Source organism: Phycodurus eques, chromosome 7 (assembly GCF_024500275.1).
Source record: "Phycodurus eques isolate BA_2022a chromosome 7, UOR_Pequ_1.1, whole genome shotgun sequence".
NCBI classification, from domain to species: Eukaryota; Metazoa; Chordata; class Actinopteri; order Syngnathiformes; family Syngnathidae; genus Phycodurus; species Phycodurus eques.
The window spans coordinates 29,575,115-29,638,707 of NC_084531.1; the positions used below are offsets into that span (position 1 = coordinate 29,575,115).

Here is a 63,593-nt window from a genome sequence, read left to right on the forward strand (position 1 = left end):
GGTGCGCTGGGGCACTGTGCCACTTGCCCCTAATGCAAAAATCAACACAGCTCGGAGCGACACGGCGAGTCTATCGTTTTCCCATGAGGGACGACGTCAGCAAAACATCCCTGGCTCGGGTGTCACACGGCGAGCGCCGGATTTGATGCTGATTGATAGCTGAGTGTAGGAAATCTCAATAAGTCAAACAGACAAGAAAATAAGGCGAGGTACACTGAACGTGAAGAACAGCTTGCTTGGGAGATTCGGGTTGGTGCCAGGATGTGCCAACAACGTGTTTGCTTTCACCCGCTGCTTTAACTCGTAATCGCACGCAGATAAAGCGAGCGGGGGCGGGGAGGGAGCCCAATTAGTGCAGGTAAAGTGGAGGGGGCGGTCCTAAACAGATGTGTATCGTCCCCGCTGAATATTTCATCAACATTTGGCAGAAAGTAGCGGGATTCAAATTGGATCCCCGCCCCAGAGCCTCCGCGATTGAACGAGGCCGCTCGCTTGAACTCTTTCCGCTAAGCGGTCGCAAGCGTCGTGTTAACATCCAGACTGGAGTCATGCAACAACAACAAAAAAACATTTGGTTTGTTTGCCATCGCCATCTGTCTAGAGCACGCGGTTCAAATTTAGTAGCAATCAGACAAAGTTGCTCGGACACATTTTCCAAAAATCACCATAAAATGGCAGCTTCAAAGCAAAATGGCTGACTTCCTGTGACTTTTCAGGCACGGCTTCTTGAGACTTTTTGGCGGCTCTACTCATGATCGACACGTCTACCAAATTTCATGGTGCCAAGTGAAACTGGCACAGGGGCCTGACTTTGTCAAGAATTCCCGCGCTGCTTTATGAGCAATTGTTGCGTTGTTTGACACGTGCGTTCGGGTTAACCTTTCACACGCCACAAGAGGCTGCCGAGGCATTTTTGTACAACGCTGCGGAAAAGGTCACGTGCATTGACGCGAGCAGTAAAAGTGGATTAATAAATATCACATCCCTTTAGGAGTGGTTGTTAACTCCAGCCAAGAACAAACACGGCTATTTGGAAATGTGATCGTCAACTTAAAGGACTTAACACAACACAATTTCGGGGCTTGGTGGATTTTGCTACGGTTTTAGCTTGTTTGGGGCATGTTTGGTCACGTATTATCAAATTTGTCAATTGAATCATTTAATGTACGTTTGTTTTGCTCGTTTCACTGCATTTTTTTTTTTTAAACTAACATCAGTTCTTGGCAGCATAAAATATCCCATTTCTTTTTATTTTCTAACTATTCAAATTCCAGAAGTAATATTGAAGTGATTGTTTCCCGTACCACTAGAGGGAGCCCGCATACTACACTTTTTCGAAACAGCGCTTTAGTGGTCGTCGACGTATGAAGCTACATCTGAAAGCAACAGTGTCTTCCGAAGCATCCAGGCTGCACTTCAGCGAACATTATCTTTGTTATTGACACAAATGTTGCTAATGTCCACCTTGCCGATTAGCGCCGGAAAAGAAGCACACTCACTAGTGACCTTACATGGCGGCTTTAAGAGCCTCGTCGTTTTCTGACATGCAGGCAACATCCTTGACGCAACGATGCCGCATTTTTAATCGAAGGTCAGCGGCATTCAATGTTGGTTTTCGGCCTTGCCGCTTACGTGCAAAGATTTCTCCAGAGTCTCTGAAACTGTCATGATCCGTGTGTTTGTTAACTTGGCTCGTATTAGATTTCATTTTTGTGTCATGTGACGGCCCTTTGTCAATGTTACTGTCTTGTCTTGCTCGTTCGGTTTTCTTTTCCACGCGTCCTCGTCAGCCCTGCCCCTCGTGTCTACCAATCAGCTTCCTCCAGCCCCTCGCGTCTTGTCCAGCAGCTCCTCGTTGTCTCGTCAGTTTGCTTGCGTTTAGTTCACTGCTTTCTTTCAATCTGGGTTGGTGCGTTGTCATCTGTCGTCATGTTTTGTACTAGTGAGTTTATCCTCGTGTTTGGATTTTTGGACTTTGTTAATTTAACATTTGCCTCCGTGATGCTTGTTTGCTTTTTTTTTTTTTTTTTTTTTTGCTAGTAGTGCTATTTATCAAAAAAAAACAAAAAACACACATTTCAAAAATGTGTACGTGTATTTTTGGCTGAAACGGATTAATGGCATTTCTGTTCAGTTTAATGGAGAAAGACGATTTGGAAACACACTTTTGGCGGCAGATGTTCAGCATTGTAATTAATGATATATTGAAATGTGTCGCTTAAATTACATTTAATTGCTTTGTGGGTGAATGAATTTAAAGTGATTTTCAGATGCACGTATGCTAATGTGAGCAGCCAGCAGATAATGAAGGCCCACCTCAACGTTTATCACCTGCAGGTTTGAGTGCATTTTGTTGGCTCGGATCTCATGCATTTACAGTATTTGAGTCTTTTTTTTTTTTCTTTTTTTTTTTCATTGTTCGCTCATGCGTGAGATTTCATTAGCGCTGCAGGAGGCTACTGCACTAAAAGCAGCATTGTAATTCAACTCATACATTTGCCGTGTGTGTGCGTGTCTGTTTTTTAACTAATAACTCTAAATAGTTATTTCATTCAACTCGCATGGCACTTAAACCACAGCACTCAAATAATGACGCCATTTTGTACTTTTTATCGACAGCAGGTAGCTTATTTGCAATATGCTAATTGCGTGTATTCATCGATAGACAAGAAAGCTGGAACACGAGATCCAATGCTTTATAAAAAGCTAGATATAAAAGGCTACTTTAAACACTAGACAAAACAGAAGGCTGAATAAAACACAAGAATGATAAAACACGAGATTTAACATTGACAAAATGCTACAATAGCATTTAGCACACTAGATATCAGGTAAGAATAGGCTGGATAAAATGCTAGTTCAAACAGATAGATAAAGCGCTGGCGAGAATGCTTGCTCTAATTCTATTTCAGAAGCTTGACAACATGCTAGTCCAGACGCTAGAAAGAAGGCTACATAAAACGCTAGTTCAGATGCTAAAAAAAAAGCTGCATAAAAAGGCGAGATATAACATTAGCTAAAAGGTTAGCTAAAACACCAACTCAGATTCTTGATCAAATGCAACTTGAGACAGTAGATAAAACGCGAGCTAGAGGGCTTGATCAAATGCTAGTTCAGATACCAGGAAAAAAATATGCTAGTTTAAATGGTATATAAAATGCTAAATAATATACTAAATGCAGTTATTGACGGATGGACGGACACTATCTAAAACACTATTTGAAGATAGTTCTAGATCAATAAATGCTGCGTGTGTATTCCCTGGAGGAGGTAACGTGGAGAAGAAGAAATGAGGTTATTGTTCCTGTGAGGATGAATGTAATTGGACAAATGACTGGAGCTGATCAATGGCAAATGGCAACCAGTCATAATTGATCTGTGTTTATGGATCACGGCGCTCGATAGCCGCCACTACGCCGCAGATTCATCAATCAATCTGTGTGTAAGAGTGGGGACAAATGAAGCCAGCGTTTGCTTTCACTCGCACAGTAAAAGGAAACGCTAGCGTAAACGCTAGTTGAAATGTTAGATATGAGGCTCGATAACATTAATTCAGACGCTAAATAAAATACTAGCTCAACTACCAGTTTAAATGCTACTTGAAACGGTTGATAATGATATGCTAGTTAAAATGCCAGAGAGAAGACTAGATAAAATGCTAATTCAGATGCTAGACACAAAAAAAAAAAAATAATACAAAATTTAAAAAAACGTATGAACGCTAGATAAGGCAAATGCTAAATAGAAGGCTTGGTAACATGCCAGTTCAGACGCTGGATCAAAAACTACTTCAAATGCTGGTTCACCACCAGATGAAATGCTAATTCAAATGCTATTTCAAACATCAAATGCTGGATGTGAGGCTAGAAAGAGGGCTAGATCATTGAAATGCTAGATACAATGCTACGTCAAACGCTTGATAAAACACTAAATAAAATTCGAGTTGTGAGTTGAGATGGCTAGCTAAAATGCTAGTTCAAAGGCTTGTTCAACCGCTAGATAAAACGCTGGATAGAATGCAAATTCTTACGTTAGATAAAATGAGATAAAAACACTACTTCAAAGGCTAGCTACTGCATGAGGCCAGATAGGAGAATTCAGAGGCTAGCTAAAATGCTATTTGCTAAAACATCCGGTTGAAATGCTAACTAAAACGTACATCGATTAATGGTTTTTTTTTTTTTTTTTTTTTTTTTTTTTTAAGTTTTTAATAGAAAATACGGGGACGTAATTTTGAGAAAACAATTACTACTGTAGGTTTTCTTTCGAGGGTGGTATTTAGTAAAAATTTGAGAAGCGCTGCACTAGGGGAAGCAGAAAGGGCCCTATGTTTCTTTCGGCACCATTTCGCTTGGGTGAATGGCAAGTCATTGGCAGTGACTGCGGAGATTGACACCTTTTGGACAACGACAATAAGAACCAATGAGTTGAAGAGCAGACAATCCATTTGCAGATGAGAAATGTCTGGTCCCTGCACGACTCTGACCTTTTTGTGCTGTCGGCGCAGACCATTTTGTGGACACACTCCATCTCTTGGCAAATGAGGCCAACCAGCGAGCTCCAAGGAAGTCAATGTGTTGCCTGTTTTGTGCGTAGTCATGGGAAACGGATGTCACGGAGCCCGGACTTAACAATCGACCGCGTATTCAAAGCCTCAACGCTGCTGGACTACATTATAAACACGATATGCAGGATATATACACACAGCTCTTATTAAATAAAAGCGATGCATGCAAATATGAGCATCAGATGGAGGCCCAACAGACAGAGCGCTCCGCTCCCTCTGTTGGCCTTCAAATATCCAACAATAGAAGCCAACATGGACTATTTACTGTCTGCGAAGCGTTAAGTGTGCAGAGAACCTAAACTGATCCACTGAAGTGATCAAATATTCACCCAAAAAGTCAAAAGCATTTACTGCACTGGATTACAAGAAAGCTCAAAATCACCTGCACAAGATCATAACTCTGTCGTGAATTAACCCTATGAGAACAACATATTGTCTTTTATACATGTCACATTGTACAAAAAGCTATAATCGAAGATCAACAATAACAAAAAAGTCCAAATTGTGAATAGAAGTGATGACAAGAAAGCTCAAGTTGCCTGTCAAGGTTTTACTCCAGTTTGGTCTTTTTGTAGTGCTTGTGAATCCCTGGGTCCCACTTCGGAAACCAGTTGCTTTTTTGTTATTTTGTGGGTCAACTCCCACTTCTGACACCTATACTTCCTATATTACTTTGATAAACACGCAGGGAAACACCAATAGTTGTCTTTTGTGAACCTAGTCAATCCCCTGCATCCCACTTCTGAAACCAATTTTGGCAATGTTTTCTAGACTAGAAAAACACACCCGTGTCATATTGTACAGTTGAAGCAGATTCTTGAATTGCATCGTATTGCCTCACGTGAGGCGTTTCCGACGTGAAAGTAAATGATGAGAAAAAGTCCCACGGGAAGCTTTGCGCTCGTTCATTTTGCCTCATTTCCTGTTGAAATTATTCATCAGCTCGCTGCTCATTAATATGAAAAACACTGAAGCGACATTGTCTTGCTCGTGTGACCTTTCCTGCCAAGATGATTTTGGGAAACGGAGGGATGTCTTTAATGAGGACTGTTGGGTCTGCGTCTAATCGGACGATGATGGGAATCAAGCTTATCGAAACCCCGTCACGATGCCACTTCATAGCAAGGAAACAATCATGAATGGGCCCAGCTGATACAGTACATACAAAATGAATCATGCGTCTTCGCTCTGCACCTGCTCATCATTTGTTTAGCTTTCTTGTCAGAGTAATTATTTGGACTAGTTTTTGTTGTTAATATTGAGTTGATAAGTGACTAATTATCATTAATAATTAGAGTAAGTGTTAGGGTTTATGAAAAAAAATAATGTATTTTGTGCTGCACTTAATTAATTTCAATGTAATTGCTAACTTTCAATTTTAATCATTAAATAATCAATTATTTGTTATATATTTCAAGCTATTAATTAATTAATGTTCTTTAAATAAACACTGTGATATAACACCAGTTTTACCTGCAGTGCATGTAAGCAAAGGGTATTTTTTTTCTGTTATTTTGAATTATAGCTCATCAATAATGACATGGCCGTTAGGGCCAGGGGATTACGGTTCGAGACAAAATGTAAAAAATACATACATAAAGTGAGTTGTTGTTGTTGTTCCTGACGACTGTCGAGGTATTCTTACATGAATTTGACTGCACGTAATTGCACAAAGTGTCTTGGCTGGTGGTGAGCGTAATGAATTTTGGAGGTGGCAATTTACAAAGGCAGTGTTGCATATTTATGAATAATTAAAGGCTGAATATTCAAATGAAATGAAGGCACGCTTGGATTTGCACCCGTGCTGATGTTTGGCCCGTGAGGTGAGGCGCTCGTTGCCATTTGCGCTCACGGTTCAAGGTGGCGGCTCAGGGAGCGACTGAACGTTGTCGCGCTCGTCCCTCATCCGAGACGCACCGGCGGATGAATGACTTTCACCTTAAAATAATCAACAACCAATTCGGTTAATATCATTTATTTTCATGTATTGGAATATGAGGTTGTCGTTTTTTTGTTTTGTTATTTTTGTACTCTTCTATGATCATGTAATAGAACCAAAACAAAAAAGGAAATCCACTTTTTAGGGGGTGGTGCGCCTCAGGTGTGAAATAAATGTACCCCAAAGCACATCGACGTCATATTAAATCGCTTGAAAAGTGCTTCCCACATCTGTATCTATATTTTCAATATATTCTTAAATGATGATGTCAAAGAACAAAAACATCTTTAGGGGGTGCGCCTCAGGTTAAAAAAAAAAAAGAAAAAGCACATCAACTTATATATCATATTTCCGATTTCTAATGATATGGTCCATATAGCCACGTATGATGACACAATACGAAAAAAGACCACGTTTGTAGTACAATGAAATATGATTGAAAATAGATTTTGCCATCTTCTGCAGTGCGTTGAATATTTGTGTGTATGGTTTCTAGCGAACTAGAAGCACATAAGCGTTCCCCCCAACGAGGCCCCCTTTTCGCTGGGACCGGGCTCCCCTCCAGGTTACCTCTCCCAAGGTTGCTGCCCCAACCCCCCCAAAAAATATTTCTATTGTTCAGTGCTCAGATCTTCACACAGGTGGCGATAACAAAGCGCTCCTAATATTAATATGTATGAGCTCCCTGTGATGGGATAGGATCAGTGGCGGGACGAGAGAGAATAATCATCAAGCAGCCGCGCTCTGCTTCTGCGCCTTCCATCTTTGTCCAGTGGAAGCTGCTTTTCAACTAAAACGGCTCTCCACTAACCTACATTGTTGACTTTGCAGGTTAAATAAGAGAAAGACTTTTGATATAATTAAAAGAATCATGTTTTGGGAATATTATGTCTTCATATGAGGGTATATTGAAATTATCTTGACATATTTGGAAAGCACTGGTCAAGAGCTTTAATATGAGGTCTGAGTTGATGTGCTTCTCTTGCACACTAACTTTTTTTTTTTTTTTTTTTTTTAACCTTCGGCGCGCCCCCATAAAACTTTATTTGAAATTACGTCTTCACATGAGGATATACTTGAAATATGCTTACCGATATGAAAAGCAATCATCAAGGGATTTCATATGAGGTATTACCCGATTTATTTTTTCTTTATTATCTCAGACGCACCCCAGAAAACTGTGGCGCTCTCTTTTTTTATTTTCATTTTTGTTATTTTGCATCATTGTACGAGGATACGCCGAAAATATAGCTAAAGATCCGGAAAGCACTGGCTGACGGCTTTAACACGAGTTGAGTTGATGTGTTGGTGCTAATTATTTTCATCATTTGAATATTGTATCCTCGGCGCACCCCCCGAAAAACAGCCACATTTCACATGCAACCGCATGGTCCTAATGCCCTTCGGGTACGCTAGTTCAATCTTCCTCAGCAAACAGAAGATGCATTATCTGCGGGGATCTACTCTGACTTGAACATATACTATAATTTTAGATAAATATTATCATTTGCTGACATTTTTGTGCTGCATTCGAACATTAAAAAGCAAAAAGACCACACGGGTGTGAAATAAAGCCCGGGTCCCGGTGGGCTTTGAGCGTGTTGCAATAACATGCGTTTGCTTGTCATCTGACCTCCATTTTCTCCTCCTGACCCCGACTCACACGCCAGCACAAAACATCGAACGTGGCCGCAGACGGAGGAGGCGGCGCTCGACTGAGAAAGGGAAAAAAATGAATCAGACGCAGCACTTTTGATTGGTGTTCTGATTGAGAGTCTGCTGCTTTTCCATCAAGCTTATTGCAAAAGGCTTTGGCGCAAACGGATGAGGCTTTGAACAGGACGCTGGGTTACGTATCGTTCTTTCAAAGCCAACGCTTTTCCCGTGCGCCAGAGGGTGATGCAGCAACGCTTCTTTGTTTTTTGTGTGGGTTGTGTGCCTGATTAACCCCAAATAAAGTTCAGCTGTTCAATTCCCCCCCCCCCAATTGAGCTGTACATGTTATAGCTCACATATTTATTCTGACTTTATTTTGTTAATACCACAAAATAATTTGAGCAGGGGTATGCAGACTTTTTAGATCCACTGCAAATGTATATATTATTTTTTGTGGGGAGTGGAACCTATCCTTCCTATTCGTTGTTTTTGTGCTATTCAATAACACGACCACTTTGGCGCCGTCTGGTGGCATTTTCGTTACAAGGAAACAATTTGAAGTGAGTTGAAGAGCTTCATTTAGTTAAGTCTTGTTGCATCAACAGACAAATACAAAACCTTTTATGGCTCGGACATCAATTCCTCGCCGATTTTTTCAATTGACTTTTTGACTTTTGAAGTCACAAATTCCCCCTCACGTAAAATTGTTGCTGCCTTGCAGAGTCCACCATCTTGAAACATCACCAGAAGGTGCGACCAGAGACAAAATGGTAGCATTTTTGGGACAAGTGGCCTCACCTCATCCTTAATGAATGTCCAGCCAGCGTTTTGGATCCGTTTGATGTTTTCATACAAAATCCATCGATTCATGCATTTGTGGGAGTGGACTGCTGCCGTCTAAACAAACGTGTGTCAGGAGAGGACGGAGCCCAGTGGGACGCCCATCGCGTGACGCCGGGTTTAAAATGGAGCCTCTTTTATCTTCTCCGTGATTGGCTGATAAGATGGCAAGAGGAAGCGGGAGCTGGGAGGAAAAGCAATGTTCCACAAGACTACACATTCATTACTGCAAATAAATCTCCATTAACACAAATGCCACACACATAATCAGGCTACGGGAACAATTATACACTTGTGATTAGTTTCTCCGCCACAAAATTGTGAGTGACACCTGCATAAAATCTGGAGCTGAACAAAAAGGAATAAAAAGTACTCAGCTAGCTAATATTTTGGTTTGTTTATTTATCCCTCGGGGATGTTTTTAATTTTTAACAAAATTCTATCAATATATTTAATAAAAAAGGTGACTATTGCTTAATTTAATGGTACCCTGCAACACTACAGTATAGTGCAGGTGAAGGGGCATGAACAAAACAAATCAGTTATTAAATGAATAAAATTAATCAAAAACATAATTCAATTCTGAATAACTTCATTTAAGTGGAATACTGATTAAATCGATGGTACCCTGCAAAACTATAGAGACCGTGAAATCAATAAAAACAAACTTTATTTGATTTTATATAATAACGTAACTGAAACATCATTTTTAAAAATCAAATAAGCAAATACTATTTAATAGTACCCCGCAACACGATAGTGCGAGTTAAAAAGCCATGAACTATGAACTATAGTAATCATAAATGATTAAAAATAAATAGCTTATATATTACGTATTTTTAACAGTCAACAAATGAGTCATGAAATAAATCAATTGGTTCATAAATAAATGCAATCAAATTATTTGTGAACATGTTTCACATTTTAATGAATTACCGGACAATTTAATAAAGTGTCACCCAAGTGTAAAAAGCTCAAACTCACTCGTAGATGACGTAGAGGCCGATGACTGCTTGTGCCCGGGAGGAGAGTCTCTTCACCCCTAACAAAAGCTAACCGTGGTTATCATCACAAAAAGGCAAAACAAAGACAAAGGGCTGATGGAGTTGAACCCTTTGGTGTTCTCGTGAGATGCGCCGATGTCGTGCATCATGACGGGACTTTTCTCGACAACGAGGAGAAATTGCGTGGAGCAGACGCAGAATGCAGGAGACAAGGTCTTCTGACCAACACGGCGCTCTCTCGTGACGGCAAACAAATTGTTTCACGTCATACGGGAAATAACGATGGGTGATGAGGTGCATGCCTCAGGGGGAGAGGCTGCATAGAGCAGACGCCCGTTTGGAATGCTGATCATGGTTATTCCTACGAAAGGTCCCGAGTGGATCCGGACTCTTCAAACGTTGGCTAATTCTGCACGAGAGGCTCCGTTATTAGCATCCTGCCGGCTTTAATCTCCAAAGCCTTTTGACGGGAAACAAAGAGCTGCTCTCCTCCGGGAAGAGGAGAAGAGAAGCTCGTCGTGGGAACAGGTGGGGGAGGACGCAAAGTCGAGGAAAAGAAAAGAAACGGGGTTCGGGTGGTTAGCCATGCGTGTTTATTATATGTAAGGCCTGCTACACGCGCAAAGATAATCGGGCTCTTTTTGTCCCGATTTTGCCCGTTCCCGACCAAAGACAAAATGTGTCTTATAAAATTATCTTATAAGATGACCTTAAGTCAATTTGTCCCAACAACCCGGTCTGAAATGGGTCGGGGCCGTGCCATCAAAATCCTAATTTTTCTTTGACCTTTGCACAAAGCGCCCACAAACCGGGAGGATTTGGAATCGGCGGCGTCGTGACGTAGAAACCGCGCTCATCATTCAAGTACGTGCCCACTTCGTGGTAACTACAGGCCTCTCAGGAAAACTGACTGAGTGACAACGTGCCATGCAAACCTCCAATTTGAGTTGAGGCACAAATGGCATCCATGTATTTTGGGAAGAATCCCTGAGCATTTCGGAAGCAGAATTGTGGCTGTGTTCGGGCCCATTTCGTAAACAGAAGCTGGAAGTGCACTTCCGGGTTTTGAGCGCTAAGCCTCGCAAATACAGTACATAAAAGCATACGAGTCGTGGTTTATGGCAAACCATAACTATATTTATAATTTCATTGTGGACTAAATAGCCAATTAAATATCAGTCATTGTCATCAAAATGCGCGATGAGCGTCTCGCACGGACGGTCTACACGACAGTGAATAAAACTGACCTCAAATTGAAACGCTAACATTGGATTCGAACCCTAATTTAAAGCCCTAACCCCAACTTGAAATTTGAATTTAAAACCATAACCTCACTTTGAAACCCTACCTTTGGATTCAAAAGTGAGCTAAAATCCTAATTATTGTTTGAAACCCTAACCCAGGCTTCAAAACCTAATTTGATACTTACGTGCAACCTTACTTTGCATGCTTGTGTGAAACTTCTTCCAATCCCTAACCTTGGGTTCAACTGAAGTATTAAAAGCCTTTATTATTTATTGGAAGTTTCATCGAAACCCTACTCTTCAAGCCTAAACCAGGCTCGGAACCCAGATTCGAAACTCTTAACCCTTGTTTGAACCCAGACTTGAACCCGAATTTAAAACCATAACGCCGACTGTTTAATTATGCCGTGCTTTTTAATCTCCATTGGCTGTCAGGACTGTCTTTAACACATTCAGTGCCACTGACTGCTTTAGAAGTCAAATATCCATGTTAAGTGGGAGGGCTGGCACTGAATGAGTTAACATAGATGCTACTTAAGTGTAAACGCTTGTCTAATTTGGATTGAGAAAGACAACGGGTACAGCGCCACCTTGTGGCTCAAATTTACACTGCAAATAATAAACCTCCCCAGAAAAACCCAGCTCTTTTTATTTACTCTTCAAATAATGGCCTGGAACACTGTATGGCTATTTTCTCTCTCTTTTTTTTTTTTTTTTTAAATAGAAGTTCCACTTTTGAATCCCCGCTTAGCACTAAAAGACAACAACAACAACAACAATAATACCGAAAGCCAGCAATGATATGTTGACATTTATTGTGCGGTGACTTCTTATATATACACACACATCCAATTTTTTAATTTTCCTTTTTTTTTTTTTTACATCTAAAATGTACATGAGCAGAAACAATAAATTAATCCCGCTAGCTGGCCGTCAACGTGGACACGGTGGGAAAACGTGACGACGAGGGCGGTGGTTACGTGATCAACGTGGGTGGGTTAGTGTTTCTAATAAAGAAATATATACAGTATATATGTTTTTTTTTAAACTGTTAGCCTTGACTATCACTAGTGTGCTACATACACGTCAACAATGAGAGCATTCACTTGTTCCTTATAGAAAAACAAACGGAATTATTTATTTTATTTTTTTTTTAAATCATACAATTTAGTGTGTGGAAGTTAGGGCAATTATCTTATATACAAACAAACCTGCTCTGTATTGGCTTTCTACCGCTAGTCTAGGATTATATACACACACAGTGACGTAAACAAAGAATGCACAGGACATACTGAAGGGTTCCCACACGTAAACATGCATCCTACAGTACTACTGAGCAGGTGTGTGTGTGTGTGTGTGTGTGTGTGTGTGCGCTCACAACATGGCTGTGTTGTTCACTCGCTCTTTCGTCGCCATTTTTAATGAGGTCTTTATTGCACTTGAGCCATCCAACTTGCATGACAATCAATGAATGAATGAGGGCAAACTCTTTGGAAGACTACTGTACATTGTGTGTGTGTTTAGTTACGTAGCGCACTTAGCGGAGCCTAAAGACGGCCGTGCTTGTACGTTGAACCGTGTAGCGTGGACCCCGCATATTCGCTGTAACTGTGTTCAGACCGCAGCAAAAAAAGTTTTGCTTTGGCGCCATCAGGTGGCATGTTGGCATCCAGGAAATATGTTGAAGTGAGTGGAGGAGTTTCATTTAGATCAAAAGGTGTCAAACTCATGGCCCATCACATCATCGTTTTTGTGGCCCGCTAAAGTAAATCAATCACTATGTTTCTTTCTTGCGACATTGGTTTGTTCCTTTTCATTTGGATAGAAAATGTAGACCAAAAATGGCTCATTTTCTTCAGTTGTGATGCAAGATATTACAAGCATTTCAAGTTTACATGTTAAAATTCGATACAATAATCAAATATGGGGGGAAATCGTGTAAACGGTATAACAAAAGGTGATTACATATTTATATGATTTTCACAGTCATATCGACACTCTGAGGGAAAGCATGGCGGCTCGAGATGAAAATTAGTTCAACGCTACTCAATTCTTCTTCGCCATCAGTCCCCATCATCTACAAACGGCGGGGGTTCACGCTAGCTCCACGAGTTCTGGCCCTTGCTCAAGTCCCTGAAGATGGCGCTAATGAACGTTTTCAAGTCGTCTGGTGGACTCACAATGAAAATGCTAACAACGCTAACAAGAGGCAACCAGCTCCCCATGCCGCTTTGCGCCACAAAAAGACAGGAGAGAGATGGCTGCATTTGTTTGTCATTTCGTTTATTCCTATTGTGCAAGGTGGCGTCTTTTAACACGAATAACTGGCGAGAGGCGCCATCGCATCATTCATTTAACACATTCATTGCACGTGCATGACAAGGACTTTTTTTTATTCCTTTGTGGATTATTTGTAACCATTTTGTTTATTTCTATTGTACACGGTGGCGGTTATGATGAAAAACTGCTGAGAGGAGCGACCGCATCAGTCGTACGACACGTATATTGCGCGTGTTCATGTGCCGCTTATGTGACGGAGCAAACCGTGAGCTTTTTGTTTTGCACTTGTTAGACGGACATTGCACTGAGGCGTTATAGGGAACAACTTAGTGTGTGTGACAATCTAAGACGCTCATTCGAGCTTTTAGCATGTGACGTACATTACGTCCCAACATTCCAGGTGTAGTTTCTGTTAAAACACAAAAATTGTTAAGATTCACATAAAATAATCCCAATAATGCTGGAATTTCATCTACTATGTTTTAAAAAAAAAAAAAATGGAGGGGGGTGGGGTTGCGATAAAGTCGTTGCACTTTTTCCCCACGAGCTATTCCACAGCACAACATGACGAGTGTCTAAGTGTGACGGAAAAGAAGGTGACGTGGAGACGACGTGACTGGACCTTCCTGGTGGGGCGGCTCAAGGCGACTGGGAGCCGGACCTGTAGCTCTTCAAGCTGCCCAGCAGACTCTGCACACCCTTCTTGACACGTCGGGCCACAGAGTCGGCGGGCGGGGTGGGCAAGCAGGAGGCCAGGCTGGGCTGGGCGGGCGTCCAGACACTTCTGGTACCGTAGCTTTAAAAAAATAATAATAATAATAATTAATTTTTAAAAATGTTTCAATACATTTCTTGTACTAGCACAGCGATAAACAAATACACTTTTTTTCCTCGGGATAGATGATAATAATTTAAAAAAAAATAATAAAAAAGTGAACTTTTTTTTTAATGTTACCTTTTTGCTTTCTAGGACCTCAAAGGTTTGTTTTACTTTAAGCTGACAATACAAAGTAAATTGTCTTTATAAATAAGATAAAACAATAACACATCATCACCTTTTACATAGTTTTCCATGGGACACTTTCTGCTTGCTAGGATCTCAAGTGCGAGTTTTTGTGATAATGCAAATAAATATTTCATCATAATGTATATGACCTCGTGGGAGTTTTATTTTCATCTGATGAACAAAACTGTAATGATAATAATGATAATATAACTAACAGGTATTTTGTCAAAATAATGAGGGGTTTTTTTTGTGTGTTTTTCCTCTTAACGGCATTTTCATTGGTTTTCTATTTAATTAAGTGAGATTTATTTTAATCTGACAGTATAAATCTAAAATGTATTTCGGAGAAACATTTTTGTGTTTTTTTTTTTCAAGAATGGCAACATCAATGGGACATTTTCTTCTACGACCACAAGAGTGAGTTTTATTTCAATCTGACAGTCCAAGAATTGTAATTTTTTTTTATTAAATTTTGAAAAATTTAATATTTGGTGATAATATAACACTCTGACATGTAGTTATGGAAATATTTTTTTGTCTTTGCCTGAGATATGATCACACTCATAAAAGGTGTTCATATCTCAGGCTGAGAAAGAGTGGCTGAAGAATGTCTCAAAGTGGAGAAAACTGAAATGATCATATTTTCCACACCCACGAAGACACAAGCACAATTTGAACGTAGTTGCTCCCCACTACACAACTCCTCGACCGAAGACTGACCATGCAGGCGGCCTGCACGGCCTCGCTGAGGCTGGCGGCATTGGGCTCGCACCAGAACTTGTGGCAGTTGAAGTCTCGCGGGCCGTCGGCCATGATGAAGGCGAAGGTGCGCACGTCCCTGCCCACGCCCATGAAGGAAAGGAAGCGCACCCGGCACTCCGACAGCACCTCTTCCGTCTGAAAGGAGCAATTTCATGAAACTCGCTGCTCATTATTAAAGGTAAGACGTATGAAGGGTTGTGTCCAACGGGGTTTCTCTCCAAAAGGGAGCGCTTTTATTTTCACATTGCCTGTAAAGAAAAAAATATCTATTCATTCTCTGTAAGATGATGATGAGTTTTTCTTAAATAGCTTCATTTAAAAATGACATTGTCGTTTGCTTTTTATTGAAGGGGGAGAATTGATTAGGATCAGAAATCAGATTTTGGTGGGGGAAAACATTTTAATAATCTGAAATGTTATTTCTAAGGCAATATCGCCCAGCCTTAGTGCATGGCCTCAGATTGTTTGACCTGTTTTGCGAGTATGGTGAGCGTGGCGGGCGCCACGTTGACAGACACTGGCATCCAGTCGCTCTTGTCCGTGCCCTCCACGGCTGCCGCCAGAGCGTCGTTAATCACGTCCATACCTGACAAACGTCATCGAGTCATTTATGTGCTACATAGGGAGGGACACGATGAGGAGCATAGAGGACAGGATGAGAGCTGAGTGACGAGTGGAAAATGAGAGTTTTCTTACCCACGGGCTTTAGCACAGGCTCACAACCAAGGTAATACACGTGGAAGCGCTGGAAAAGTTCATTTTTGGGAGATGGAAACTCTGTTGAAAAATAAGAAGGAACTTGGTGAGCCATTTGAAAATGTAAACAAAAACATTTTCAAAAAACGTGATTTGGTTTACCCTGCACAGACAAAGGTTTTCCAGTGTCCGAGCTGAGCCGACTCACGCCCGGCTTGGACGCCTTCCTTTCCATCATTATCTATTCAAAACAAAGTGAGGCTTTTCCCGATGAGAACAGATTCAAGCGCGTCGATAACGGCGTCACGACAGAGTCCCACCTTGGAGCACATCTCGTGCAAAGTGGTGGCGATGTTCTTGGCGGGAGAGTCGCAACGAAACACGTGACACTTCAGGACCTGCGTCAGGTTGTCCCGAGCCACGTAGGCGAAATCCCTGGGGAACGAACAACACTAATATTAGCCTAATACATAATAATACTATTAATCATAAACATGTATACGTAGACAAGACACATGACAGTACAAAAAAAAAAAAGACTCAAGTATACCTTTCCCTGTTCGCATGGGGAATAAGCAGCATGGAAGAAAAAACAAGCATTAGAACAATGTGACGCAATCACTACCCTGAGTAGATGGGGCTGTAATACCCAAAAATGTCCAGCAGAGGCCCTCAATGTGCCAACACGACAAATCAGGAAGCCTGAAGCAGGGCATACTCACACGAGTTTATAAGCAAACAATTCTTCCAACTTAAATGCAAATCTACTAAAAATTGGGGCACAAGAGTCAACGCTTGGGTGACAGGAAACTGACCTGCCGTTGTCTCTGCCGACGCCCCAAACGCGGATGCTGCCGATGGGCTGCGTGTGAAGCAGCGTCTGTCCCAGCGGATCGATCAGGTTCATGGTGTCGTTCTCCAGCACCATCAGCATGTCTTTGCCCTGCGGAAAAGCGCACACGCAGATACGCACGCGGCATTTAGCCAATAACGTCGTAGGAGTGGAGGGCTGGCCAATAATTCCTTTAAATAAAATCTCTTTTTTTTTCCCGAACAAAAATCTGATTCACAATTTTAATAACCTTCCCTCTTCACGAATAAAAATAGCACATGTTGATCAAAACAAGTTGTGCGTTTCTTTTACCTTCTGGGATTAGCTTTGTCATCATCATACCAAAAAAAGCTTGGACACGTTTTTTTCCACTTACACAAAAATAATTGTGTTTTACGTCTTAAATTAAAACAGTCACATTTTTTTCCCCCAACAAAAATCAGATTTTTGGGGGATTTGAATCGAGTTTCCCCGTTTGCCTCGAGAAAAAGTAAATGACAATGCAATTATTCAGAAGTTTTGCTTTTAGTTTTTCCCCCTTCTAGAATTTGCTTTATTTCTCCTGCAACCACACAAGCTGTCAAACAAAATTTACAGAGAAATAATAGTTGTACTTTTTTCTACATATTAGATAGAGCTAGGCAATACGGCCTTAAAATGCCCCAATTTTTTCCCCTCGCTAAAATCTGATTTTCAATTTTCAATTGAGTCTTCACACCTAGAAAGGGCAAATGATGGCATTATTCAAATTATTTTTTTTTTTGCAAAAGTAATAGAAAGGTATTTTTTTTCTTGACAGATAATGTGAAAATAAGTTTCCCTTCATCTAAAACGTATGTATCCTTGATAAAGTGACATTTTAAAATATTAACTGCATGACTCAGCTGTTATTTTTGTCAAAGAGTAAGACTGCAGCACCTCCAGCTCGCTCACGTTCTTTCTCATGAGGAGTAAATATCTGATGGCTGGCACATACCACGGGTCAAAATAATTCCACTCGTGCGTTTCTCAGCGGGAATTAAACTTGCAAATCACTTTTTTGAAAAATGGTCACTACTATAGAGAGCTTGGGAAAGTTTAGCGAGAACATCACAAAGTGGGCAACGCTGACTGTTATTTTGGTAAGCTCGCTTCTCTCTGTTCACAGCCATGTTTGTTAGTGGAAGCAGTGCAGGTCAGCAGGGATGCACTTCAAACTATACAGGCTGGGGGGGGGGGGGGGAGGAAAAAAAAAAAAAAAAAAAAAAACGACGACAATCATCCTGCCAAATAAAAGATGAAATGGATGAATGGCACGGTCCGGCAGGAGCGGAAAGACAAAAACGCTGGCACCTCTCCCCAGATCCCGGCGGTGTCGTGCAGGTTGTGCTTGTGGTAGGACAGCTGTCGGATGCAGTTGTTGACCGCCACGCTGCTCTTGCCCGGCGCCATGTCTTCCTCAGACATCTCCACCCAGCCCAAGGAACGCACAGCGAAGCACTGCCACACGGCGCCGAAACAAGGTCACGACTTGTCAACCATCTCCATCTTGTTCTCTTAATACTCGACACACAGAAACTTCGGCATCTCGGGCTTTCAGATGACATTTCAGGACGACTCTAAAACGCAATCCAACCTTTAGAGGGGAACTGTTCAACTCCTTGTTGTCAAACAGCATATTGTGCAAAACGTACTTTAACGTTGAACAGCTGGAAATGCGTATTCCAGACTTTATAGAGGGTCAAATTACCTGTAAAGGTTATAGTGCGTTTTAGGTTCATTCTGAGATTTGACCCAAAATCCCAATATCCCTAACTTTTTCTGAGAAGTGGATTTTGTAACCCGGGTACCTTGCTCTCTAAATCTGTGCAGAGTGGAACCAGCTTCTCGTCATCTTCAGACTGGGAGCAGTTGTAGCTACAGAGTGAGGAGAGAATGAAAATGTTTTTTTTTTTTGTTTGTTTTTTTTAAATCATTTAAAAACATTGAGATGAGAGTAAGAGTAAATACTTGAGGTTGATGGAAGCATAGCGCAGAGTCGCCCCCTCGAACTCTCGCAGGCTTTGGTCGGACGCAACTTCTGCTTCCTCCTGAGGACGCGGAAATGACTGATTGAACGCGGGGGGGGGGGGAAATGTATTTTATGTCCCACACTTACAATTTATTGTATGCGTTTACCTTCCACAGCTCTCCGTCAACGCCGCCTTCGTCTGTGCTGCAAAACTGAGCCCAGGATTCCTGAAAAAAATATAGAAGATCTAACATTCAAAATTACATATGTCAGACACTGTTTGAATGGAAACATGGAAGATCCAGCTACGGTACGCTGTGTACCGTATTTCCAATTGGGGAAAAAAAGTTAGGGCACTCAGATCAAGGTAACCCTACACGCAGAAGCCTCGCGTGACTTTCAGGTGCATCTCACCTCGGGCTCCTCGCACGGCGTGGTCTCCAGCGACATGGTGGAGGACAGCACGGAGTCGTCCACCTTCCCCAGAGGCGAGGGGGGCTCCCACTGGGTGGTGCCGGTGGGGATGTGCCAGTAGTAGGTGCCCGACGTGTCGCGCACCCGCATCCAGCCGGCCGGCAGGTCCGTGTCCGTCTCGAAGGCGCTGGAGTCCCAGAAGGAGTCTCGAGAGGAGCAAAGCACGAGTTTAACTTCATATTATTAATGTTGTCAGAGTTGCAACTTATAGATCACACTACATCAATTCTCTTTAAGCTCTTACTTTAGAAGATACGATTGTGATATATGGTGTCATAAATCTGACATCCCTACATGAACACGTTTCTTTCGAGAACAAAAGACGTATTTATCGGAGAAGGTAGTCCTATTTTTTTAGAGAATGAAAGGTGTATTATCTCGAGAAGGAAGTTGTATTTTTGAAATTTGCTTATTAAAATATAACTTTCCTTACTCGTTAAACTTTGACTAATTTCTCCTTGTTACGACTTTATCCTTCCAAGATTACTACTAGAAATATATCTTTGTCCCCGTAAAGCTTACGACTATTTGTTTTCTCGAAAAAAAAAGATTTTATTCTCATATCGTTACAACTTTTTTTTTTCTTCCCAAAAAAAGATGCATTTTTTTATTGGCACTTGACAACTGCTCGGAAATAGGCAATTTTTCATATCCCGGTGATTTAGCAGTTAAGTGCTGTTCGGACTTTGAGCGGGCACTTTTTGGGAGATTTCTGCCCGGACAATCGCCAACTGTAATTTGTTGGCGACTCACCCTCGCACAGCTGGCGACTGACCACGGCACACCAAGCAAATCGTTGCCACATAAAGTGTATTATTTAGGGAGTATCGCACTTTGAGAATCCCTGGCATAGATATTCAACTGTACTTGGATGAAATATCATTATTTTAGTCAAAATTACACTAACGTGTACTGCACTTCTCCCAACTATATTAAGTTAGTTCCCTATTGAGTAAATTCCTGGTTTATTCCTATAAATTTCCATGGAATGTTTCCAACTTTGTAAATTCAAAGAATTTTGAAATCCTAACTGAGCCACTGGGCACGATATTGAGGTTAAATCCATTTTTGAAATGAAATACAGAAATAAGAAAAGACCTGTTTCAGATGAATACTGATCCAAATCATGAATTTGATTCAATTCTGACTTATACACAACCTATGAAACTGTAGCTGATGACTGCACCTCTGTTGTAAAGGGTTAAAAGTGCAAGATGGATGTGCAACAGTGAATTAACAACTAATTGATTATCAAATTTATCAACAACTACCTTGATAATCGATAAATCGTTTCAAGACCTTTTTTTAACTTAAAACTGTCTTGGAATTTGAGCCTCTCAACAGTAAATATTGTCCAATTTCTGTCGTCTTCCATGAAATCAGACGGATTATCTTTGTGTTTAATCAATATTAGACTTTGGGAAATATCTGCTTTTACTTTGGAAAACAATGATCAACATTTTTGCCAATGTTACGGACCAAACCAACTTAATCACAATCCATTTATGTTTACGCATTTTCTCCACTGTCAATTTGAAATAACGTCCCATTTTTAAATAAAGGGTAGGAAATAATTGTTTCTATTCGATTCATTAGAAAAACAATAGAATACTGAAATAATCCTGAGTTGCAGCTCGAGTGGAAGCAATATAATCCAAGCCCAAAAGCCTTCTAAAATCTGAGGAAAAATTAAATTCGGAAGTCTCCGCCATTGCCATACATCAGCAAGATCGAAAACCCCCAGATTTTATGGCAGCCTTAAATCCCTCTCCTGCAAAATGACAGAAAGGAAGTTAGCCCACTCTAGTTCTCAGTGGCTCCTTACCTCTGTTGCCGTTGGGCGAAGACGCGTCGGGAGCGTTGTCCTGAGCGGCGGCGGGCCAATTGGCCTCGTCGTCGCTCGGCGCCCCGTTGACGTTGGCGAACAGGAGGCACGCGTTCCTGCCGGGGGCGCCTCCCTCTCTTGCTCCTCCTCTCGGGGCCTCCTCTTGATCCGGAGTCTCATCCTCCGACTTCTCCCCTTTGTCCTCTTCGTTCCTCTCCTTCTCCTCGTCGTCCTCCATGGTGTGGATGAGGAGCGGTTCATTGAGGATGTTGTTGGCCTCCTCCCGGGCGGCTACTTTCGGGGACTCCTCGCGCTCCCCGTCCAGGTTGCCATTGTGACTGATGTTGCAGTTGTGGTCCTGCTCCTGCTGGTTCTCGCTCACCTTGCGCAGCTGGTTCTGGCCCTCCTTGCGCCACTTGGCGTTGTTGCCCGTCGACTCGTGCTCGCACCGGTCGTTCAGCTTGTTCTTCTTCAGCTCCTCGTCGTGCTGCTTGTTGGCCACGTACGGCATCACGTCGTCGCGGCCGCCCATCGCTGCTTCACGTTCCACGTAGCTGGAGGCCGAGTCAGGAGAGAAAATGTGCCCGTGAGTATTGTTCTATGCTGTCTTTGTATGTGTTGCTGCTCTGTGTGTGTTAAATTAGCAGTCGTTTGAACATTTAGAATTACCGTAACATCTATGCTCATTTCTGTTAGCAGTCTATGGCATTTCACAATCTACATTAGCAATAAAATAGCAGACTTTTGTTGGACAAAATAATTTCACAAAATCTAATCTGGTTTGGTACCAGAATATTTTGTTGTGAGAGATCATGTGATGTAAACTCTACAAATCGAAGACTCCCAGTAAGTTTCGCTAACAATAATATTTAAATAAATTGAGTATTAAATCATACTTGGGCTTATTATGCTACCATATGTTACTATTGGCCATTATCGTGGTACTTGAAGAGCTAAAACACCCCAAAAAATGTTGGTTGTACTTAGGATAAAAACTATTGCGAAGTACAGATTTAAACTATTAATATCAGCAGTTATATATTTTTTTAAAAAATAGGGGGGAGTCTACAATTAGCTATAATATTCTATTCGCGTCAGGTCTTGGGCTGCAACCCCCGCGAATATGCGGGGGTTGACTGATGAGATTGGCTGTTGTTAGCATGCTAGCTCGGTTGGGCTTGAAACGGAATCAACAACTGACAAGTAGAACAGCGCCACACGGAACCAAATATACACATTAAAAACATTATTTTTTTATATAAACCGCATAGCGAAGCCTGCTCCGTCCTCTCCTGACATTTCGCTGTTACGTTCGAATTCTAAACATACTTTGGCCTTTGACAAAAACACACTCTGTTCATCCATTAAAAATAAGGATGAAATCAATATCACCGCGGTATCGCTGTGGCATTTAATGGCGTTTTGCAACCCAAATAAATAAACACCCGTTATGAAAGCCCTCCACGTCGGCCACATTTTTCGGATGATTCTAACGGGCAGTCGGGCACCGTCCGTCCGCCATCACCGCCGTCATCTTGGATATGCTAACGTTAGCTCCTCGGGCTAGCGCCGCAACGTCGAATTCATTCAAAGGGCAAAATCGTTGGTAACCCACCAGGGCGGAAGCTTTCTTACTCACCGGCGGAACCTCCTTGGCTTCAAAAGATGTCGAAATTGCGCGAGCTAACTACATGTTTCCATGTTACATTGGACGGCTCCGGTGCCTGCGGTCCGTCTCCAAGCGGGGCGGAGGGGGTGGGGGTGGGGGTGGGGGTCGCCCCGCGAGGAGCCTGCGTCAGTCGCTCACGTCACGCATTTCTTGAACATCACTGCGTAATTCCAAAATGGGAGTAGAAAGTAGAAAGTTATTGAAAAATGAAGAGAGAGGAGAGCGATAAATAGATCACTCAAACACTGTATTTTTTTCTATTAAAATATATTTTTTTCAATTAAATAAAACGTGACCAGGTAAAAGTTGTAACAAGCTGACACGCGTTTTATTTTAAATGTAAAAAAAAATGTTTCATAAAATATCACGCTTTTAACTTAAATATATATATATATATATGTATATATATATATATATATATACATATATATATATTATTACACTCAAAACAGACTTGAAGCGGTCATTGTTGCCAAACAAGCATCAACAAAGTATTGAGAAACTGCTGGGAATATCTTTTTTTTTTTTTTTTTTTTTAAACAAATTATTTACACCCTTAAAAAGTGTTGTTTTTTTTCCCATGTTATGGAGTGTTGTGTAAGTTGCGGGGTGGAATCGATTTTGACAACAAATCCATCCATACTTTTCCATTTAATATATTCATATTATATATATAAATACATACATTTGTATAGGTTGCTTTTGATTTTGGCTTGGACGCAAACAAGCAAGCTGATGGAGGCACAGAAAAGACAATAGACGAGTGTGTGATTAAAGTAGAAGATCAGCGAAAATATAATAATAATAATAATAATGGCGTGTAGGATGCAATGAATAAAAAGACATGACTGATGATATACAGCAAGTACACTATTTGTTCTCTCTTCGGTGGCCACAATTCATCAATTAAACAAGTTCAATCTCAGGCACTTTTAGACATAGAATTAAGAATTACAAGCACATTTGGGCTAGATTTTCAATGAGACATAAAAAATAAATGGACACAAATATTTTCCCTAATAGCTGAATGGGAAACATGAGTTACTTTAAAAATAGCTTTACTCATCATTACACGCAGAAATGTTTTGTCACGCTTTGCAAAATGCTGAGCGGCAACTCACGTTGAGATAAGACCCGCCTTTAGCATATTTAAAGACCATTCGGATCCTAAATAAACCCGTCGATATTCTCCACAGGTTCGTCAGTGTATTCAGTCCATATGATTACAGTCAACATGACACACAATAACAAAAACACACACACTTAGACAAGAAAAATAAACAATGACTGCTGCTTGACTGTAGTGGTGGCGGTGCTCAATGCGGCGGTAATAAAAAATAGTTTAAGGGAACATCCCGGGGAGGGTCAACGTTCCGCTCTTTTCACTTGTCCTGCATTTTCTCCAGAATAGGCACGATCATGTCAAACTTGGGCCTCTTGGCCGGGTCCTCGTTCATGCAGATCTTCATCAGCTTGCAGATGTGTGGCGAGATGCCGGGAGGAATGGTGGGCCTCAAGCCCTCCAAGGCAACCTGGAGGGCAGAACGGAAAGTCAGAATAACGGACATAAATTATGAACATTTCGGGGGGGTATCTATTAGGGGTTGTATAGACTAGTGGATTTGACCGCTTTACAACTCCACAAGGACATATTAGAGCGTGACGTCGACTACCTGCTAATCACGTGTTCTGCTAGGTGAGGGAGAACCAATACAGGCGGGAAAAAAGCCAGACTGGAGCAGGATTTTTATCAACTTTTTGCCCCGCGCTATCGAAGTGGAAGGAGACTTAATTTTTACTCCAGCACACACGAAGGGTCTGTGATCATTTGCAAACACGACGAATTCCCATCATACGAAACCCGCTGCTGCGGTGGGCGCAGAATGAGGACAGGTTTCCCCGTTCGGCCAAGCTGCGCATATGGTACCCAAACCGAGTGGCGGGATGCTTTCTCTGGCTGGAAATAACATCACACCACATCGGCCGAGTCTTTACCCAGCTCTAATGTGCGTGTTCCGCGTAAATGCAGTATATGAGCTGTTCACTGCCAGTGAATATACTGCACCTTATTGCATTCATTCCTGCTGTGACCCTTTTCAATTATAGTACTGTACTGAAATCTTTTCTGACCTTCATGCCGATTTCCATGTTGGAGAGGTCCGCAAAGGGCACCTCCCTGGTCACCAGCTCCCAGAGCAGCACGGCGAAGCTCCACATGTCGGCCGACCGCCGGTTGATCTCCTCTGGCTTCTTCTGCAGGGCTGTAAAGAACAAAGCGGGTAAAGGAAGTAGAAAATGTGCGCAGGCGTCCTGATATTGTGACTCTTTCACGGGACAAGTGTTTGTTTGAGACATCGGGCGGCGCGGCGTTTGCACGAGTTCAAATTAGCCTCAATTTGAGCCAGGAAAAACCCCGCAAACACCGATTTCACTTCCGCGGTTCACTAGCCGACAAATGTTGCTTCATGTTGGTCTCGATGCTCGTTAGGAAGATACGTAATTGGTTTCCATTTTCTTTCACATCAGTTTAGACAAGACATCTCTGGAGGACATCAAATAGAGATTACATTTTGGTTGCCCCCACTTTCCCTTTCCCGAAGTGATTATTCATGCTCAAGCTGTCACTTTGGATGTGTGTGCGCTGCATCACGCACCCTCAGGGGCAACCCAAGCGGGCGAGTACATCCTGCCAGGACACTGAAAGGAGAACTTGACGTCCGCCATGCTGATTCTGGCTGTCATGTCTTCATCGATCTGAGGAAAGAATGATAGAATGTCATTCGTGAGGGAAAGGGACTTTTATGGACACCGCATGGACAAAGGTTTTGGGACACGTGGCCATTCATTACACTGACAGGAAATGCAGCTAAGACAACTTCTATACGGTGAAGAAATTTATTATTGAAGGTTTGATGGGCTTGTTTGTCCACACGTAACTCATCTAAGCATTCCCTTGTGGATCCTGCTGTGTGCAATGGAGAAGGGCCTTTTCCCAAAAAGTATTCTTCCCACAATAAACTAAAATTCACTGATTAACAGGTAGATTTGATCAAATATTATATAAAAAAATAATCATATAAAATAACAAATATGATATGAATAAATATATATAAATACTTTTACAATTTCGATTAATTAATTACAGAAAATAAGAGCAGCAAACACGATGAACTGGCATTTTCATGGCTAATCGTCAAAATGACCAAACTCTCAGACATGTCGACACAATTTCTTGTCAATTCGTGAAACTGCGGTCAGACGATGTTTTTTTTTTTTTTCTCCTAACTTTCCAGTCAGCTCTACCAATAGGCTCCCAACAATTCCCCAGAAAATAATGCAAATGATACAAAAGAAGAGCCTACAACTTCCAAGAAAAAAAAAAAAAAGAACGCTGTATTTAGGAAGACAATATCGCAGCTCTACTAAAAGTACGAGTTTATAGCGACTTGACTCCCACACCCAAAGCCCGCTCTTGTCGCGACAGGCTTGAAAATGAAGCAATGAAGCCCTCAAAACTGATTCAGCACATGGCGCTCAACCACCCAGCATTGAACGACAACCCTTTGGAGTTTTTGAAAAGGATAAATGATTACCCCAAGATTGGACGGGCTCAATGAAGAGAAACATGCGCAGAGGTTCCACTAATTAGAACAACAACGACATTCAGTGTGGCTAATGAAGCCAAATTTCACCATCTAAAGAAATGATCAAGTCATTAAACACACGGAAATTACTTTCTAGCCCAATATAATATGATATATATATATATATTAATTATCGTGACAGGCCGATCTGGTGCAAATGATGAACCACGATATTTAAATGTACTGCGCTCTATTAGTATGTGCCTAAATACTGTCTTCTCACCATGATGCTCTTGCTGTTCAGATAGTGGCGGGGGATCATGGGCTCCAGCGTGTGCAAGAAGGCCATCCCGCAGGCAATGTCCAGGGCAAACTTGACCGCTTGCGTCTGGTCCACCACAAAGTCTGACAGCAGGATGGCACACAAAGGTGAGAAAGGAAGAAGGAATTCACGTTCATGTTCGGCGTGCGACAGTGTGACGACAAAGTACTCACTGGTGCCCTCGTGCAGCACGTTGTAGAGGGAGCCGTAAGGCATCCAGTGTGTGATGATGATGGGGTGAGGGGCTGGTGGAGACTGACATGCTCCCAACATGGGGAGGACATTTGGGTGGGAAAAGATCCTGAGATGGTGACGAGGAGGACAGGGACAAAAACAACAACATGGGACATCAACCAGGAGTGTGAGATGCGGGCAAACAATACGCCGTAGACCTTTTCGCCATCACCTCACACGTACTTCCGGGTGGCAGAAGAGAGAGATTTCCACTAGCAAATTAACCCTTTTATATCATTTGAACGAGGAAGAGCAATTGAGAAAACAAGGAAAAAATGGCTTGAATTATAATGTTAGCCTTCTACTCAGCTAGTCTGAACGTGTGAAGTGTTATTCGAAAAGATAGTATTTCGTGATGTAAACGCTGGCCTTAATTTATATTTCAACAGGTAAGTTGATTCAAAAGTAAATGTGGTAGAAATTCAGACAGACTTAACTATCACTGAGAGACTGGGTCATGAATTGACCTTTGCACTTTTGGCGCCGAAATGGACAGTGTCTGCTACTAGCAAGCTAGCCATTGCATTTTGCGAAATTACTCAAAGCCAACCCAACCAAATATCGTATGCATACTGGTTAGAAATGGGCTAGAAAGGAGGTTCGATTCCCAGTTTGTCGCCAAGGCCTGCCGCACACCGAGCAAAGTGGACCATCGCGAAAAAATTAAAGTCGGCAACTCTTACACCGCCGTACACGAGGCGACTGGAAACCACACATTGACTGGCACGCAGCAACGGAAATACTGCAAGGCTGTATTGGATTTTGAGGAGCCACAAATAATATACTGTACTGTTTTTTTTTTTTTTTTTTTTTTTACTGAACCACAAAAACATGGCAGGATTGTCAAGGAAGAAGCAGATGGCCACGGAAAAGAGGAAACGGACGAGAATAAGGGGAAAGGCTGTTGGCAATGATCCAATTGCAGTTCCAGTCAGCGGTAGTCCCTGTTTTTCTGCCACCCAGAAGTAGACTGGCGCGTCTCCTTGACAATCATGAAAAGGTCTATACAGTGTGGTTCGACAACAAAAACAAGACAAATGATGATCACAAGAGCACAGGAAACACGTCAGATGGGCACCTGAGTTTGGGATACTCCTCGTTGAAGTCTCTGCTTTTCCTTGTGGTCCAGTCGCGGACCTTCAGCACTTTGACCACGATCTCGTTGCCTTGCCAACGCCCTTGCCACAGCTGCACGTCATCAATAAAGTGTTACCGAAGTCACAGACATATTCCAGGTACAGTGAGCCGCCGCCGATTCGTACTTAGCCATTCGTGAAATGAAATTTTTTTCTGTAGAATCTAACTAACACGAGAATATGGAGCATGTCGCACCGAGGAGCAGCTTGCGTTCGATAGACAGCCGACTTGCCTTCGGACACCACCTTCTTCTTGACAAAACATGGGGATGGTTTCTTTCAGTCAAACATATCAGGTCTACCACTACAGCGTTAGACCTTGTTTGAGGTTCCACTGTATATAATCTATGCCTTAAAATTCATGAAAAAATAAACATAGCGCTTTTAAGTAAGAACTATTATAAATAAATAAATAATTCAACACCCCCAAATTTGTGCTTTTCTACAGATTTCAGTGCATTACTTTTTCTAAGATAGTTCATTGAATTATAATGATGCACTTAATGCACGAATGAATGATGCACTAAATGAACATTCTTGAGGAACCCACGTCCGAAAACCGAAAACCCAAAATAATTTACTATGCCAATTGTAAGTAAAATTACAAAAGTACAAGTAGTATAGTATAGTATAGTATAACTACAGTACTTTAACTACTAGTGTATAGTATGTGCACAACATGCTGACTGATGTTTGCTCGGCTTTTACCTGCCAATTTTATTCAATTGCACAGCTTTACAACATACGAGCATTTCCGGTTCATTTTTTTTGGAAATCGTAAAATCTGTGAGTCATTGATATATGAGTTTGCAACGATTAAGTGTTTTGGGATCATAGGTAGGGTTATATTTAGCGTTCAAACTATTAATATAGTCAATTTTGAACATGTTTGCCTTGGTCCCTAACCCCACAAATAGTGAGGGCTCACTCTACAATAAAAGACATGGCACGGTCATTAGTACCAACGTACCTCTCCAGAATGGTTCTCGTTTATTCTCGCCAGGAGAGAGAGCTGTTTATAGTCGATGCCTGCATGTTTGTTCAAAGTACCATTACCTAGAAACAAAAGAATATAAGAAAGGAAGGAATAATATTTAGTATTCATGTAGCAAATTTGCAGACAAATGTAAACACATTTTAAATATGCCACGCTTCAGTTAAGTAATAAACTACCATACTGAAGCAAATAGTGGCCAGAAGAGCATTTGTTTACTTAACCACAGAAAACTCGCAAAGTGGTCTGTTACTCACGGGGTCGAGTTCTGGTGGTGCCTTTCCAAAAAGTGTCCTTGAAGGGGATTTTGGTCAAGTTCTGTCCCATTTTCTCAGCTTTTTCTACACAACAAAGGACAAAATGAACACAGAACAAACCTCAGGAAGTAGTGACAACTGAGAGGGGGCTGATGTGATACCTCTGAGAAGCTCTCGCAGGTGAGGTTTGGCTTTGTCCAGGGGAGTTTCGCCGTATTTGTTACAGATGCTCACCTGAGCCCCGTTGTTCACGAGGTCCTGTGTGGTGCGTGAAAAGCGATTTAATGTGGGAACTGGGCGTTGAAATGATTGGGCTTTGAGAGCACCAGGGGGCGCACTCACCTCTGCCACCAGGTCTTGTCCCCAGAAGCAGGCGTAATGCAACGGCGTGTTCCCGTGTTCATTGGCTGCGTTGGTGTCTGCTTTGCACTGAATCAGCTACAAAACACAAACAAAGGACGACATGTCAAAGACTGCTGGTGAAATCTGTTTGGGTTGCATACAGGGCATCAAAATTATTTGCAGCGCTTCACTTTTTCCACATTTTGCTATGATACAGCCTTATTTCAAAATGGATTAAATTCCTTTTTTCCCCCCTCAAAATTCTACACACAACACTCCGTAATGACAGTGTGAAAAATGTTTGTGAGAGATTTTTGCAAATTAAAACCTAAAAAAACTAAGAAATCACATTTACAGTTGTCCCTCGTTTTTCACGGAAGTTACGTTCCTGATTGTACACTGTATATTTTTGTTGTATGCATCATAACAATACAAATTACGCATGAGAGGTGCAGGTATTATTTTTGCCCAACAGTGTAGTATCTGTGACTTTGAACGTGCATGGCTTTAAAAGGGCGGGGCCTGGACTGATGAGTGACATGGTAGTCAGCCAATGAGAGAGTAGAATTGGCTGCTGTTGGCTCACGATAGCAGCTGGCTGTCAACTGGCAAACCGTGAGCCAGTCTGCGTGCTGAGTGCCTCTGGGCATCAGTTGAGCCGTGCAGCTAGTGTATGAAAGTTCTTATTACGTGTTTATTTTGTTACTGCTTATTCAATAAAGCGATTGAAAATGCACCGGCAGCTGTCTCTATACTTGCCCAACTGTGCAGGGAATAAAATTAGTTCTAACTAGCTGTGGAAGGCTATATTAAATTACAACCCCAATTCCAATGAAGTTGGGACTTTGTGTTAAACATAAATAAAAACAGCATAAAATGATTTGCAAATCATGTTCAACCTATATTTAATTTAATAACTACAAAGACAAGATATTTAATGTTCAAACTGATAAACTTGATTGTTTTTAGCAAATAACCATTAACTTGGAATTTTATGGCTGCAACAAGTTCCATGTTTACCACTGTGTTACATCACCTTTTCTTTTAACAACATTCAATAAACGTTTGGGAACTGAGGACACTAATTGTTGAAGCTTTGGAGGTGGAATTCTTTCCCATTCTTGCTTGATGTACAGCTTCAGCTGTTCAACTGGGGTCTCCGTTGTCGTATTTTACGCTTCATAATGCATAATTCATTTTCAATTGGAGACAGGTCTGGACTGCTGGCAGGCCAGTCTAGTACCCGCACTCTTTTACTACGAAGCCACGCTGTTGTAACACGTGCAGAATGTGGTTTGGCATTGTCTTGCTGAAATAAGCAGGGGCGTCTGTGAAAAAGACATCGCTTGGATGGCAGCATATGTTTCTCCAAAACCTGTATGTACCTTTCAGCATTAATGGTGCCTTCACAGATGTGTAAGTTACCCATGCCATTGGCACTAACACACCCCCATACCATCACAGATGCTGGCTTTTGAACTTTGCGTCCATAACGATCCGGATGGTTCTTTTCCTCTTTGGCCCGGAGGACACGATGTCCACTATTTCCAAAACCAATTTGAAATGTGGACTTGCCAGATCACAGAACACTTTTCCACTTTGCGTCAGTCCATCTTAGATGAGCTCGGGCCCAGAGAAGCCGGCGGCGTTTCTGGGTGTTGTTGATAAATGGCTTTTGCTTTGCATAGTAGAGTTTCAAGTTTCACTTACGGATGTAGCGCCGAACTGTGTTCACTGACATTGGTTTTCTGAAGTGTTCCTGAGCCCATGTGGTGATATCCTTTACACATTGATGTCGGTTTTTGATGCAGTACCGCCTGAGGGATCGAAGGTCACGGGCATTCAATGTTGGTTTTCGGCCTTACGTGCAGTGATTTCTCCAGATTCTCTGATCCTTTTGATGATATTATGGACCATAGATGATGAAATCCCGAAATTCCTTGCAATTGTACGTTGAGGAACAATGATACTTAAACTGTTCGATTATTTTCTCATGCAGTTGTTCACAAAGAGGTGAACCTCTCCCCATCTTTACTTGTGGATGACTGAGCAATTCAGGGAAGCTCCTTTTATATCCAATCATGGCACCCACCTGTTCCCAATTAGACTGTTCACATATGGGATGTTCCAAACAGGCGTTTGATGAGCAGTCCTCAACTTTCTCAGTCTTTTTTTGCCACCTGTCCCAGCTTTTTTGGAACGTGTTGCAGCCATAAAATTCTAAGTTCATAATTCTTTGCTAAAAACAAAGTTTATCAGTTTGAACATTAAATATATTGTCTTTGTAGTGTATTAAATTAAATATAGGTTGAACATGATTTGCAAATCATTGTATTCTGTTTTTAATTATGTTTGACACACCGTCCCAACTTTATTGAAATTCGGGTTGTAGATCAGTTTTACGTTACTATAGACCTGCAGTTGTGTAAATCCTGCATGAGACACATTGCATTTCATCTTCTTTTTTTAAGTAAATCCTGTGATATAGTGAACAATTCACAATATAAAATTAGATATGTACAATTTAACAACCTGTGATATGGTGAGACGACTGTACATAAATATTCACAGCACTCAAAATTGAGTTTTAAAAGTAGAGATTTCAGCAGCAGGGCTATGCCCCTATACCTCGCGAATAGTGATGGTTCACTGAATTGAGCAAAAGTTGTGAATACTTGTACATGTAATTTCTTTATTTTTTATTTTAAATAAATTTGAACCCCCCCACCCAATTTTTTTTAAACATTGTCATCATGTGGTGTTGGGTCCAGAAGTAAAAAAAATATATATATTTAAGCTATCAATTTTGAACAAGAACATATACATGTTACATAAAACGGGGAAAACAGTGAAGCACTGTTAATACTTTCTGGACGCACTATGCACAGAGGGGGAAAAAAAACAACCGTGGCACGTCTGTATGTGTTGCCTTGAGACATGCCTAATATTAAACCGCATATCTGCCCGGCAGCGTTTCGAATTCCGATACTCCGCGGCACATCTGAAACTAACGAGCGCTGCCAACAATACCGCCACCTGACAGATTATGACAGGTTTACACGGGCTGTTGCAGCGGCCGAGTCCGTAGTGTTCTGCAATAAATCTTGGTGCATCCTGTCAACTAAAAAGGATCCCATACACGTAACTACAACATAAAACTAAACAGAGAGAGAAACGCTGCAGACAAGTTTTTGGATGATCCTTCAACATGCGTCGCTCCAACCCATCAGCAGATAAATTCTGTTTTGACTGAATTATCTACACTTAATAAGCCATTTTTTGTCATGGGATATGCAATAAGTAACAGTAAAATATGGTTTTAATTTATTACAAGTGATTTTAAAAAAACATGTCCCATGGAAAATGCCATTTGGGCGATGGATATACTTTTTGTCCACCAGATGACGCTAGTTTTAATATAACTAATGTACACTATTTTTAAGCACAGTTATAGGCAGAGAACCTCTTAATATGTTTGCGATGATGACGCAATGTTAAAGGGACAAGATGGCTGGATGAGTATCAGTGCAGAGATGAGCCAGTTTTTCCAAGTACCTTGCCCAGAATGTCTCGATGTCCATGGCTGGCGGCCAGGTGCAGGGGCGTGTCGTCCCCGCGGTTCATGACGTTAATGCGGGCGCCTCGCATGATGAGCATGTCCACCACGCTGGACCGACCCTCCCGGCACGCCCAGTGCAGAGGGCTGAAGCCGTGGTCGTCTCTGCAAAGTTAGTTCATTGGCGTTGTAACAAGTGGAGGTTACAAAATAAAGATTCCAGCATGTCTCAGATAGGCGCATGTGCAATTGAGCCCGTGTGTCAAGCCGGGCTGTTCATCAAGTCTGCGCATGTTTCGACTTGGACCAGGGGTGTCAAACTCATTTTTGTCACTGGCCACATCGGAGTTATGGTTCCACTCAGAGGGCCGTTATGGCTGAAAACCCATATGATTGCCTCATATTATTACATATACACAAATTAATGGATAATTACTTTTGAAATCAGAAGCAAGTAAAAACAGTTTGTTCAAATACAGTATGAATCCATTTTATTTTAAAAGGGGGGGGGGGGGGGGGTAACAAAAAATGCTTGCAATATCTCAATATTTTTAAAAGTGAAGGCAATATGCAATTTTGGTATTTTAGCAAGAAACACAAAGTCGATGCATACTCTCGCGGGCCACATAAAATGACGTGGCAGGCTGGATCTGGCCCCCGGGCCACCAGTTTGACACCTGTGACTTAGACGGTGGATCTATTTGTCAGTTTGGCCTAGGGCTGCACAATTATTCAAATAATATTGTCATTTTGTTCCGTTTAAAATGGGGGCACTGTGCTTCTTTTGCAGTACAGCCTGCAACCTAGTCAGCCAGCCACCAGGGGGTGAACGTATGGTTAAGGCTTCATTAAGCCTGAATGAAGCCCTGCGTTCCGATTCACAATTTTAAAATAAAAGCCTAAAATGGCATTGATGTCCAATGCAGTAACATATGAAGCGTATATTTTTAAGTTGGACCTCTCAGCACGCTGGCAGAGAGGTGGCGTGTCACGGTAAGACACGATTAACGATCGTGGTAGCGGCTGCCTTGACTAACCTTTCGGCTGCTCTGACCGCAATAAAAAACGTTGCGAGTAAATAGAAAGGGAAATCACAACTGTCGAGTTCTGCTTAACCACTGGTCAGTCGTGCACGGTCACAAACCCAAGAGAATGGAAGCCTTAACCATACGTTCGCCCCCTAGCAGCTGGCTGACTCGGTTGCGGGCACTGCTGTGAATGAAGCCCTTTTCATATGCAGCAGTGCCCGAGTTTTAAATGTAAAAAAAAATTGCAGACGATTAGGCTGATTTAATTGTGGCAGCCAAAATCACAATTAAAATTCAATTAATTTTGTAGCCCTAATTGTGATTAGTAATCGTGATTACACTATCGATACAAATAATCGTGCTTATTATTTTGGCCATATTTGTGCACCCCTAATTCGGCCCATGTGTGGCCTACGTGTCAGTTTGGCCTTTGTGTCAACCAGGCCCATTTGTAAATTTGACAATCAGGCCAGCGTGTCAACTTTTCTCAATTCAGCCCATTTGTCAAGTCAGGCCATGTGTTCATTTTTTCCACTTTGCCCAATGTGTCAAATAGACCTGTGTGCCACTTTGTCAATTTGGCCAACATGTCATCTTGGCCTTTGCCTAAATTCATCCGGACATCAAGTCGGCCGTGTGTCAATTCTGCCAATGTCTACTCGGCCCATGTGTCAACAAGGCTCGAGAGTCACTTTGGCCCATGTGTCAAATCGACCAATGGATCAAGTTGGCCCGTGCGCCAAGCCGGGTCATGTGTCAAGTTTACCTGTGAGTTAACTTGGCCCATGTGTCAATTTGTAATTCCGCCCATGCATCGAGTCTGCCTGTGTGTCAACTTGGCCAGTGAGTCAATTTGCCATTTCGGCCCCTGTGTAACTTTGGCTCATGTGTAAAATCAACATTTGTGTGAATTCAGCCCGTGGGTAAATTCGTCCCAAGTGTCAAAACAAGTCAGCCCGTGCCTGTAGTCGACCTGTAACTCGACAGCATCTTTGGAGGCATATACCGCAGTATCACAAACGTCAAAACATGTTACTTTTGACAAGCGCAATATCTCTTGAATTATTGTATCACAATACACTCTCGCCGTCATCATCGCTGAGTGAGCGACACAGCGGCAGAGTCGGCCTTCTGTCTGACAGACCGACGGCGTCCTCTGGCAGACGAACGCCGCCAGCTCAATCAAGTAACGGCGGGACAACGAAAGAGCGGCCGTCGTCCTTTTAAGGATGGCGAGCGCTCCATCTGCTCCGTGTCAATGTGTCATTTTTTTCATTCCTCCGCCAACTTCGCTCGCCTCCTCCGCCGTCCTCTCCCCTGAAGCCTCAAATTAAAGTAGCGCACTTTTGCTTTGAGTCGACATGCAGCACAATAACCCCAGAGAGAACTGAAGGAGCATTATGAATGAATCTCAACCCTCCGCCCCCGCCGCCTGCTTCACTGGCTTGCGCTAACACGTCCCGCACGGTTGTGTGGAGGTCCCGCACAGACCCTCTCAGTCCCACGACACAAGTCTATCTGTGTATCGGGTGGGAGGGAGGGGGGGTCATTTCCTGTCTGACCAAAAGCCCAAACCCTAAAAAGTCATTTGTTCAACTTTATGAGGGCACAAATCCCCCGGAAGGAAGTCTGATGCTTCTGTAAAGTAAGATCTCGAGTCCTGACAAACTGCTGGAGACCTCCGCCGAGGCCCAACCATTTTTTCGGGCGCCATCTTCATGTGCCAAGTCGGCCATTGTGTCAAGGCTGCCCTTCCTAACGTCAACTCGGCTCATGTGTCAATTTAGGGTTGCGTGTCAATTCAGACCACGCGTCAAGTCGGCCCATGTGTTAACCTGTTTTTAAAAAGTTGCATTGGAAATCAGTTGGACTTTTTGCACACTCTTGCTAATTGATGAAAAAATGGATACAAAAGGCGAAATCTAACCGCCCCCACTTTTCTATTTCTTGGTCCGTTATGTTAGCATTAACGACCAAATGACTGAAGCATGGCACTTTTGAGCTCTCTGGTTTCTCGTGTATTTCCACGCTGGAAGACTTTTACACGACGATTTTCCCTTTGAGCTAGACTTCACCCCCCCCCCCCCCGCTCTAAGCCCCTCCTGGCCAGCTGCGGTCATTTATTTTAGGCACTCCCACCTGCCAACGGGCCTCAGTCTGGCAGACTCGACAGCCAGAAAGCCTCAACGCAAGCTCTTCAAACGGACAGGTTAAACCCGAGGAAATGAGCGTTACTCGACGATAAAAGGATGATTCATTTTGTTTTACGATAAACTAATGACTAAGCAAACGGATCCCACTCGACCGCGACGCACCAATACTTACTGACGCTCATTCATAAAAACTGTCAGTGGGAGTTAGGGCGACCACTAAATGTCTGCTTCCCGCCACGCTGACAAAGGGAGTTAAATATAAAATCAGCAATCACCCCGTAAACCTCCCAGCTTCCCAAACAAGGAGCCTGCGCTGCACATAGCTCGGCCTGTGCGGCCACCGGTGCTAGCTTTCCAACTAAATAAAGACAACCGCTAAGGCTGCGACTGAAGCGCTAAGCCAAAGCAAAACACAACGAAGCCAAGCTCTTCTGTTTGAGGGCAAAACACCTCGAATACGAGATAGTGAGGTAGAGACCGCGATCCTCGAGTGCAGCAGCTGAAGATTTGAGTGCAAATTAAATGAGAGGCGCAGTCTTCCAACCACTGGAATAAAGAGGAATGTCGGAAAAGGAATGATTGGAGGAGGTGTGGGGGGGGGGGTGATGCACATTCCACGCACTCTTGTCTGTCTGGCCACACGTGACTTCCACAGCGCAGCCCGCTGCAGTCGTCCGCCCGGCCGGGAGTGGAAGAAGCGGGGCTGACTGCGCGTTATTCCTTGTAAGGAGATTCAGCGTTCTGCGACGACGCTTTCCCGGGAGCGGTGCAGTGGCGTCAACAATCTGCGAGGGCGCAAAGTATTTCACTCTGAGATTTAAGATACCGTGGAAGGTCAAACACAATCCCCATTTTACGCATGGGAAATAATGAAATGATCGTAAAACCATTATTAAAGTGCAAGGAGGGAAAGAAGACAAGAAGGCTTGTATGTAATTGTGATTTACTGGTATCCCAGGAACAAGGAGAAAATATGCATTTTCACAATTCAAAACACTTCCTAGGTGTCTGAACCCTGGCAAACTGAACAACAGTGACGCCTTGAGACACGACTTTCATTTGTTCCTTGGCCATGCGCGTAATGAATGGAAATGCCAGAAATCTGTTCCAATCTCCACAAAAAAAAAGTTCAAATCTGTTTTTTTAATAAGGAAAATAGCACTCTATAATATTGCACTTTATAAAAACAGAGTAAGAATAATTAAATAGAATGTAAAGAATTATTCCGTGTCTGCATCATGATTTAATGGTCCAATTCAATTCATTGTGCTGCTTCTTCTGGTGTGCCCACCTTAGCCACCGGGAGGCAGTATAAAACAGTGCTACAAACAAACAAACAAACAAACAAGAGTCACCAGTACTCTCGATTACTCAGTCAGCTGAAATAATATTGGTTGTTTTTTGCAGAGAATACAGAATATATCCCTGTGATTATTGTTAAATATTGCTGAATTATAGTCCGTCTGCATACGTTGTTCCATCGTTTGAATTCAAATATATGTTGCTTACTGGGTCATAACACCACGCCTACCGATGCTAATCATTAGCCTTTCTATAGCGTTTTCCATTATGTGTTAGCATTAAGCTAGTGTGTGTGGGGGGGGGGGGCATTCCTAAAGCAAAGTTGTTTGTTTTGTTATGAATACAAAACGTATTTTTTTTGTTCCATGTGTAGTTTAACAGTACACTTAGACTGGGAGTTACATTAAACATTTGAAGCCTTTTTTTTATGAAATGTTCACAATTTGCCAAGTTGAATGAGTTGAGTTGACTTTGCTGCCGTCATACAGCACTCAAATCTCAAGTTTGTGCTTGCAAATCAAAGCAAAATCAATCAATCGACAGCGCAAATCCCGGAAAATCCGCAAGTCCTGTCACTCGTATCTAAAGGCGCCACCGTACAAACCATTTTTCCGCCTTTGGAGGTACAAGATTTGCGATACGATTGATTTGAGTGACAACCATGGTCTCGGAACAAATTCAACTCATAAGTCAAGGCACCACTGTATATTCTTCTTCTTAACACCCATCGAGGACTTTTTGGAGTAACCGTGAAAAAAAGCCAAAGAAAAATTTAAACACTTGACAGCTACTCTTGATTAGCTTGCAAGCTTTTCGGAACTTCAAAAGGCATATTTTCCCAACCAAATTAATATTAGAAGCTCAAGGGGTATCAAATGTATTGTAAAATTACACCCGCACATCATCGCAGCGAGGACGGAAAACTGAAGTGTGTTGTTCATCCCACTCAGGGCGATAAATCAACCAGCAAGGGAGTAAGGATCTTGCTAATCAGCTAATGGAAAAGTCACTGCTGAGGATGAATACGTATGCACAGTCGACTGCTGCAGACGCCATTTAGGCGCCTGAATTCAGCGCTATTCTGCCGAGAGATCTATTGCCAAGTCTTCAACGCGTCAGTCTTGTATCGCTCTCCAAGATCTCCACGACGATCACGGCGAGCTTCCTATAAACACACGCTTCCGAGGAAGTGGGTTCAATCCCCGGCCAGCGTCCCTCAGGGGACTAACAAAGAGTCACTGCTTTGAGAATGCCAAATCAGTGGAGGAACCGTGTTGAATTTTCGCATCATATTGTCACGAGCCCCTTTGACACAGATTAGAAAAGCCAGCATCGTTATTGGGATGCATAATCAGTAGACACAGAACGGTGGGGGGCCAAGTCAACCTAGCAATTTTCTGCCTCCGGAGGTAGCACTCCATTTATACACTGCCAAAAGATGCTCTGTATAAACTGCGCTGAGAAACGGAGGGCCAACTCCATCCACCAAATTTTCACCTTAGGAGGTAGAACCCCTTTTTGCACTCTCTGTGATAGTGGTTGGGGGGCGCAAAGGTGTTTTTCCATGTCACTATTTTGTATAAACAGCACCGACATTGAAATAAGAGGAGGCAAAGTAAACCCGAGCGTCCCTGCTGCGGCCACTTTAGCAAAATCTCTGCGTGAAAAGAGGCTCGCGGAACAAAACATCACGTGACACGACCAGCGTCTCACCCTTGGTTGAGGTCATTTTCCGTGTTGTCCAGCCACAGGCGCACGGCCACCGCGTTGCCTTCTCGACACTGCGTGAAGATGTCGTCCATCTCGGGGACGTCCGACGTTAACCTCAGCGACGCGACGCGGAGCTGAAGCGGCGAGACGGAGGTTTCATCCGTCCCTCGTTAGGGGCAGTGAGGGACACGATTGCAGGACCTCGGAGCGGCGCTCGCACCAGCCTGAAATGCTAAAAGTAAGTAAGTGTCTGAGTAAGTTGTGTGTGCCGATTTTTTTCCCCCTTCAATAAAAAAAGAAAAGGAAAAAAAAAACATTATTCATGTAAAAATTATTTTGCTTACGTCGTCTCTGTTTCTTAGCCTAAACTGATCAATGATGACAGTCAGACTACTAAAACACAAAAGTTGAGCAATCCTATACGTGGACGCGCACCATTCATAACAATGACTCACAACAATTGGCCTGCGGAAAGCAACGCTCACTGGCCACTGTTAAAGTATTTGTGCTAAGCATAAAAGGACAAATAATGAGTCAAATGAACAATTTTCATATATTCAACATTTTCTATTTGTATTCAATTTAAATGTATTCATTAAAATGTTTTTATTGAAACTAAAAAAGGTATTTTTGGTAAATATTACTATATTATGCTGTCATGTATTTCTTGAAAATAATAAAAGACAAAAAAGATTGAACTAAAAAAAATTTACCTAGATTTAAAGTAATAAGTTTATTAAGTAATGGGTTAATTTATTTTTAATAAAGGAACAAATGTTACGAACTTTAAATAATTTATTATACATTAAAAACATTGTAGAATAATTGTTAACATATAGTATAAACTTAGCTAACATGTTTAAAATATATAGTATAAATAAAGTATAACAATGTAATACGGATGTGATTTTGAAGAGTCAAATAGATCCATTTGAGTCACTGTGTACACTTATCTTAAAAGGACATTGGCATTTTTCAATCACTTAAATAAGCATCTTGAAGTATTTATACTTTTGAGAGAAGGTTTTAGGATCTATGCAAACAAAAACAAAAAAACAAAAATCACCAAATATTTGCACGCCCCTCTTTCCTCAAAGGGGGGTACAAATTTTTTGGTGTTTGTCTGTGACACTATCTGCACATCTTCAACTTGGTCCTAGAGAATAATCATTATTTGCCTCTTTTACACACACAAAAATAAGCAATATATCATGTAAATTTGAGCTAGTGACAGCTTGAGTGGAACAATACTTGCACAACTGTGCGTCGATATTTGTTGAATGTTTCAACACTCCGAGTTTTAGAACAGGTTTAACACTGCCAAGGAGATTTAAAATATATATATATATATATATATATATATATATGCACAATATCATCCAAATGAGATCAACTCGTGAAAGTATTTCATATATGATGGCCAAATATTTATATCTGGCTAGCAACGCCTGCCTGCTACCGAATCGTCGCGCTAGAACACGAGAAACGCAAAATATAACACACTTTGTGGAGTTCCGGTCAACTACAGGACACAACACGCAGCGCTTGCCCAAGTAAATAAAAGTCGAGCCAACGCCACACTCGAGTAAAGAGGAACCACAAAAAAAAGACATTTTGGCAGCTTTAGCCTAGCAAGCTAACCTCCATTCTTCACGGCACCTTTCTAACATTGGAAGTTGGAAGAAGAGCGACAAAAAAAAAAAAAAAACACGACGGCCGACTTAATATCACCCGAAAAGTCAGACGCGATGACTTACCAGATTTATCGCAGTGAAATACAAGTAGATATGCCTCGGGAGTTGTTGAGAGCGGTGTTCTTCTGCGTTTCGCATAGAATGAACGCTGCTTGCCGAGCGAGCCGCCCGCCGACGTCCACACCCTCGCGGAAGGACGACGTGGTACAGCCCGGACAGCAGCGGCGGCGGGAGCCACGGCGCCCCCTGCTGCCCATACACAGCACTGCACGGCAAAATACACACCCTCAGGGAACCGATTCTGAAACATTACGATACTTTTGTTTAGTTTAATAGTTAAGACAGATTATTAGACAGACAGACAGACACACACACACACACACACACACACACACACACACATACATACATACATACATACACACATACATACTAGTCCAAGTACTGGTTCCACTGCTTTACTTGAATAAAAGTAAAATACAAATAAATGTAAACATTTGAAACATGTCTTCCCCAAACCTGATGATGGATGTTTGGTTCCACTATCCGTCCCTTCAAAAGTGGCTACATCATTTTTTGAGAGGTTCTCTGTACAACTATTCACGACATGCAGTCAATTTATCCTCCGAGTCCTCGCCCACAGGTTCCACTGGATTGTTTTTATTTTATTTTATTGATTAATTTGTTACAATTATTATTATTTTGGAATTTCTTTTAATCAAATGTGGTGCTGTAACCCCAAACGCAACAAAAATGTTTGTCATGGCTTTCTGCCACCGAAGTACCCTGGCGTCTATTGTTTCAACACATGATCTCTCTATAAGGTCTATTATGAACTGCCTCATTCATCCCTTTTAAAAATGGACATTTGTGTACTTTTAATTTAATTAATAACATTAATTAATGGTAGATTGAAGACTCTAAATTGCCTTTAAGTGTGAATGTGTGCGCGAATGGTTGTTTGTTTCTATGTGCCCTGCGATTGGTACGCAATTGAAATTCTTTCTATTTATATGTATTTAATTTTTCATTTTTACCACGATAAAGCGATAAATATTTACTTCAATGAAAAAAAAAAAACCCGTTGTGTCCAATTAGGTTTTTTTTCTCCCGCTTATAGTAGTTTCTACCAGAGACGTCGCTTCCGTGTCTACGACGTCATCAACGCGCGCCGCTGACTCTGTTGTGCTTGGCTCACCCACATGCAAACTGAGCGACAAACGCGGTCAATAAAGTTGCCTAAAAGCACGCTGTGATTCATATACTCGTTGTAAAACACACTTAACTGAAATTACATCGGAGGATCAATTTGACGTTTTTATCCAACCGTCGTCTCGCTTATACACCGTAACCCGGTGAGCAAAACTCGATCTGATTGTGCGAGATTATTGGAATATGTGGTCGTTTAAAATGTACGTTTCTACAATCTACAGAGTTTGGGGGATACAAGATGTTTCATGAGGATGAAGACTGGAATGACGCCGCTGACGTCCTCAGTCAAAGTGTTGTGAAAAAGAAGCCAAACAGCACCAATGGGAAGGTATTTATGTCATTACTTTCACTGCAAAATAAAGTGCAGTGTAAACAATTATTACACATTTTCGGGATTCGTTGCAAACATCTATTAGTAAGATAAAGTCGAAAAAATATTCAGCATCTGGATACAAAAATAGACAAGACGTTTGCTGTGGTCAAGAGCAAAAGGTCATTTCAGGCTCCTTGTGGCACCACACATCTTATTGTTTACTTGATAGGAAAAGGGAGGCAGCTATTTGGGGTAGGGTTTCATTCAAGCAGACTTCAGCTGTACAGATGCCACACTTGCACTATTTCATTTTCCTTCCCGTTTAGTCCAAAAATGTGGGAAGGAAGAGTCTGCTGCGTACGCTGCAGACGTTGGGATCGATGCCCGACCGGATGGGTGACGGGCGGCGGCGGCCTGAGAGCGACGCCGAAGCCGCCGCAGCGCACGCCCCGAGGAGGAAGAAGAAAAGAAAGCAGAGAACAAAACAAGGGACGGCAGCAACAACAGGAGAGCAGGACAACACCTCGGTTGTCACAACTGCAACCAAGAAGCAGAAAGTGGAAAAGAAAATCGGTGAGTGTTGGAATTTTGTGTTTGTAAAGGAAAGAACAAACGGATAGCTCAGCAATACCCGTTTGGAAATATGGTTTGGATAATGACCTCGACCTCGCGACAGCTTGCTCGTAATTACAACAACAACAAACACGCTTAGGTAAGACAAAGAATTGGCTGCAAATGCGGCCGACTTCGTGCGAAAAGTATACAACGCCCCGAACTGGTCGCCAGTCAGTCGGGGGCACACACACAGAGACGGGTAACCATTTACACGCTCACGTCACACCGCCACTGAGTGGGAACCGAAATCACGCTCGCTGCACGCGAACGTACCACGACGCCATCGGTGACGCCATCCAGATGTAAAAACGTGGAAATAAAAGCAGTTGGACTCGTCTAATATTCCTCCTTTCATGTCAAACACAAATGTTTCAGTCAAAAACAAAAACTTAAGGATTTGGCCTCACTGTTTCCATACGCTTCCAGGGGAGCGCACCAACTTTGTCAGTATTAATGGAGATATGTGTCTTCCCAAAGGCATCCCGAAGGGGAAAAAGGCACCTGCAGGCGAGACGGAGGGCGAAGATATCTCGCAGAAGACAACCGGCAACGTCTCGCAGCTGAGCAGGCAGCAGTGGAAAAACAGAATGAAGAACAAGAGGAAATGCAAAAATAAATACTGCCAGGATAAACCTGAAGAGGAACTCCAGAAGGCGGATAAACCGCTTCCGACGACACGTTCAGACATTAAGAGTGGCAAACGAGTAGACGTACGGAATGAGAAAATATTGCCACAGAAAAGGAAAAAGACTGAAGATGATGACGTCAGCACGGGCACATTACGGATAAAAACAGCCAAGAAGGAAAGGAAAAACGCAATCGACGGCTCAAAACAGGAAGCGGGCGATTCTCACGGCGATCGGCAAAAAGCCGAGCTGAGTAAAGCCGAGAGGCTGAAACGCGAGCGCCTCCGGAAGCTTCTCCGGCGAGCGAGCCCCGAGGTCCCCAAAGCGGCGGAGGCGGAGTCGGAGGCCGTTTTGCAGGAGGCGCAGGAGGACCGCTCCACGTTGCTGCGTTGGCGCATGGAGCGGCGGTTGGAGGCGGCCCGCTTCCGCTACATCAACGAGTTGCTGTACAGCTGCACCGGCGGCGAGGCCCAGCGCATGTTCCGCCAGGACCCGCGGGCCTTCCAAATCTACCACAAGGGCTACACGGCGCAGGTGCACCGCTGGCCCGTCCGCCCCGTGGACGCCATCATCGCCTACATTCAAAAGAAGTAAGACGCCTTGACGTTCGCGTGCAGCTTTTCATTCTGTACGTGACTGCGCTCCTGGAGGCTGCAACCAACGATTACTTGCAATGAATCTGTCGATTTTTCGATTCGTTTAAGTTTTTCCATTCGTTTATTCAAAAACAGGACATTATTTCAAATGGGCGGTGCAGAAAATACACAAACTTAATTACATTAATTGCAATTCAGTTGCTGCTCTGGTCCGTAACGTCAGAAAATAAGGCACAAATGTTCCAAAATTGTTCCAAAATTAAAGCAGATGTTTGAAAGTGTCTTATTTTGATCCCAAAAAAAAACAAAAACAAAGATAATCAGTCTACTTTAATATAATAAATATAAATGAAATTCAGAAAATGATCAAAAATCATTTCAAAATGAATTCAAATGCCATTAATCCGTTCCAGCCTCCTCAAAAACAGTTTGCAACGTGTTTTTTTAAGAGAGGAAAATAACACTCCATAATATTGTACTCTGACGACATACTCATGAAAACGAGTTGCGTGGCAGTCTGTCTGCCACTAGATGGCGGTATTGAATTTCGCAGCATCAGACCGCCACCAGTGAGGACAAAGTATTTCGTGCAGGCATTCTGCCAAATTTCTTTTTTCTAAATTCAGTGGACGTCATCTGCTGCTTCTTCTCAGCGCTCACTTTTTGAAGAAACATGGTTAGATTTAATTTTTTTTTTAAATGTTTCTTCCTCCTTTTTTGTGTGTCGTTTGCTGCAAGGGCTGTACTGTACGCGTAATATTTTCTGATTTCAGACCTCGCTCGCTGGTGGTGGCCGACTTCGGCTGCGGCGACTGCAAGATCGCGCTCAGCGTCAAGAACAAGGTGCACAGCTTTGACCTGGTGGCGACCTGCGACCTGGTGACCGCCTGCAACATGGCCAACGTGAGTGTGTGCGTGTGTGTTTATCACATCTCCGCTAACTCGCTCACACCGACGACATCTGCGTCCTCCCCGCAGGTCCCGCTGCCGGACGGGTCGGTGGACATCGCCGTCTTCTGCCTCTCGCTGATGGGAACCAACCTGGCGGATTTCCTCGGCGAGGCCAACCGCGTCTTGAAAAGAGGGTAAATCATGGAACATTTGTGCGCGCGTGTGCGTCTCTAACCCCTGCCGGTGGCGGCTTTTAGGGGCGTGCTGAAAATCGCCGAGGTAGCGAGCAGGTTCGACGACGTGAGGAACTTCCTCAATGCGCTGGTCAAGCTGGGATTCAAGATGGTGTCCAAGGTGAGAGAGTGACACTCACAGGCCACTTGATTAGGTACACCGGGGAGAGGCACACTTTTCGGTTTGGAAAAAGGAAAGCTCGCCGGGGTCTTTCGTAGATGAGGTACTTCAGAAATTCTTCAAATATGTACATTTCTATTATAGTATTATTTAAAAATATGTTGTTGTTTTTTTTAAGGAATTGTTTAATTTTAGAATTCATTCTCATTTTTTAATAACTTTCTATAACATTTTGTATTTAACCAATGTTTTCTATTTTAGTGTTGACAAAAATGATTATTTACACATATACTTAATGTTTACGTAGATTTTTATTTTACTGCTATTTGTCTTTCATTATTTACAATTAATTAATTACCAAATTATTTCATAATAAAATATTGAGTTTCAATACTTTTGTTTTACTATTATTGGTTAAAATAAATGAACGAAATATTTACTAACACATCCTTAAGGTACACAAACATTTTAATTTGACTAATATTTTGATTTGATTGAGTACAATAAATAAATGAATCATTATATCATGGGATAAATGAATATAAAAAATAAAGGAAAGGTAGCAATCCAGAGTTGTTTGTAAAATTGTGTTTGCGTAATTTTCCTTTAGGATACGGACAACACTCATTTCTACTCGTTCGAGTTCACCAAGACGGGCGACGCGCCGGCAAACTTGAAGAAGTTCGGCTTGCAGCTCAAGGCCTGCTTGTACAAGAAGAGATGAGTTGGCACTCAAGGGGACATTTAAGTACACATTTGTCAAAAGGAGGAGTTCATTTGGGGAAAGTATTGAATATAATGCACATTTATCAACACGGCTTGTCTGTGTGATTGATTGTATTTGCTCATTTCCAAGTGTGACAGCGATGTCTTTTAAGACATTGTTTTAGCTTTACAAAAAAAAAAGTAGGAATTGCAATTCATATTTTATGGGCAATGTAAAAAAGTTATAGAAGCATGAAATTACGGTCAACATTTTATTATACTATCAGAATGAAGTCTCTCTTTTTTTTTTTTTTTTTTTAAAGAAATGGTATCTCACAAGAATAGTCATATGACGAGATCCAAGTCAGAATTTTATACAATGTCATTTTTTGTTCAAGAAAAAAAAGGATTAATTGCAATATAAAAATGTATTTTTTTCGAAAAAAATAAATTGTAATTTAATATTTTTAACTCGAATGTCTCCACAAACCATGCACAGTTGCATACGCAGACCTTTTTTTCCCCGCAAGATGTTACTTTTTCCCCCTCGAAATAGAACTCAAATAACATTTAAAAACGGTCTTGTGCAATTGACTTAACTTTTCGTTGCTTAAAGTCCACACTATGTATTTGTACGTTTAATTGCAACTAAAAGCAGAAAATACACAAACGTTCGGGACGTAATAAAATATTCCCACTTAGTGTGTTAAAGCATCATTTCATCGGTATGGTTCACAGAGGCAGCACGGCGCCAAAGTGGTTAGCACGACGGCGTCACAGTTCTGAGGGTCAGGGTTCGAATGTCAGTTCTGGCCTCGCAGTGTGTCGTTTGCTTCATTGAAGAAATTGTTCATAGGGTTATGTGCGCCCTGCGATTGGCTGGCGAGCAGTTGCGATTGATTTGCTTGCTGCGCTTGTCAGCGTTTGCCTCAAGGGGGCGCTCGAACACTGGTGCGCTGCAGCCTGCAGAAAAAACGACATCCAGTGCTGCCTTGACTAACGAGTTGAGTGGCTTACGTGGCCATGCTCGCTACTCAAATCACGCGTATCCGAGTTGGGGGCAGGTTTAGGGTTATTGTTAAGGGCGAGAGTTATTTTTAGGTTAGGTTAGGGTTTGTGCTCGAGTTAGTTTAGGTTCAGGACGCTTTTGCATTTGCTTCGGCTGGAGCCAAATTCCAAATAAAACAAACAAAACAAATTCTGACAAGTACAATTGACCAAAAGTTACTTCAAAGGGAGATTTTGCAGTTCGAAACCCACGAGCAAGATTTGAATGTAGCCACATTTGACTAATCGACTAATCTGACCAAAGATCACGAGTGCGATTCTCAAACATGGCCATGCGATTACAAAAGTGCATAGTCGTGATCAATAGTCACGGGGAATTCTGTCCACTTTCGACGAAATAGCAGTGCTAGCGATACAAAGCTAGCATTAGCACTGTGAACAAGCTGACGTTAGCCCCGGCCGCTACGTTAGTAGCGTGACATATTCATAATGGAGTGTAACTAACACTCAATGTTACTGCTTTGAAGTAGTATTTATTATTTTATTTTATTTTAATGTGCAATCAGTTTTTTTTTTTTTTTTTTTTTTTTTTAAATTGATTGGAGATTTCAAGAAATACAATTTCAAACAAATCAAAAGTGGTGGATTTTCGGCCATAGTTTCAGCAAAGCTCCCGAAGCCCTGTGCGTATGCGCCGGGGACAGGCTATGAGGGTGCCCGGCGTAGAGGTTTCTTTCAAAAAAAAAAAAAAAATGCTAACTCCCATTTAACAATGTACAAGTAAAAGGTATGTAGCATGAAAATTACTCTGAGACATGCAACAAAGTAAATGTGTGTTACTACACACCGCTGGCCCCAATGGTACCCTAACCTACGCTAACACAAATGCTAACTATACTTAAACTCGCTCCACCCAAACCCCAGGTTTTGAATTTGAAATTATTCCATTGGGAATAGATTTAGGCACATTTAAAAATGTTATTATTTATTTTTTTTACCTGTTTTCTTGAATGACATGGAATGCTTTGTTTGCCAGTGGAGTTTTGACCACCCAGAAGTACTTTACGTGTGAGGACACGGCGGAAAGGTCAAATCAAGCCGCTGACATCGCGTCCCCCAAACATGGCCGCCGACCTCCGCCAGTGTGCAAAGCCAAAGAAATGTCAGAGCCCGCCCGAGACCGCCCTTGCGCTCTGTTCCTGCTCGCTACGCATCTCTGCTTTAACACTTTGTTAATTTCACAACGGCTTAATGTCTTTCCCCCAGCAAATTAAGCGAGCGAAAGCAAAAACACAGCCGGCGGCGGGCGGGCCGACGTTCTCATAGCGCGGCCGCCCCGCACCGCGGAGCTTTGGGGTTCCAGTTTGCGCGTTAGCCGGAGTACCCGGAGAAAACCCACGCAAACACGGGGACCCGGCTTCCTCCCTCCTCTGTCTCGCAAGTAGGATACTGCCTGACACATATTACGTGAGGTTGAAATACGGTTGAGTCACAGAAAATGTTTTTTTTTTGTTTGACATCGTCATGACAACACTAGAACTCCAAATAATGACAAGACCTTCTGGTTATGTCCGCGACATGTCTCCCCGCTCGTGGAACGTCATCAAACAAACAAAACCAGGGGGGAAAAAAGGGAAAAAAATCCTTTGGCCCAGTGAGATGTGTTCTACGCGTTGACTGGCAGGAGTCATCACGCTCCAAAGCGCTGGCTGCTCCCATGACGCCTTGCAGGAGGCACCCGAGCACGTCCAGAATTGCGGGGAAAGATGACTCAGACTGCAGACAAATGCTAGCGCTGCAATCCCTCCGTTATTCGCGGGCAGAAAGAGGGCTAATTTCCCAAAGTCGCGTTAATGGCTCTGCCTCGGTCAAACGACGTGCAAGAGTTGGTTTACGAGCGGTGCCGTCGGAACGATCGCCACATGCGGCGACATGGTGATAAACCGCTGAAGCGGAACGCTGCGATTGGTGCTGTTAGCGTGGCGCTAATGGCTGCTCGCTGTCGTTAGCACAAGTTGTTACACGTTGCTCCGTGATGGATGATCGACCACCGGTGAGGAGAGGCGCTCACCACCGAGGTCGGCAGGCGACTTATCGCGACGAGCGCGTGATTTCAGATCGTCCTCATTGACGGGACCCCAAAACGATTTGAAATCGGCCGGGGAACGCGCTAAACTGCTGTGCGTACGTCGTTTTTAACCGAAAACTAAAATGATTTCGCAGCCTGAAAAAAAAAAAAAAAAATCCTCATATTTCGATATGAGTCAAGGGCATGTTTACAAAAAAAAAAAAAAAAAACACTACCATTTGGGTTGTTTTTTAACACAACGGCAGCCTGGAAATGTGAAAACAACGCTAGCTGTCATTTACCTGTACACAAGTCAATTTTTAACTGAAAACAGATGAAAAGTAAAGTTGAGTGTGAGTCTAGTTTCTGACTGAAAAGGGCAACATTTGTGTAGTTTCGGCTGTTTATTTACAAGAATACTGCGCTTTAGAGGCTGAAACTGCAAACATTTGAAAAGAGGTCGAGTTTCAATTTGCTCAAGTCTGTTTCGAACAGAAAAAGACCCCCAGATTTTTGTCTGTTCGGCGTTTACGCAAGTCGACTGAAAAACAGAAAAGAGATTTATTGACTCGTTCTGTTTCAGTATAGTACAAACGTAGAAGTACTCCACTTGTACTGCTTCGCCAAATCGACCGCACGCAAACCTCACTCGTGGTTTTCGATGGTTTCGAGCTCTCGTTGAAATGACAGAATTGGCTTCTTCCGACCAGAACCAGAACGGAATAGGCGGAAGTTTTTTTTTTTTTCTTCTCCAAAACCTCGACTCGTAACTGGAGAAAGTCGTAAGTCGGGGCACTTGCAGGTCAAGTTACCTGAGAATCTCTCTCAGGCAAATCCTTCGACAAGGTGTAATCGTTTCACGTTAGAGGGCCGTAAATCCGCCGGCGTGGCTTCAAGTGACGTGGCCGAGTGTAAACACGGCAAAGTGGAGCGCTGACAAAGTAAGCAGCCCCCTTTTAGCGCACGTCCGTGGAAGCCTTTGAGGGCCCGTAAAAAGACGACCACGATGAAATGTCCCAGGATTTATTCCAGTTGCGACTCCATCCAAAGTCAATATGTCAGCCGGTGAAATACGGCGCGGCTTCAGACACTGAATGTCTGTAATAAATCGATTTAAAGTGTGTCTTATTGATACAGGTGCACACTCGTTTACCGGACACCGAATTTGCTGCCTTTTACAGAAAAGGCAGCAATATTTTGAAACAATAGATTGAAAATGAAGGGATTAAAGTACGGTGGCCCTTAAGGGACAAAGCCGGTGGCAGGACGGAGGCACACAAAGCGTTTTTTTTTTTTTTGGGGGGGGGGGGGGGGGGGGTACTGCAGGATGGTGGGAGGCCAAGCAGAGCTTTTGGAGCAGACCGCAGCAGGATGACAGCGCATGAAGAGAGGAAAAATGAATGCCCACTCATTTGTTTGTGGTTTGCACAAGCCTTTGAAAGCCAGTGACAGTAAACGCAGTAAAAGTCTGCGAAGACTGTCCACAGATCAATGTGGGAATTCCACTTAGAAGTCATCTGGAGTCAGCACTTTCTCTTTAAACTAAAACTTCAGCTTTACAGATGCCATCCCCGGCTAAGCGGGCGGCGTATGTTATGATCTAGCTCTCAGTCTTTAGGCTGTTAGTATTTGAGCTAATCTTAATTTAAATGGCTCCTTACCATAGGGCACAATTTGTAGAATCCGAATCTATGTATCACGTACGTATATATCTATTTTGCTATATATTAGCATGCAAACTGTTAGCATTTGAGCTATTCGCGTTGAAAAAGGAGGCCGACCATCAGACACAATGCAAATTCCTTCTCGTTTTCTGTGCACAGACTGCTGTCTTGCTAATGGTTAGCGTAACAACTGTTAGCATGCTAGCATTGTCGCCACCCGCATTGGACTGGGAATGCTACGCTGCTAATGATTAGAAGACCAAGTGGTAGCATTTAGCAACAGCAAAATTGCAAAATTGGACCATTGTAAGGTTCCCTTTTGTGGAGGTCAAAGTTGACTTTGTTCGACTCGCGGATGCGCAATTCCGCCTTGCGACAGTCAGCGGACTCGTTCCAAATCTCCGCTGGAATTTCTCCACTTCGTAGCCGTCGAAGCCACTGGAACAATCTGCACAGTTTGAACATTAATAATGCGCTTGAATACAGGACAATAAAAACAGCTGTACTCAATAATGCATTATAAGTTGTCGCAAACTTTACTTTCGGTAAACGACGTTAACGTATTTCAACACACACACACAAAAATCACGTTTAACAGAAAAATCCACAATATATATAGCGGGGGATTTCTGTAATAATTTATTGCAAATTATTTTCCAGACGTCCAGGGACCCGGGTTTGAGAACCAACGCTATAAATTATCTTGAAGCAGTCTGTCTTCCAGTTTTGGTGGATGATAATGATCTTTTTCCGGAAGGTGAAAGCGAGTTCAGGAATGACATGGAACATTCCATTTTTGGGACACGCGCACACGCATGCACTCTTGCAGCCAATGCGATAATGACATGAACGTGAGGCTGGAGGTGACTTTTACACGCTAATTAAAGCAGCCCAAGCGCTTCCTCGTGGAGTGGTTGGGACGGAAAAGTCCGGAAACCGTCCAAAGTGCTCCGCTGCTCTCGCACGGAATGTTTTTCCCAGACGAGGGGCTTACGCGCCAAACCTACGCCGAGTTTACGCACTTTTCACAGATGTGCATCCTGGTCACCTGGTCGACCTCGTCAGGATATACGTGACAACGACATCGGGATGAACTAAAAATGAATAGGAATCAAAACTTCGAGCAGTGCATTTCAACATTTCAACTAAAACTAAGCAAAAAAATATAAACCGAGCGTCCCAAAAGTCACTGTACACGTTCTTTTTTTTCGATTTGGTATCCATTGGACAGACGTGAGGCCGTCAGCATTCGACAACTTCGGCTTCGTTTTTGGAAGCGCGTCGTTCCCTTGCCCGCGGCGAGCCGAACGACAACGTTACGGCCCGGCAAGACGTTTTTGTCCCCGACTGCAGTCCGTTCAGTGCCGGTTTGGCAAACGTTATTGACTGTCACGCTGCTCCGACGCGCAGTACAATTGACACTATCCGTGGCAAATTCCTCGAAACAGGATCGAGGCCTGCTACTATCGCCACTGAGGAGAACAGCAAACCGCTCGAGCGGGGGGAAAGTCTTTCCGGGGGGCACCGGAAGTCAGCAGCAACAAACGCTCGATTCAGTTGAACGGCGTTGAAGTCGCGGCAGGACAACCTTTATCACACTGAAGCATCAACTTTTATGGTTGTTTCACAACCTGCGCATGATGCAAACATGCTTACAAATGGTTACAAAAGTGAAAATGCATTCATATTTTTATATGAACGACAAGAATTGTTGAAACTTTATGCAGTAAAAGAAGCAAAAAAGTAAGCATCTCAAAAAAAGTCACAAGTATAGTAAAATCCATGTTGGGCTGAGGGGTTATTTGATGGATTTGTTTTTTGTTTGTTTGGGAATGACAATCCACGTCATGATCACAGAGTACAAGAAGTCATTGTCAGCACGTTTAGTGGATGGAATCCATCGAATGCGCCATTTGGTCTGGCCGGAATGCTTTTAAAGAGACCACTCACTGAGTGACGCGTCTGCGTGACTTCCTGTTGATGCTGCGGTGCGCTCTCAAGCGCCTAATGACTCTTTAGCGGACCTCAAATGACTCACGCGTGATCATTCGTCAGATGATCCGGCCATCAAGAAGCATTTATTAGCAAGCACTTATTATCAAGTACTTATTATGCTGTGGATATAGTCGGAGCAGAGTGCTTCATTTGTTTATGCAACTGAGAAGCAGGAAGTGAATAAAAGTTGCTTTATTTGATCAGTTTGCATCTGTGGACACACTGGAAACAGGGCCGACTCAGTTGATTCATTTGGAACATTTAATCGACTCGCGTTAGCGGACTCGGTTGATTCGGTTGTATCGCTCCAGTGACTCGAGTTGAGGGATTCCTCGGAAACACTGCAGACTCATGACGACTCGTGGCTCACTTGAAGTGCTGCGAACTCACATGAGTCGGTCATATCAGCTCACCGATTCAGGTTAGCAGCCAACAACACTGACTCAAATGACTCGACTTAAAAAGAAATATATGAGTATAATACAAATCGAGACAACGAGGCACACCTGGACAAGACGGCAGACTGGAGGGAGCTGATTGGTTGACACGAGGTAGAGAGGGCTGACGGGAACAGGTGCAGACGAGCCGACGAGACATGAGCATGTGACGCACGAACAGATGAAACAAACTAAATCCAATCCAAACATGGCAACCGAAAACCGATCATGACAGAAACGGAACACGTTGCGACGCATGCCATGTGGTGTTGAGTCAGTCATATGCTTCCTCCCTCGCCACAGAGCTCTTAATGAAGGCAATCGGAGATAATGAGCGCGTGTGTGTGCGCGACGCAGCTGCCGCAACACAAAATCGCCGCCGTGCAAAGCTCCGTGCGGGCGGCACAAATGGCCGGCGACGAACGAGGCCAGCAGCAAATCGATGGCGCACGCTGCAGTGTTCCCTCGCGGTCGGTCACGCTCGCGTCGCGTCTCTTTTAACGAGAGCGCAGACGAGACGGAGGGCGAGAGGGAGGCACTCGAACGCATCGCCACTGCAGAGTCACGCCTGAAACTGCACCGTTTGCACTGCTGACGCAACAAAACCTCAAAGCGGGCGCGAGTCCAAAAAGTCGGTCTCCTCAGAATCGGGCTTCGATCTGGCGGCACGCGTTTCAAACGGTTCCCGTTGACTTGGAACGCTAATGCTAATGCCAAAGATAACAATGTACGACTACCGACAACGAACACCACTTGATTTGGGCAAAATCAGGCTAAAATCATGCTTAACATAATCATCGATAGAAATGCGTGCGAAACAGTTGCTGTCAACTCGGAATACGAATGCCAAAACACAATTCCGCGACCAACGAACGGGACATGAAATCGACCCTAACCCTTCGATTGTCCCTCTTCCAAATTCAAGCTTGAAACACTTCAGTCTCGGTTGACTCACATACTCACAATGCTAATGCTAATGGCAACACTAACGCGACACAACTCGCAACAAGCCAACCAACCGGACATGGAATCAGAAGGTGGGTCCACTCCAAATGGGGCTTCGCATTTCACGAGACGTCCTGCTCTGTTTTCTTGAGACTGTCACTCATGATAGACACGGCCACCAAAGGTCATGTTGCTACATTCAACCGGCTTCGGGGGCTGAATTTTCCAATCGTTCCCGGGTGCCACCGGACAAGTTCCTCTCTGAAGAGCACCTGGAAATGGCCAAATTGTGCCAAAAATGTCCACTTGGCCAAAATGGGAGAAGTCTAGTCGAGGACGAGTCAAAAATCTGGAGACGCTTTCTTACGCCATTGAAGGAGAACATGTCTCCTAAACTTTTGACCAGCACTGTATATGTGATATTTCTAATATAAATATGCTCTTATAGAAATGTGTGTGCGCAGTCATCTATTTAGCACACACACACACACACACACACTGAGGCCCTCAAAAATCCCCGCGGTGCCCCTCATGTACGATATGATCATTCAACCGCTGCATTCCAGTCACACACACACACACACACACGATGTTCCGCCATCACAATGATCTAAAACGGGGACGTTGCCGCTCTACCAGCCCATATTGCAGGTGTTATCCCAACACACACACGCACGCACGCGCACGCACACACCTTGCTTTCCTGCCAATAGTACACAACAGTTTGACCTTTGCGTTACTTATGCTGACTCGGCATTCCGCTGCATTGCGCTAAGTGATTACACGTTTGCTGGAGTGTGTGTGTGTGAGGTGTTTAATCCTGGATGAGTCAAAACAAGAACAACACACACACACCTATGCGCAATTTAAAGAGGCAGAGGGGCTAAATCTTGTCCCTTGGGGGGGCTAATTGACTCTGCTCATGGAAGTATTGTAACGATGTTAGTGCTACATGAATCGATTTCCACATACACGCCGTTCCCAACCGGTGGTTACATGAGCTTGCTTGTTGGGAACCAACCAACGCAAGCCAAAAGCCTGGAAACGGGAGAATATCAATTTCACGCCGTTAAAATGTAACAAGTATTATGAGGATAAATTAGTGACATCATACGGAGAAGAAACAGGAAGTCCAGCTCGTTTTGAGTAACGCCATGCTGACGTGGAGCGTTAGCTTCAGTGAGTAAATCTATCGGCTCGGCTCGAGACTCCAGGCTCAAAAATGTTATTCGATGTTTCGGACAAAGATGCGGGTAGGAAAAAAAAAACGAGGCAGGCGAGCCAAGGCCGAACAACAGGATCTACGGCACAAGGCTGGAAAGAAGAACCAACAAAGACAGCAACAGGAACAAGGGGGATTGCAGCGCTACTGAGACCGATTCAAAACTCTCGTGGGGAAAACGGGGGGAACCTAAGAATCTTCAAGCAAGAAATGTCAAAGACTTGTACAGCAAAAAAAAAAGAGAGAAAGAACCTGAACCAAATTGGGGACTTTAGTTCTTAGGGCCCTAAGAAAAAACAACAACAAATGCCCAGTGGCCATAAAGTTATTTAGGCCTCTGATTCTTCAGGCCACAAAGGTTATAGCAATAGTGAGCCAGGTTCAAAACCCTCGTGAAGACACCGGGTAAAACTTTGGAATAATCAAACATGGCAGGGAAAAAACGAATCAAGAACTGCAACCTAGAAACTGACGAGCCTCCACAAGAAGCCGTGGAATCATGTCCCCCCCCCCCACACCTAAAACACCTTGGAACAGTTTTTTTCTACGGTCGGTGTGACAGGGACCAAAGCCACAGACCGGACTATGGGACAAAGCTGGAAAAAGAATCCGCGAAGGCAGGAACAGGAACAAAACGAGGTTCAGCAGCGCTAATGAGACGGGTTCAAAATCCTTCCGAGATCAAAGAGCCACAGCGAGGACCACAAAAAACTAAGCTCTTGTACAAATTCCATCTGTCCGTAAGGTCGATGTGTCAAAAACCCGAAGCACGGACTGGATTATGGCACAAAACTGAAAAAAGAACCAGCAAAAACAGGAACAGTGCTCGTGACACCGGTTAGAAGAGGAGACCAGACCAGGTGGAACCTCAGAGCCATCAAATAAGAGTTCTACAACGAGAAAAATAAAGAACGGGTCATATGTATTTGGTTCAGCAGACCACCCAAGGATGCCCAAACTCCCGTAACATTGTCAATGTTTTTGGACGACCCAGATAGAACTCATGAAAGAACAAGGAGGACATCCACGAGTTGAGCTCACATCGATTTGGATCCAGAACCCCAAATTTCTCGACAGTCGAGGCATCTTTGTCACGATCCCGACTTGTATTGACACCATCAAGCTTTGGTTCAAATCCAGTCAGCCATCCTGCCTCCCCCCTACTTTCTGCCACTTGAATCCAGGACCTTGTCCTTTGGGTCGCTCATGTAGTTAACCATGTAACCAACCACTTTTGTTCAACAAGATCCATCGTTTTCTTGATTTCCTACACCACAGATCCTGTGCAAGATGATCGGCAGGTTGAGGAGTTCATCCTGGTGCACTTAAGGGCAACAAGTAGGTTAGACCCGAGACCGATCACCTGTCAACCGCAGGAGTAGATACTCGTAAACTCTTGCATTCACACCGACGGCCAATTTGGAGTCTCCTGACGACCTAACATGCTGTGCAGTGTTTTTGGACTTCCCGCAAAAGAACGGGCAGGAAAACCCACTGAACCGACACTCATCCAAAACTAAATTTCACGATTAAAATGTTCCTAACTTGGGAGTTATTTGAACCATGTCCAGATCCCTACTTGTAGTGACACCATCAGGCCAGCTGTGGTTCTGCCAGCCCCCCGCTACCTTTCCCTTCTGGATCCGTTGGCATGTGATCGGCCAGCAGGGGGTGGCACAGTGCGATCATTACCGCCAATCAACCCGAGCGTGCGTGAAAGTGTAACCCGACAGGAGGGATAGAGGTGGGACAAAAAGGTGCAATTTGGTGGTACAGATGCAAAGTGGAGAACAGGATGAGGCCTTTTATCTGACAGTCGGGGGGAAAACAGTTAATCAAGCGTCACCCTGCTCCCCCGTGCCCCCGTGCCCCCTACCGGCCCTTTTGTTTTGCCTTCATCTCGCCAGCCCTCTCTTCCTCGTCCAACTCCTGACCGTCGCAACGTGACGTCAGCGTTAAGTCTCACTAATTAAGACTCCACGCCGCTCGACTTTAAACGCCGCTGGACGGGCCACCCGCGGGGCCGCCCCGCCTCCCCCGCCGTCCGCCGACCCGCTCGGCTAAAAAGTCGCTGATTCGATTTGACGCCGGCCGCGCTTCACCTCACCCTCGCCTCGGCCCCGCCGCCGCCCGGCCGGAACGGTGGCCTTCCTCGCGTCCTTTTGTCTGTTTTGCGGCCGTCGTTCCCCGCCTGGCGTAAGCGGCGGCGGTCGCGTTTAACGAAGTCAAAAGCGTCTTTGTTTCGAGACAAGCGCGCCCACCGTCAGAACCCGAGCAGGAAGTGATTGTGTCAAAGATGGAGAGGAAGAAGCAAGACTGTCCCCCAGGAGAGCAGCTGAAGGGTTCTAATATGCATTCAGGGGACGCGCTGAGGTGGAGTTGTGCGGATTCCAAACCAACATATTCTGCTCCTTTTTTATGACACTTTATAGAATTTCACGCTGACTTTGTGTTTTCTTTCCATCTTCTGCGAGGGGCTCGCGCTCGTGGCTAATCGCCGGCCGGGCCGAGGCCGAGGCCGAGGCGGACGCCGGCGGTTTGAAGGTTAAAAAAAACAAACCAAAACATGGGAGACGCGGACGTCGCCGAAAGAGATTGATGACGATGGGAGAAGTTTATCTTCCCCACAACAACAACAACAACTACAACAGGGAGAAGAACAGGAATGTGACACCACTGCGCGAAACCACCACATGCCATCCCACGGACGCCTGAAAAGTCACACACTCAGATTCCAACAGAGGAAACTCTGCCTATTATTACGTGCTACAACCCACCAACCAACAGGCTAACTAACCAACTAACAAACAAATCACTGACACGGCAAAGCACCCACCGGCCAACCACCCCACGCACCAAACCGCCGATGAAGTAACGAACCTAACAACGACCAACCGATCGGTCGCGAAGGGATTACATTAAACCAACGCAGATTACGCCGCGACCGCCAATTGGGCGCTCGAGGCCTAAGAGCGACTCCGACGCGACGCGACGCGGGTTTGCACGGCTGCGAAAATATGTCACGGGATTGTGCCACGCCAATTCTGCCTAGCGACAGGCTGCCGCCCAGACGGGAGGCGGCAGGCGTTGACTCATTGTTTAGTTTGGTCACGCTTTAGGTCACCAAATGTGAGATGATAGATTCAAGTTGTTGAAAAAAGTTTTTGTTCCCCCCCCCAAGAAAAAGTCAGTTATCAGATTAAAGTTTTTCAGGAAAGGATAAATACGGTTTGACAAAATGGTCGAGATGCTTTTAAAAAATGTTAAAAGTATCTTTTTACATTTTTCTAGAGAGAGATTTTTTCCTGAGAGAACATCACAATTGAGCCTTTTTCCGCACGTGTAACACGTGACAAGTTTGCTTGTGACGGCTGCACTCTTTTCTTTCCGTCGGGGACTTTCATGACTTTATTTTGGAAAAAAAGTGACTTTTTCTTTAAAAAAAAAAAAAAAAAAAACACCGTGCCGTCGAAAAAAAAAATTCCTTTTCTTGAAAAAAACAAAAAATCTGCCATTCATGTGTGATTGCCATTGGTGGTGTGATTGCTGCTGCACTCTCTTCCCACCGTTTCATTATTTCCGTCAGCGTGAACTCAAACAATTTGCGGCTCGGGGTGCGTTTGATGTGAGCCACTCACGCTCAAGAGCTAACGAACCGTGTTTTTGGAGCACGAGCCCCAAATAGAAGCGGGACCGACTGAGCGGCCTTTTTAACGACAATTCTTCCTGGCAAAAAAAAGTGACATTGTGCTGGCACGAAGAATGGAAATTGTGGGCTGGCGTTTTGGGCCGGAACAAAAACTTGACACTTTTGCTGACGGATTTATGAAACGCGGAAAGAAAACGCGTCCGACGGCCTTTCGCCGTCCCGAGCCCGCCCGGGGGAACCCAAACCCGCCGTGCCTGCACGAACACGCGAGACGTTAGCGGTGATGGATTAGCCGCGACCTTTCCGAAAGTGCCGTCCGGGAAGGGCGTTATCGGGCCCACATGCCGTTGAGGATTAAGGATCCGCTTTCTCCTTCTAATCTGAGCTGGGGGAGGGGAGAAGGGGGACCGCTGACACTTAGCTAAACAACACGTATTGGTTTGATAGCGGCTGCCGGGTTAACGCCGGCGGGGATTAAAGGCGGCCACTTAGAGCGGGAGGACCCGGATTAAGGACGCCATTGTAGCGACGCGTCGTTTCTCTTAAAAGCTCGCCGTGTTTGCGGACGGGTGGGGGGGGGGGGGGTAGCCGTGGGTGGTCAGCCGGTCTCCAGGTGGGACCAACAGAGGCAGTGGGGAGAAAAAATATATATCTATGAAAATTCTATTTTATTTTCAAAATAAAAAGATAAATCTTTGGAGAAAAAAAATCCGATTTTTTTTCTTTTTTTTTTTTTGGGGTGGGGGGGTGGGGGGCTTATTTTTTTCTAGATTTTTTTTCCAGAATGAAAAATTCAAAAGAAGTCTTTACAAGATGAAAATATAATTTTTTCAAGAAAAGTAAATTTTTCAACAAAGGTTTTTTTTTTTTTTTTTGCGAAGGAAAAACAGCCATATTTTTAGATAAAAAGACATTTTGTTCACCCTCGAGATTAATTTTTGAAGGTAAAACGAAAACATTTTTCAGGAAAAAGTGGTATTCTTACAAGATTAAAGTGATATTTTTAAAGAAAAAATAAATTGTTGTTTTTTTTTTACAAGAATTTTTTTAGTTCCGTTTTTTTTTTTTTCAAGAAAGTAAACAATACAAATTCACAAAAATAAAAGGCTAAAAGTTATTGTTTTAAGAAAAAAAACCTTTAAATATTTTTTTCTTTTGAAGAAAAAACAAGATTTTGCATTTTTGTCAATAAATATTATGACATTAAGGTTTCTTGGCTTTTAATGAAAATTTGCATTTTTTATTTACCCAAAAATAAAGTTTGATTTTTATCTTGGGGGGAAAAAAAGGAGATATGTTTTTTTTCCCAAGAAAAAAGCCAGAGAAGCTAATATTTGATGTATACAGAAAGTGTCAAAATCTTATGAGATTAGTTTGACACTTATTTTTCGAGATAAAAAGCTAATTTTGAGGTAAGAAAAAGGAGGAAGGAAGGTTGCCGTGGGTGGTCAGCCGGCGACCAGGTGGGACAAAGAAAAAGCGTCCGTGATGACGACGATGATGAAGAGGCTGACGGCACAAGCGAGACGACTGTCAAACGCTTCATTTAGCCAGCAGCACAGGTGAGGACGCGCAGGACGGATGAGCGCGATGTCACATGATCGCCCCTCACAACACTCACAACAGTCCTTGATTTTTCTCACTTGTCCCCCCCCCCCCCCCCAGGAATAAAAAAAAAAAAAAAAAAAAAAAAAAGTTTGCAATCTTACAGGATTAAAAATGTATTTTCTATGTTGAAAAAAAAGTTATTTTTCCAGTTTAAAAGTTTAAAAAAAATAAATAAGTCATTGAGAGAAAAAAAACGTCAGATTTTAAAAAAAAAAAAGAAAAAGACACAAAAGTTATTTTTTCTAGAGGACGAGTTTTTTTAGGACCCATTTTACGAGATTAAATGAGTATTTTCCAAGTTTTCTCTTAGATAAAAAAAGTAACTAATTAGGTCAAGAGAAAAGAGTTGTTGATAAAATCCTTGCAAGATTAAAGATTTAATTTCTAACTAGGAAATAAAGTGGGTTTTATTTCAGCCTAAAATTTTTGTTGTTGTTCGATGACACATTTCCGCACGAGAAAAAGCTGATGAGAAGTGTTTGCATTTTTAGGAAAATGTTGCATTCTTGAGATTGACCTATTTTCTATGAACAAGGTTTTTCTAAAAAATATTTTTTTAGGTAATTCATTCAGTTTCAGATGGGAATATAAGTAAAAATAAAATACATTTTAAAGAGTATGAACATTTCTTTTTGAGATATTCTAAAAAAATACTTTTTTTCAAGAAAATTAGGATGGTGAAAAAAAGTCTAGTCTTATAAAATTATTATTTTTTTTCTCAGAAAAAAGTTCATTTTAAAAAAAGAAAGTCAAATGTGACACAGTTTGAGTGAGATTGTTTCCAGAAAAATTCAGAATGCCGCTAATAAAAAAAAAAAAAAATCTTTTGTGAACATTTTTTTGCTGTTGCAACGTTTTTGTTTTGAGATGAAATTGTCTGGAAAAAAAACATTTATTCTGTTATTTTTGGGGGGGAGGGACTAATTGCTATATCCAACTAGCAGGTTTTTTCCCCGCATTTATTAGCACAATAACAAACACAAAACAAAAGCAGCAGGTGAACACATTCAAGCAAGAAGAAAATTTGTACATCATTTTTTTTCATGATCACAACACCACCCCAAAAAACAATTTTTGAAGAAAGGAGACTCACGCCTTTTGTCGAGAAGCTGTGTACGTGCTCAATCCGCTTTTTAGAGAAATCTCCGGTCAAGCCTAAATTGTAGTTTGAATGTTTTGCTATCATTTCCAAGCAGGTACGGACGGCACCTATTAGGGAAGATTATTTTCATGGCAATTTTCAAAGAGAGCTAACTTGCGAAAGCCACAAAATAGCAGCGGTTTCGTCCTAAGGCAGCGCTTTTCCACTAAATCCTTCAAAATCCTTGTGAAAACCACCTCATTGGTCAAATTGGCCCAAGCCACAGAGGCTGCTTGGCCCTCAACAGAAAAGACCATTTTCTGGGGGAAGTACAAGTTGTACGATATTGTCGTGTTTTTCCTGGGAGCAAAAAAAATTTTTGGGCCCCCCAATTATTATTATTATTATTTTTTTTTTTATAAAACTTTGTATTTATGGGAGTTTATTATTCGAGAAAGCCCAAATCAGCAAGTGTTTTGCTTTGATGGATAAGCAGTTTTCCCAAGAAATTAAAAAAAAAAAAAAATTTTGTGGGGGCATGAAGTCTCAAAAAAAGTTTACAAAAATAAAAACAATTTTAAAGCATATTTAGGTTGTCTTTTTACATAGTTTTTTCCTCCTGAAGTTCAGTCTTCCAAAAAAAATCAGATAAGTTAGGAGAAAAAATGTTAAAAAAATAAGCCCAGAATTCAAAATTTTTTTTTTTAAGTCATAAAAAGTAGTTTGTATAATTTTTTTTTTTTTTTTTTTGTCTGGTAGTCAATTTTTATTCCAGAAAGGTTTTGTTTTCCCAAGGGGTAAAGTTTGAAAAAAAAAGTCAGCTCTCCATTAGAATTTTTTTTTTTATCAAGACAGTCACTTTTTCTTTTTGGGAAATACAGGTCCTAATTATGAAGTCCTTTACTATTTTTTTGTTTGAAAAAATATATTTGTCATATATATGTACCCACCCTGTCCCCCAAAGATTGTGCTTTTTGGGGAAAAAAAAAAAAGTATCATGTTCGTCGCAATTTCCAAAGGAAGCCGAGTGACATAAGCCTCCAAAATCCAAGAGTTTAGCGCTAATGGCCGCTCTTTGGAAGAAAATCCCGTTAAATCTTTTGTGAAGAGAAAACGAGTGACATCCGCTAACGAGCGCTCCCCAAAGTCAACAACGGGGTTGAACGGCAACTCGACACGACAAAGAGAGACTTAGTCCCTTAAGTGGCAACCGGCGAAGAAAGAAGAAAGCAAAGCGCGAGGTAACGAGACGACACGGGGGGGGGGGGCCAGAATCGCCAAAACCTTTATTGCAAACAATGGAACACAAACAAAACCAAGAGTCCAACGGTGACACACATTCATCTCCGCTTCAGTTTCCGTACCGAAGCACCGGTCGACAGCAAACCAAAAAACACATCTCAACTTTTCAATATTAACATAGAAAAACAATTCCTTTTTTTTATTGAACAATAGAAAAATGGCCAGCCTATGTACAAAACAATATTTCCTCAGATTCTCGCTCGCTC

General features: G+C 42.8%; 3 protein-coding genes across 5 annotated transcripts; 1 reads left to right on the top strand and 2 right to left on the bottom strand.

Annotated features, from left to right (window-relative positions):
* Window positions 1-14,074: 14,074 nt before the first annotated feature.
* On the bottom strand, window positions 14,075-22,876 carry apbb1 (amyloid beta (A4) precursor protein-binding, family B, member 1 (Fe65)). The gene is given in 15 exon segments (XM_061681760.1): window positions 14,075-14,295; window positions 14,297-14,326; window positions 15,257-15,433; window positions 15,769-15,884; window positions 15,995-16,075; window positions 16,157-16,235; window positions 16,315-16,429; window positions 16,810-16,937; window positions 18,159-18,305; window positions 18,656-18,722; window positions 18,816-18,895; window positions 18,984-19,043; window positions 19,231-19,436; window positions 21,116-21,669; window positions 22,755-22,876. Coding segments are annotated over 14 exon segments (1,944 nt in total). The 5' UTR covers window positions 21,648-21,669; window positions 22,755-22,876; the 3' UTR covers window positions 14,075-14,169.
* Window positions 22,877-23,422: 546 nt separating this feature from the next.
* Window positions 23,423-41,289, bottom strand: LOC133405097 (integrin-linked protein kinase). Of its 3 annotated transcripts, none has more exons than XM_061681751.1 (13): window positions 41,160-41,289; window positions 39,406-39,626; window positions 33,209-33,374; window positions 29,654-29,749; window positions 29,473-29,569; window positions 29,312-29,395; window positions 29,031-29,116; window positions 28,003-28,112; window positions 26,864-26,991; window positions 26,652-26,773; window positions 25,439-25,538; window positions 24,915-25,045; window positions 23,423-24,316 (listed from the first exon to the last, which is right to left on the bottom strand). In XM_061681751.1, exons 2-13 carry the CDS (start codon window positions 39,492-39,494, stop codon window positions 24,167-24,169), a joined length of 1,359 nt encoding a protein of 452 aa, XP_061537735.1. In that variant the 5' UTR covers window positions 39,495-39,626; window positions 41,160-41,289; the 3' UTR covers window positions 23,423-24,166. The 3 variants fall into 3 exon arrangements, with proteins under 3 accessions (XP_061537735.1, XP_061537734.1, XP_061537736.1); XM_061681750.1 differs by having other exon boundaries at window positions 39,406-39,634; XM_061681752.1 differs by lacking the exon at window positions 41,160-41,289 and adding an exon at window positions 37,013-37,175 and having other exon boundaries at window positions 39,406-39,497.
* A 989-nt stretch (window positions 41,290-42,278) lies between these two features.
* On the top strand, window positions 42,279-46,518 carry rrp8 (ribosomal RNA processing 8). The gene is made up of 8 exons (XM_061681749.1): window positions 42,279-42,451; window positions 42,530-42,636; window positions 42,948-43,194; window positions 43,714-44,452; window positions 45,232-45,361; window positions 45,437-45,543; window positions 45,607-45,703; window positions 46,314-46,518. Exons 2-8 carry the CDS (start codon window positions 42,547-42,549, stop codon window positions 46,425-46,427), a joined length of 1,524 nt encoding a protein of 507 aa, XP_061537733.1. The 5' UTR covers window positions 42,279-42,451; window positions 42,530-42,546; the 3' UTR covers window positions 46,428-46,518.
* Window positions 46,519-63,593: the final 17,075 nt, after the last annotated feature.

Coding starts and splice junctions, on each gene's coding strand:
- rrp8 (XM_061681749.1), top strand. CDS start 42,547: ATGTTTCATGAGGATGAAGACTGGAATGACGCCGCTGACGTCCTCAGT. Junction 45,544..45,606: donor AACCGCGTCTTGAAAAGAGG/GTAAATCATGGA, acceptor GGCGGCTTTTAG/GGGCGTGCTGAAAATCGCCG. Junction 45,704..46,313: donor GATTCAAGATGGTGTCCAAG/GTGAGAGAGTGA, acceptor ATTTTCCTTTAG/GATACGGACAACACTCATTT.
- LOC133405097 (XM_061681751.1), bottom strand. CDS start 39,494: ATGGACGACATCTTCACGCAGTGTCGAGAAGGCAACGCGGTGGCCGTG. Junction 33,375..39,405: donor GAAAATGACCTCAACCAAGG/GTGAGACGCTGG, acceptor CTAACTTTGCAG/AGACGACCACGGCTTCAGCC. Junction 29,117..29,311: donor CACCACCAGAACTCGACCCC/GTGAGTAACAGA, acceptor TTTTGTTTCTAG/GTAATGGTACTTTGAACAAA.